Source organism: Rosa rugosa, chromosome 7 (assembly GCF_958449725.1).
Source record: "Rosa rugosa chromosome 7, drRosRugo1.1, whole genome shotgun sequence".
Lineage (NCBI taxonomy): Eukaryota > Viridiplantae > Streptophyta > Magnoliopsida > Rosales > Rosaceae > Rosa > Rosa rugosa.
This window is the reverse complement of record NC_084826.1, coordinates 38,989,561-39,061,218: the sequence shown is the minus strand read 5'-3', so window position 1 is coordinate 39,061,218 and position 71,658 is coordinate 38,989,561. Positions and strand designations below refer to the sequence as shown.

Sequence of the window (71,658 nt, the reverse complement as noted above, 5' to 3'; positions counted from 1 at the left end):
CGTTAAATATGAGCACGTGACTTCCATGTGACTGGAATTTGAAGGATAAAATTGATCAGCTGTATTTATTTCAAAACTGGAGTTAAACCGCTGAGAATTTGGGATCAGTTCCTTCTAGATAAAGATAGTAGACACCAAGATGAACGTTTCAGAATTTGAATCTCCCCAAAAGCATTTTTCTAGAATTAGTTATATAATTTTGAAATATGTATACAGAAGCTGATATTTCTAGAAAGAATCTGCACGTTGTTTTACTTTAGCCTTTAAAACCTTTACTCTTTAAATGGCTTCACTTGAAATTCAATAACCATTTCAATCTTACTGAGTTGGTTGTTAAACCATCCTCCTTTCAAAATTTTCCCAAGAATTTACCTCTAGTATTTTGAACAATTTTCCTTGACCCTGACAGTTCCTTTTTAGACTCTGTTTCCAGCTTTTAACAACTTGTCTTTTAAAGGTGTTCTTACCACTTTTTCCTGAAAAACCAACTCCTTGGAACCCAAATGGTCTGGTTATTAGTTAGTAAATTAGATTAAAAGAGGGGTTTTCTTCGGAGAGTATTGAGAGTAAATAGTTAGCCTTGTTTATCGTTATTTATGTCGCTTATTTGATCCAGGCTCAATATCTTGGTAGGATCTTGTGAAGTTGGTGGTTGCTACAAGGTTGAATTGAGGCCAAGTGCTGCAAAAGAAAGCTCGAGTTCCAGGTAGGGGATGCCTTTAACTCTATCTATGCTTTTCTTGCATATACTATGTTTTATATGAGGCCTCTTGCATGTTTTGGAAATTATCTGTTTTTACACTTGAAATGGTTTGCGTGGTTGAAATGATGTGTTGGCAATTGATGGGGATGTAAGGAGATGGTTTATTCCTCTTTGGGGATTGAAAATCCCGAGCCACCAGTAGTGGGCAGTGTGCACTATGCCCTTGTTATTGATTATCCCCTTTGTCTCTAGCCTTGTGATAATTGAATTCCGGAAAGTGATTGGCTAGATGGACAGTTATGATGGAAGTTGTGGAAGGAGATCAATTGCCGTGGAAATTATAATTACGTGGTGACGATCACGTGGAATCGCAAACCGGTTTTTATCTACTACCTTTTATCAAAAAGATAACTCATGTTTTCAAACTTAGATATGGGGGCGGGCATGGGCAATGACTGGATGTAGGAGCCTAACCCATACTTTAGTTTGTTTTGCAAGTTGTCGCTGTCGAAGCTTGGGTACGGAGGATAATCTTTGGAGGCCACAAATTGTTTTATTTAAAGTTTATTTTTCTCTTTATTTTGACATGTTTGATCCCGTCAAATTTTTGTAAAGATATGTATGGTTGATGATGCGTGTGATTGCTTACCACTAAAGTGGAACCCTAGGGTTAGAATCCTCCACTTGAGTTTAGGTCCTAGTGGACTAGACCTAGAAGACTCACACAAATTACCATTCAATGAACCTAATATAAACTTGGACTAAGAACTAAAAATGACGTAGGTTCTAAATTCAACACAACACCACCTTTGTTTCCTCTTCCTTGCCTAGTTCGTAACCTTGTGGTTACGAGCCAAGCCCACTATGTAAGCCTAAGAATTTTGGGATTATAGATTTCTTGTTCTCCAACCTAAAGGCCTTGTCTCTTTGAGGAATTCTAGGCCCAAAGCACTTACTCCTTAAGTGTCGCTGGTGTAAGGTTCATTGGGGAGGCAGGGTTGTGGTAATCCGGCCTCTGGGTCACCACAATCGGCTTCCTAAAGTTTTTCTTGGAACCTACTTCCAAATTTTTGTTCTTGTTTTTTTCCTCAGAGTCGCTCTCATAACATTTGGCTGTGCAGAGTTTCTCCGTGTTTGGAGATCCTAGAAGGAGCCTAGATAGGAGGGGGGAGAATAGGCCCACAACCAATTTTTTCATTCAAAACTTTCTCAGGGATTGCAAATGGATGATCAATCCTGAGTACTGATATTGAACAGATCGAATGTATTGTAAAATCAACAAACCAACTAAAGCAATAAAGAACACATGTTTTGTTGATGCAGTAAAACCCTATCGAGGGAAAACATCTAGAGTGGCCTTTACTCTTGAAAAACCAAAATCAAATCACTAATGAAACCAAATTACAAGATTACAACATAGAGGTTACACTGATCACGACAACCTTTCTAGACTCACGCACTAGACTGTTTGTACTCGATTCTTGCTAATTGTTTACACAAGTGAACAACTCAGAAATCTTAACAAAGACACAAGCTATGAACGCACGCAACAAGTTCTTCTTGAAGATTTTACCTTTGAAGCTTGCAATACCAAATTGACCTCATGCATGGGATGCAAGAGATGAATATGCATGAATGGTTTTGTGTTTTTCAAATTGTTTTCAACATGGAACAAGACACTTTGAAAAGCAGAAAACCAAAGAGAAAAACTCTTGATAAACAAGGGGACTGAAAAACAAAAATATTTTCAATACCGAGAATGAACAGAGTATCCAAGTATATATAGGAGGAAGAGGAAAATCAGTTCACTTAACAACCCCCTAAGCTCAGTTGGAGTTAGGGCTGGGTTCGGATCGGTCCGGTCCGAAAAATTTGAAAACCGAGTCCGAAACCGACAGTGTCGGTTTGGTCCGGATCGGTTTTTGCAAAATGCTGAGACCGATGACAAAACCGACCCGAAAAAATCGGTCCGGTCTGTCGGTTTTTCGGGCCAAGAAATCTGGCAGGAATGCAGAAACTGTAAAGCAAGTAGAAAATGCAGAAATGCAGCAAATCTGCAGGGCAGAAAATGCAGAAATGCAGAAAATCTGTAATGTAAAGCAGAGAATGCAGAAATGCAGAAAAACTGTAATGCAGAAACGCAGAAATGCAGCAAAACTGTAACAGAAATGCAGTAATGCATTAATGCAGTAAAACAGAAATGCAGTAAAGCAGAAATGCAGTAATGCAGTAAAACTGTAACAGAAATGCAGTAATGCAGTAATGCAGAAATGCAGTAAAGCAGAAATGCAGAATGTAGGAACTTGTTAAAGTCCCACATAGAAGAAAGTTTTAAGGTTTATAGCCTTTATAAGACTCCATCCTTCCAAACAAGTGGATGGATGACAAGTTAAGATGTGAGCTTTGGGGGCTTTGATGGGCTTTTCCTATTGGATTTCCCATAAGAATATACATATATAATATATATAAAAGTCAAAGATGGCCTTAGGCCGCAGGGCTCGGTTTGATTAAATTTATTTTTATTTTTTGATCTAACACAGAAATGCAACAAAAACTCAGTGCAGCATTATTAGTTCTAACCAGTCCGGATCGGTTCTAACATATACAAATGCAGAAAATCATATACATGTACAATTATCGGTCCGGATCGGTTCTAACCGGTTCTGCAAATACTGAAACCGAGACCGAACCGGAAGACATTTTAATCGGTTCGGTTTAGCCCGAACCGAGGATTTCTGTTTTCAAAACCGACCCGAATGGTCGGTTTCGGTCCGGATCGACCCGGTTTCTCGGTCTCTCGGGTCAAACCGCCCAGCCCTAGTTGGAGTAGGTAAAGCCATACCCTTAATTTCATATTGCATATGTAAACCCATTCCCCAGATGTCAATTTGGAAAACCAAATTTAGAAGCCAACTCCTAAATTCCTTAATCAAGGCTGACACAAGAAGGGAACCATGACTTTGTGAATGAGATGCAATGCATGAGCTTACCTGAGCCATGAGGAAGAGGAGACTTCTTCTATCTTCAAGTATGGTGTTTCGACATGACAGCAAGCTCAGATGGGGAAGCAAGACAGCAAGCTATGATGAGGTAGCAAGTTGCAATTGAACTAATCTTCAAACATGGTCTTGGTCTTCGACAGCAAAACAGCCACAAAGTGAGACAAATTGTAATTAAACAATTATGGTCTTGGGATTGGCTTCATCATACTTGGGCTTGATGAATAGACTCATGACTTGGGCTTCTTAATGAGTAGAGTTTTGTTAAAGAAGGAATACCAACTCTATACTAATAGATCCATGAGTTCAATGGCTCATCGAAGGCTTGCGAGTTCAATGGTGGTTATGGGGTGTCACGTTGATGGCTGGAGAACAACGAGAGAGAGAGAGAGAGAGAGAGAGAGAGAGAGAGAGAGAGAGAGAGAGAGAGAGAGAGAGAGAGAGAGAGAGAGAGAGAGAGAGAGAGAGAGAGAGAGAGAGAGAGAGAGAGAGAGAGAGAGAGTTGAATAGGGGTAAAAATGTAATTTTCTATGCTTTTGGTAGAATTGAAGGATCAAGGGTGCCTGATTTTGGAAGGTCAACTTTTGGAGAAAGTTTGAGGGATTTTTGTCCTTATAGGTAATGGACCAAAAAGAAAAAATTTCTTGTGAGGAAGCAAACTGTCATGCAAGAAGGCCCAATCAAGCAAAGACATCCTAATAAATCAATTGTTGATAAACATCTTGAGCAGACGTGAGCTTGGGCGGTTGAACACTCTTCATAATGTGAGCGCAATATTTGAGCCTAATTTTACTAATCCTTAACTATGTGTGTTTTAGATAATATAAAATCTATTCTATTTTAGTCTATTATGACTTAAATTTTCTTATATAAGAGGCTAAGGAGGCAATGCAAAGACAACAACATCAATTGCTCAATGCATCAAAATCTCCCTCAAAGTACTCTCTTGGAGTTTAAACGATCCTCGAACTTGGGTATCATTCCACGCAAGCTTGGGCATAGCTTCCCTGGACTTGGGTTATAGTTCCCTGTTGAACTCAGACATCGTTCAACTTGACATAACCTCGCTTGAGATTAGGCATAGTTCCTCGCCAGACTCAGAAATGTGTTCCAATGTGTTCCAACACCTTACCCTGTTGATAGCTCTGCTAAGTCCCATAAACTGTATTGATTATACTATTGACTACCCAGTGTCCATAGTTGGATTTAGGCCTTTTGCAGCCTTTAAGAAGCCACATGCTTTTTTGAAGATAAAAGTCATTTCAAAAGGCAAGTAAAGAACCTCACTTGGAGTTAATTCCATTCTAGACTAGCAATCGGTCAGAGAATAAGTTAGGAGACGCATAAACACATTAAGCGAAGCTTCAGCAACATTACACCAAGAAGGTGTTGGCAGTTTGGCACGCCCCACAAAAGCAACAAGAACAATTGAGGCTCAAAAGTGACAGTTTGTTATTTGTCAAAGGCACGTCAAGCACGCATAAGCAACCATTGGCATGAGAGGAAGTGAGCAAGTAGTCAGAGTCAATGACTAAAATATCAAGTTTCGAGGAAATATCGATGGTCCTGAAAACGGAAATTGTGACGGAAATATCGTGAATATATCGATTTCGGTAAATAATCAAGAAAAATGTTGGAAATTTGAAGAAAAATATGGAATTTTCAAGTGAAACTTTTGGATATTTGTTTTATCAATTATCTACTATATATGAAAAGAAGACCTTGATTAAACATTGTTATTTTTTGAACAAGATATTGATTTCATTAGATTCAATAGCCATAATTAATGGCTAGAGTCTAACATGCACTTGAATAGGAAACGGACAAGTTCCGAACTCTACCAAGTAAATGCAAACCCATTACAAGACTGTTTAGAGCGAGCTTATAGTACAAAGAACAACTCTGTGTCTCCTAGGGCAAACCCATATTCTAACCTCCCATTAGCCAATCACGCAATTGTGGTACCAACAGAACGCTATTTCCTAGCAAACAAATAGGAGCCAACTCCTTGTTCATAAGCCGCTTGACAGCCAATCTTATTTCAAATAATTACCAACTCCCGAAGCAGTCATGATCCAAAACGATTGGTCCTGGACCATAAATCGACCCAAAGCCCAAGCATGTCCACCTCTTAGGCCAGGCCTACCCTCACTACTAAGTGATAAATGAGGGTGGCAAGGCACCCTCCTTACAAGCCCATACAATAGAGCCCAACAACCCAGATTTGAGCCAAGGCCCAAAGACCCCAGCCCAAACTCGAGTAAAATGGGCAGAAGCCCTAATCCCCTTCTGCCATTCCATCACCGCCGGCGCCAAACCTTCAGGCGGCCGACCTTTCCTGCCCAGCATCAATGAGTCTACCCACCGACAATCAAAGCAAGAACCGGCAAACCCACCGACTGTCGCTCCAATCTCGAGTGGTACTGAACAACGCAACCACCCCACCTGCACGAGATCAATTCGCCTCCTCAATGAGCGAAGCCTATCTGCAAATCCGCCTCCACGACGCGCGCAACTTAATCTGCCTCCTCAACCAGTCGCCGCTGATCAACAACCAAGCCAACCAGCCATCGCTTCTACAATCTGCGATCCTCCTCCTCCTCCTCCTGCTTGAGAAGCAACCCTAGAAAGGAGAAGCACCGCGCCTGGTCAAACCGACGCCGGACACGGTCAGGCAAAGCGCCGCCGTCTGCTTGAAACCCTAGAGCTGGGCGAAGAGCCGCGTTTGGGTTCACTAGTAAACATTGTTATATAGTGAGTTGTAAAAATTTTGAACTGTTGGTAAATACTAAAGAATATATATATTGATTGGTTGTAAGTTTGTTATTGATTGGAAATTTACCTAAGTTTTCATATTCGTAGGGAAAAGAATATATATTAGAATATTGCAAATATAAGCCAAGTGTAGGTGCAGCCAAGTTGGTCAAGGCATACTCTGAGTCTGAATAGTTGGTCACGTGGTGAGAACGTGGGTTGACTTTGCATATGAGAGAAATCAACGAATGGGAGTTGGATGGGGAAATCTCACTTCGATATTTTCCGAAATTTCAAAAATCTCGCACGAAATTCACTCAATAGGCAAAGGAAATATCGCCTAAAAAAAACGAAAATATCGTTTTAAGTCCTTGGTCAGAGTCATTATGCTCGAGTGGTCAAAGACTCACAATCCACAATGCGAGCGCAAGTAACAATTGGCTCGAAAGGAAGTGGCCTCGAGCAGTGAGTGGAAGAGTCATTCTCTAAAAGTAGTCTCATTCTTCAGATTCCTAATGAATTTAGACCGCTTTGATATGATTTGATTTGATTTTTTTTTTTTTTTTTGGGTCAGATTTCGCCACTCATATGCGGGACTTTTCGCGTTAGGGACTTGATTGTTCCACTCTAATGATGAGCATGGCTGTTCATTGACGTTAACAAAAAGCACCCCTAACAGTCTTCAAATTGAAGTATCCAAAATTTAGACCATAGATTCATTGTTTTAAAAAAGACTTGTTTGTAACGGATAGACTCAGAGACGTTGCGCACTTGTTGGATCAATTTTTCCGTTGGTCAAGCACAAGTTCAATGTTCTGAGTGGTCAAGCGAGAGTTCTTATGCTTTTCCCAACGCTATAGCAGAGACACTGCTTTCATGGTTACAAATAGCGTCAGTCAAAGGATGACAACGACAAAATTGAAGGCATATAAATCTTGATGATACAAAACCTATATGTCAATCAAATCTCATCCAAAACTAGCTGTACTGTCCAATGTTCTTATATAAATTACATAACTATTTAAGTAAAAACACCAGATAAATCCTTTACGCAAGGATAATGGCAATTTCGCACAATTTTGATTTCTTTTCACTCAATCAAATCGGCTTTTCTTAAAATATAAATGTTGTTCCACTCAACTGGTGTTACTACACAAAACTACCAATGCAGCCACAGGCACAATACCCTAGGAATTGAATGATACAAAGAAAGGAGAGCGAAACAAATTAAAAAATTAAACTGAATGCAAAACTTGAGTGCACACATCAAACCATGAATCACAAAATAAGATTGCAAAATCATCCCAATCTACAGCAAACCTGCAATCCATTTTCCAGGCCATGTCTCCCCAGATCAATAACTAGAGCAACATGGTTGTTGTATGTGTTCAAGAAAGAATGTCTATCAAGGTTACTTTCTGACACCTGGAACCCTTCACTTATGCAGCTATTGGATCCTGCATCAAAGGAGGAGAATGGCATTCATCCACAAGAAAAAATAACAAAATATAAATCCGCTTGACTACTGAATTAGATGAATGAAGAGTTCTTTTTTTTGCATAAAACAAGCAATTAACAAATTCAATTGCTTAAAAAATAGCTCTCTGAAATTTGTAGCACAGTTGATTATTAGAGGGTGGATACACACATGTAACTTTGTTTTGCATAAATAATACTGAGTGAAGCAAGCCTACCTTTGCAGTCAAGTTTGACACAGCCATATGGAACTTTTCTCTGGTTTTCGTACCTGCAGCCTGCCCTGCCTTTGCCACCTTGCTAAAAGCACCATTGAACCAAGCTGCTCCCGCAGTCACATACCTATCAGCACCAAATGAGAATTGTCAGCTAAAATTTGTTTCTTACATTCATCTAAATTAAGCTGGAGTAAAACAACTCTTGAGAGGTCATCAACTCTGCCCTTGTTTAACCACAAATTTCTTTATCATATCTTTTTATATCTACATTACTCTTTCTAGGGTAGATAACCCAAATGAGCAGGCCACTACCTAGAAACACCAAACAGGGACAGGCATTATGATTTTAGGGTAGATAGAATATTATAATCGTCTTATACAACTATACATGTAACTTTAGTAGAAAAGAAAATCAAGTTGAAGAATCAATGAAAATAAACATCAAAGAACTAAAAGGGTACAGCCTTGTGAGCATGTAACGATGCTTGGGGTAAAGATCCTGCTATATGCATGTCCAAGATGTATACGCTAAAAGCGACCTTTATTTTTGAACTTTTTTTCTGGGAGTACATTGATGTCTAAAGAATGTGGTATGGCTTCCTACTAAATAAACTACCAAGTGGCCTAGAAACCTCAGTATAAAATATCTCCAATGGATGCCCATGAAAATAGTCTACAAAAAGATTCTTATACTGATTTACATACAATTATGCACTATCAGCATTGTTTTTATGCAAGGTATGCAATAATTTACATGCTAATGAGCAGAAAACCCAAACCAAAATTGGAGGATCGTATTTTCTTGGGCTCATATCACATACCTGCTTGTTTTGACAGCTGATCCAGTATCATTTAATTTTCTCTCTGCTGCAAATATTGCTGCCATTGTTTTATCTGAGACCTGAAGTCTTTGATCAACAGATTTCACTTTCTCGTTAACCACTGAAAGGCCTACTGTCAATTTCTCTGTGAGCCCCACTCTCTTGTCAAAGGAAGTTACTTTCTCAGATGCACTTGCTCTCAACCGATGCTTTTCATCAAATGCTTTAGCCTTGTTCACGGCATCTTGTCCAATTGCTGAACCTTTTGCAAACATACTAGACACTACATCTTGAGCTCTATTTACGTACACCCTTCCATTGTTAGGAGAGCCATCTTTATCCTGTAAACAAAAACACATTACCCTAAGCCCGTTTTGGAATTTTAAAGGGAAATAGCGAGACAATTACTGAGCACTTAAAAGAAAAAAGTTTTGTCATAGTTTATTTAGGTATGTACATCATCTCTGGGATCACTAACTGATATAATTCTAGGTAATTTATTGAACATAAAGATACGTGAATAGGAAAACATAATCAATTTCAATCATCCTTTTGTCACTGAAAAGCCCAAAGAATTAAACGGTCACATACACAAAGACCCTTGAATATCGTCAAAAGTTCTCTACACTTGTTTCCATTTCCAGGCAAAATCTCACATACAGTGAAAAAGTACTTAATTCCCTGTATATGATTTGTTTTCAACAAGTTACAATTCTTAAATGTGGTGGTGTTATTAGCTACCTCAGCATTTGGTGAAACACTTTCAGCAGGGGCAGCACAAACAGCACTTTCCACCAATCTCACTTCCTGCATAAATTGCACTAATAAACTGCAAGTTTTGGCCAAAGGAAGGAAACAACAAATTGCAGACAACTTTCAAGGAAACCTACCGGCATCTCATTGATTGGTACATAATTTTCAACAGGAGAAATAGTCACAATCTGATCAACCATTGTTGCTCCCTGCAATCCAAAACACAAGTTTTTTTTTTTTTCAATATCTACAGCCAAACAGAAGAAGATGCATGCTTATTTAAAATGACTCCCAAACACAAAATCAAAACCCCAGGAAAAAAAAAGTAAAGACATAAACATTGTTATTAGGCAAGCTGACTTCAATTCCAAGAGGGAGGAAAGCAATTTGAGTACATACCGATAACAAGAGTGCGATTTCAAGAGCTTTGGCATCCTTGAAAGTAACAAATGCAGTCTTTGATTGCGCAGGATCACTGCACATTGCACACAGAACCAACCAGTTCAATATAAAAATACCAAAACCCAACCAACATTCACACTCGACAGTACAGCAAGATACATGATAAAATTTGAAGAATCAAGAAACTTGGAATTGGTAATATTAAACAAGTCAATTATTTATCCATACATTCTGCTAGTTTAAGTTGACGTTCCATTTCGCTCTTTTGACTTTTTTTTTTTTTTTTTTTTTTTTTTTCTCCCTTTCCTTTGAAAACTACCGGCAAAAATAAGAAATAAAAAATTCTTCTGGTTGGTCTTCATTGGCAGGCAAACAGAATGAGAACTAAAGTTTATGTATATAAAAAAAAAATAAAAAAAAAGTACCGTTGGATCTGAATGCGTTCGATCTCTCCAGAAAAGGAGAAGAACTCGTGAATCTCTCTCTCGCTGGCTAGATCTGATAGTTGCTTTACTTGGACAGTTCTCGTCTGCCAAATTAATCGAAAAAAAAAAAATCAAAAATCAAAAACTGTATAAATATAAATATAAATATAAAGTTTGGGAAATTGAAAGACCTGGAGCTGCTGCATTATGATTGTGAGTGAGGGAGAGATTGAATATGTGGAAGGAAGTAAGGAAGGAACCGTGTTTGCGGTGGTGAGAGACAGCTTTGGGTTTGGGTTTGGGTTTGGGTCTGGGTCGTAGAGGGAAGGCAGCAATACAGCTGGACTGGAATTTTGCCAGATAATTACTGATTACTCCTCTCCACCTCTTCCTCTCTTGTTCACTGCTCCGTGACATTAACTTAACAATCATAATCTCATAAATAAATAACCCTATACCCTAGCCCACCATCCAGCCTCAAGCTTCTTTCTTTCTTAATTTCCTATTTTACCCTCCCTAATTATTCTTTTCCTTGGCCGCTTGCCATATCAATCTCAACCTCTGTACTTGATCAATTTATACACTCGCCTATTTTCTTGATGCTCATTCATAAACGTTTTTTTTTTTTTCTCTTTTGCTCTTTTTTCTATTCATTCTATTTCTCTCTTCCCAATTGTAGCCCCTCCCTCTCCCTTCGCCTTTGCATCACGGTTCATTGATTCTAGTGTAATACATCAATTTTATACACTATGAAATATAAGTTACAAATTTTTGTAACATTTTAGCAGCTAACTTCAATTAAGATGACTATAGTTAGTAAAAAAACGGGACGTGAAAAATACGTACGTGTATGTATTATTCGGACATTTTATCAAATAGTTCATTGAAAAGTTCAGCAAAATATTTTTAATTAATTAAATAATTAAAATTTTTAATTAAAAATAATAATTTATGTTCATTTTTTGTTCAATAATATGTGTAAAATACGGAAAAAAACGTAAAAATCGTGTATAGTACGTGTATAATACTTTTAGCTTCAAAAGTACGGGAAATTTAACGAGTCCCTTTCAAAAATATGAACTATGGAAGTATTTTTGAAAAAAACGTAAGTACGTGCTTTATTCGCATATAATACGAAAAATTACTAACTAGGAAGATGACCACTACCCGGAATTAATGAACAAATGCATAATGACTGAAAAATGAATTGTATATATTTCAACACAAAGCTCAAAATTTTCGGTTGATTTTTCTTCTAGCAATCTTCAATAACTTAGATTAAAGATACGTGATTGGAAACGAATGAGGTTTGAGCTGCAACCACCCTTCCCTTCTTGCCTCTCGCTCTTGGCATATTAGACCAGCAAGAAAGATATGTGATTGCGATCCGGCAAACTGGGTGTTCAACTAGGCTCCTCCTCACGCCCATCATTGCTAAAAGGGTATTTTATTTTATTTTTTTTTTATTTTTTATAAAAAAAGTAACATAGGATTTTCTATTTCTACAAAAAAATTGAGTGTGTACTTAACAAATGGGGATGTGTATTTGACAAATAATAAAAAGTTTCGATACACTTTTGAAGTTTGGATCAATGTACTAGATTAATAACACTGGTATTGTGCTAAGTAGGTCAGAGTAACAAAAAAATGCTCTGAAACTTGTTGGAGAGTGCGGCTTAGGGTAGTAAAACATGGAAGATGTGGTTTGCTTGCCCCTCATTCCCCGCTTCGTCAATGGCTTCCAGCTTCCTCAAAGTGCATTGAATGTATGATGTCATGAACATTGAACCATGCGCCGTATCAACACGATTGACAGTGGTGCTCCAATCAGCAACATGTCACACATGGCGAGAAAGCGTTATTAGTGCGCTAATCACCCAAAGGAAATCTTCAACATCCGCTATGAGAGATCAGCTAAAATGACCAAATCTGGCTGGGAGCCAATAACTTTTTGTGAGGAGGAGGAACGAGGTGTGAACTCCCCCATGACGACCCATTCTTAATTGATGCAATACTTGATAAGTGGTCGGTGAGAAGACTGCTAGTAAACAGCGGATCTACCATTAATGTCATCTTTAACGGCTGCTACAAGCAACTCGAGCGCAACAGAAAACTCTTATAGGATCACGAGCCTTTGCTCAGATTCTCTGGTGATGTCACGCAACCACTAGGGTCCGACTACATGCGTCTGTCAATTGGAACTAGCCCTTGCACTATAGAGGTACACACTCAATTTATCGTTTTAGACTGTTTCAGTTCCTACAATGCTATCATTGGGCGCCGAGCCCTCAACTAGTTGAAGTGTATCATCGCTAGGTACATGCTTCTCATGAAATTCTCCACGACTAACAGCACCGGTTGCGTGAGAGGAAGCCAGCAAATTGCATAAGAGTGCTACTCAATAACTGTGACGTGCTTAAGGAGCTGCCACGAGATCCTTATAGTAGGAAATCCACTAGCTCTAATAGACAAGATAGATGATCCGAGGGACGGAGAAAAGAAATATGTCAAGAAAGAACCCGTCAAGAAGACATCCTTACATGTCATTAGTATATCTGACGAGCACCCAGAGCAAACAGTGCTCATTGGCACGCAACTCTCCCTAAAGATAGCGGCAAAGCTCACCCAATTCTTACGAGAAAACATAGCTGTCTTCGCCTGGTCCTACGAGGATATGTCTGGCATCTCTCCCGACATCATTACACACAAGTTGAGTATTAAGCCATCATTCTATCCCGTCAAGCAAAAAAGGCGAGCCTTTGACGAGGAAAAACACCGTGCCATCAGAGAAGAAGTCGCCAAGTTACAAGGCATGGGCTTCATCCGCCAAGTCAACTACCCACAGTGGGTCTCTAATGTGGTAATGGTGAGAAAGCCTAACGACAAATGGCGGATGTGTGTAGACTTGCCTTCGCGTCCAATTACTCCTTCAAGAGAGCACCTCCCAGTTCGGCTCAGACACCTTGGTGTTGTGCTCCAAGTCCCGGGCAACGGCGGCATCCAGTTTGCCCTTAACATCGATCAAGTCTACCTCCGCCTTTGCCAGTCGACGGTCTGTCTCATTGTGCCGCTTCTTCTCCTCTACCAAATCGTGACTAAGGGCCTCAACCTCACCTTGAAGTCGAACCTTAGTTGGGGATGGCCTTGAGGCCGCCAAAAACAGTTCATTCAACCCCTCATCCAAATGCCCGAAGGCAAAGCAAAAGGGAGATTGCTGTAGAGTCGTAGGGCACTGTTACGTCCCGAACCTAAATTAATCGGTTTACTAGTCATTTGGATGGTAAACGACAATTACTTTCACTTTTTACTCTGTTTCGATACTTTTAGTGGCCCCAAAAGTTGACTTTTTGTTCGGGTCAAAATTTGAAAAAATGTTCTGTATGAAAGTTGTAGAGGACGTTAAACCGAGAGCGTGCATATGTGGTACGTAAAAATCGGAGTTCGTATGTGAAAGTCATGGGCTAAAATGTGGAAGTTACTGTTCACGGTAACTTTCTATATATATAGAAAGTTACTGTGGTAGGTTTCCATTTCCGGAAACCTACCCCGACTTTCTCTCTCTTCCTCTCCCTCCTCTCCCCGTCGGCCTTTCCCTTCTTCCCTTCGATTCACCGCCGTCCGGCCACCAAACAGTGTGCAACTGGCCATCCTAGGAGCGCCTCTTCCTCCTCTACACACTAGTTATCGTGGATTACGGCAATTTGGCAGGAAAACCCCAATTCGAAGCAAAAACCCTCACTGTAGCAATTCAGTGTTTCCGGCCAATTCTTCCAATTCCGGCTATCTCCGGCCACCAAATCAAGTCCAATGGGAGCACCTCAGGCAATTTATCTTTCCCCTCAAGTTTCATGCATCAATTTGCAGTGTAGAGGGAGAATCAAGCAAAAACCCGATTCTAGGGTTTTGAAATTTCTGGAAATTTTTCACCGGCCTATTTCAAGCACTTCAAGGTAAAATTGGAATTTGTTGTAGTTGAGATAAATGTTGGGCTTGATAAGTAGGTGTTGCTGCCAAAATTTGGTGACCATCGGAGGTGGTGGCCGGTGGCGCGTGAACCCCACGCGCCGCCACTGTAGGTCGCGCGTGGAGGCGCGTAGGGCAGCTTTTTAATTTCAATTTTTAGCCTATTAAATCCTATAAATGTTGTAGAGCTTATATATGAAGTTTGGGGAAGATTGGGGAAGTTTTGAATCGATTATAAATTCCTGGAAATTTAGAATTTCGGTTGTCGATTTACGAGAATCCGAGCGTCGGATTTCTCTCGAATTTACTGTAGAATTTGTAAATCGACAAATAGAAATTATTGATGAAGTTTGGATAGAATCCTAAGTGAATTGAAGGAGTTGAGGTTAAGGGAAACGTTTAGAATTTCGACATATAATTATCGTAAATTTAGATTTCCGACCTGTAATTATTTATTTACGAGCGTTATATTATACAGGACGTGAGGAGGAACCACACGGGGAAACTTCGAATGAACAACAAGCTTAGCCGTATACTGTGAGTGGACTTTTGTTTTAAACAATGATGCATGCGTTGTTTCTTGAATTAATGCTTTATTTAATTACAAGGTTCTAAAAAACGCTAGGCGCTAGTCGGGCGGTGAGCCAAGGACTAGCGCCTAGGGGCCTAGGCGGGGACTAGGCGGTTTTTATTTTTCTAATTTTTAAATTATTTTTATGAAATATAATTATATAAATTGTAATAATCAATTGGAAATAGTAAAAATAATCAATAGAGAAAAAATTGTTTAAGAATTTAACATTCATTCCTATTATTAGCAAAAAAAAAATCTCAATTTTATGTGGGTTTGCTAGCTATATCAGTTGATTCATCGAATGACTTCTATAGTTCAATTTGAACAAATGACACGTCTACCTAGTCCTCTGCAACACCGAGTACTTTGGGTCTACAAACTGACAAAGTTTCAAATTCTAAACATAAGAAATTAATAACAAGAAATGGATGAAAGAAGACAAAACCCACAAAAGAAACACAAAAAGTAATATAGGAAAAGGTAAACAGATATGAATCTAAACCCCACAAACCCAGAAACATACAGATAGAGTAAACCCAGAAACGCAAGAATCTAAATTTATGGAAAGAAAAAGGTAGAGCCTATTAACCGAAGAGGCTAAACCCAGAACCAAGTGCTCGTTCCAATGGTAAACCAGTCTTTCTTTCTCCTCTTCTTTCGCCCCACTACACTCCCACACCCAACCCTCACTCGCACCAGAACCAAGTCCCCGTTGGACCACCTTTCTCGCCGACGCCTGCGCAAGCAAATCTGACCCTTTTGAAAACTTATCCGAGTTGGAGTCCGATTTTCCGGAAAAGCCAAACTCCGAGTTGGGCTTCGAGATCTGATTGCATCAGAAGCTAATTAACGATCCAATGGAGAAATCCAAAAGAAAACCTTACAAAAAGAGGAAGAAGCAGAAGTATGGAAGTGATTCAGAAGACGAGGAGGAGAAGCAATGGGAGGAGGAGAGGTTGGTGGAGCGGAAACCGGAGGTGGTGGAGAGTTGAGTCAATCCGCCCAGCGCTCCGCGCCTAGCGCCCAACCCGCCTAATACCGCCTAGAAGCCGAACGCCCAGAAGGATCGACTAGCCTCTAATCGGAACAGTGAGACCACGCCCAGCGCCTAGGCGGCCGCCTAGACCGATTTTTAGAACCCTGTTTAATTATCATATTATTCATTGAGCATATTAATTAGTTTCGGATATTATTTGGTTTTGAATATTTACTGGAATTTTGATTGGATTTTCCATCATGATTTTCGAATGTGAGTTTTCTATGCTCGGATTTGAACTTATGATTGATATTGATATTTGACGAATTATTTTTCGAGGTGGTTTTCGGAATTAAATATATTTCTATTCGTCGATTTGAGATTTCTGAAAGATTTTCAAAATGGGATTTCGTTGGAGATATATTTTCTTATTTGTTTATCGACCTTTGGTTTTGGCATTGGGAATGCCTTAATGATGATTTTGGATTTATGAATTGATTTTCGGAGATTAATTATGATTTATCTCGATTATGATTTGAGAATATTTTGGCGTGCGGGGCCACGTCATTGGAATATACTTATTTTTCTCGTGAGTTATTGGGGAAGCTTTTATGGATTTACTGGTTTTCGATTATTTTCTTCACCATACTGGGGTCGTTCTATAGTGTCTCCTCCTCAGTTACTTTGCGTTTGTGAGTGGCAGTCGAGGGATTTATTCTCCTCCTCACGTGAGTGGTAGTCGAGGTTATTAGTTCTCCTCGTCACACAATCTATGTACGTGTGAGTGGCAGTCGAGGGTAGGTAAAACCTAAGGGGCTCCTTTACCCGTATGGTGATATTTCTTCCCCATATCCTATTATTACTTGACTAGTGGGGCTAGTCCGATTTCTCTTAACCAGCGGGGCTGATATGTTTTCACGAGATTTTGAGTTTAAAGAAATATGTTTTATAAACGTTGCATGCATCGAGATTTTATAAATTTAAATAAGTGGGAAAGTATTCAAGTTTGCTTCATTTAAATCATCTGTTTTTCAATACTTTTCCTCTGGGCCCTTCAGTTTCAAATGCCCAGTTTGCAGGCTAGATTAGTTGAGGTCGAGCGTACATGGAGCAGAGACATAGTTGTCACTGCTTCCGCATTGTAGGATTTATTGATCATTTACCCTCTTTACTTTTTATTCTGTTATACCTTTTGTTTTAGATAACCGTGGAATTAATGTTATTAAGTTGGGAATTGTGTAATGTGAATTGGAGAATGTTGTGATTTGGGGAGCAGGGTGGCTCCAGGAGAATAAGGATGGATGGTTTAGAAGTGTAAAGTCTTTCTACAAGTTTTGGGTAGTCCATTTTTAGGGGAAGTTCTGCCAAATTTTTGGTAGAATTTCTTTTAAGGTGGGCTCCGCAGGGCCAATTCGGATTTCAGGGTGAAATCCGGGGCGGGTCCTGTCAGGCATTGTCGCTGTGGTAACCCGAGAGAGGGGTCCCACAGTGCCGAGGCCCCGAGCCAATGAGAAACCGACATGTCACGAATGACATCCCGATAACTCATCAACCCGAAATCGCAAGGCCTTTTGGGTTCAGACTGTTGGTTTACAAAACACTTTCTTGGACAAATCATTCTAGCAACCGAACAACATATTTTCAAAAGCGGAACTTGAAATGGGCTATGAGTTTTGGGCTTACAATCGGAACCCAATTTGGAAAACAAATCACTAAGTAACTACAAGTGCGAGAGACGCGCCCCAGGGTTACGGGCCTCTCGAAGTTTTGGTAAATGAGTAGGAAATAAATAAAAAGTAAATAAACAAGCTACTTCAAAATCCGATAAAGGACCAAAACCTTCTTTTGATAAAGTTAAAGAGAAATGTGCCAAGCCGGGCCATGTGCCTCCTCTGTATGCTCCCCGACCACATGCTCGAAACCTGCACACTGTTGTAGGGGTGAGTTTTCGTCCTCGCATGCCCAGTAAGGGCCGACCCAACCATGCTAGGTTTGAAAGATAATATACTTGAAAATATTTACTACATAATATTGTGCACATTTATCGAAAATACTTTAAAAAGAGGCAACCACAAACATTTGTTCTCTTTTATAAAACATATGCAGCATGCTTCACACAACTTGGAGCTCCGAGATACTTACCTGCCGGCTAAACTCAAACAAATCGGTGACCGACCTGGTTCGTCATCCTTCGAGAACCGGCCAACTACTCTGTAGTACTTCTGACTACAAGTAGCGAAAGTGTCCATTTCCTGGCCCTGAGTCTCCTATGACTGGTTCACTGTCTGTGCTCACCTTTCCTCGACAAACATAGGAGCACAGCCCCCTCCGGAGGTTCACGGTTATCGACACCGTGGGATCCCTAGGAATCTACGCGTCTAGGTCCCATTCACTTTCAGGTCACAAGTACAAACATACAATGGGATAGAGTATCTCAACATACAAGTCTAACCTCGGTTTTCGCAATCAGTAAATATCAGTTATGGAAACACAGATATCACAAGGCATCGACTAATGAACAACCAAAAACGTATTTACAGGCAACATACTATTTTACTAGTGCATTCCACACATAGAAAAGCCTCTAACAAGGAAGGGACAGCTCACCCTACCTGGAATTGGAGTGCTCACCCAAACTTAGCTTCGTTTCCAACTTTCGATACTTCTTCCAATTTCATGTGCACACTCTCGAGTCCTTTAACAAAGATTATACCAATAAGTAATAAACTCATAGTTTCAAATTGTTCAATTCCTTTATAAATTACCCATTTATCTCTAACCAATAATTATTGGTAACCATTCCCAAACAATTCACTTAACGTAATAAGCGCATTCGGGATATGGTGATCGTACTTCTTTCCTTAGTGTAATTCGGGTCAACCGAGTTGACATTTATACTTAGTCTTTAAACCTTAAGCAAAAAGATAAATATCAATTACCATTCCCGAATCATTACATTCCTACACTAATTTTGGGATATGGTGCATTAGAGTACTTCGGGCGACCTTGTTTCAAGAATCTAAATGGACTAAATGAAATCCATTATTTTCATTATCGATTTTTCCGTAACCTTGTTCATAACATAACTCATTTTTCATTAACGGTCCATTCTCATTTATCAATTTCTTTTTATGTCGCATCACATAGTAATTCTATCGAATTTACTATGGACACTCGATACATACTCTAACCGTTTCTGCACACCCACAATTATTCTCTTCACAACCATTAACATAACAAAATGTCTTAGCAACCCTTAACAAAAACATTTACTTACAGAACCAGAAACAATCCCAAACCACCATTTCCAATCCAATTTATTATTCTCACAACCATTGATTCACAGTACGCATACTCAACATTCAATCAACCAAATCTCCAATTCAAGTTTACAACACCAGGTTATTGACTCATCCGGATTTACTTTCCAATTCAAACATAAACTTCCAGCAACCAATTTTAGACTTCACAACGTCAATCAATCAATATCAACCTAACCAAACCAACAGAGTTGCTTAACTTCCCATTATCACCAGAAGAGAAAAACTTGATTCAAGGGTCGACATATACCTTCGGAAACGAACTCAGTTTCCCGGAATTCCTTGCTGAAATTAGACTGATGATCCAGCTGCCAATAACCTAACAAGCTTTACAATTTCTCTTCTACAAGTGCAGTCAGGACGGGAACCAAGCCCAGAGAGGCCGGAGGAGTCGCCGGCGTCGAAGAACATGGCGGAGCCGAAGCCAACCCAGAAACCCAATCAGTCAAAATCGTTCGAATTGAAAAACTAATTGGTCTAACATGTAGAGAATGACGAGGGGATCGATTTTCATACCACATGCTACCAATCGGTAGCCGGAGTCGTCGAAATTTGCAGAACTCGCCGGAGTATCTTCAAGCTTTAGATCGTCGATTCTCCTTCCTTGTGTGATGCATGGATGATCCAAGGACACGGGGTTGTCGACGACGGCGAGACGAAGAGAATGGTGCCAGTGTGCCGGCCGGAGATCGGAGAAAGTGGAAGAGCAGTGGTGTCGCGACTGTGGTGGTCGCGTGTGGTGGCTGCCGGCGGTGCATGTCGACGGTAAGGCTCGGGTTATGGTCGGGTTTGGGTGCTGCGTCGATTGGTGGAGGCGTTGTGGTGAGATGGTGGCCGGAGTTGGAGTCTCCGGTGGTGGCAAAGGGAAGAAGAGAGAAAGAGAGGTCGGGAGAGAGACAGAAGGACGCGCGATTGAGAAGAGAGAAAGGGAGAGTTTAGGTTTTTGGGTTCCTAAGTTCCTATTTATACTTGCATATGTGGGATGTCCATTTTGCCCTTGTGACGAATTACGAAACTCTTCTAGCTAATTGCTTTCAGTTTTGGGCTCGTAACTTTTCTTTAATTCGTTTTCCTTTCAAATTTGCTTCGACGATCTTTTGCTTCAATGAACTTTAGTAACCTTCTAGGCCCAAAACGAAGGACTCTGGCCCAAACTTAAATTATGAGGCCCAAATCGAAGTCTCGACACCGAATTAATCTCTAAGGTCAATTTCTTCACTTGAATCACCTTGCGAAAAAATCTTATTGGCGAAAATTACCTTTGAAAATTAAACAAAATTTTCAGGGGCTCACAGTCGCCACAGCTTTCTCTTTTTTAGAGTGGCCCCCGCGCCGTGTGGCGATCACCTTTTCCTTGCCCTTCTCTTGACGGTCACCGGAGCGCACTTCGCCAGTTTCCCTTGGCAGCAGGGGCTGTCAGGTGGATTACTGTTGCCCCTGCCGGTGCCAAGTGAGACTCGTCGCATAGGCATTAGAGTCTCTTCATTCGTTTGCCTCAACTCGCGGGTCTCCGGATCCACCGCAGTCTTACGGGCTTTTACACCCTCATTTAGCATACCGCGAAGGTAGTTTTGAAGTTGAGCCTTGTCCATTGCTTTTTGGAAGGAGTCATGACTCTTGCGGTTTCCAGGCACGGGATCTACAAAAAGAAAACAACCCCCACAACCATTAATAAAAACGCAACGATATCTGCCACAAAACACAAAGTACTGCCACAAAACGAAGAACATACCAGGAAAATGAGTTAACTTCAACTCCACTAAGAGGTCCCAAATCGTCAATAGATCGACATATGTAGAGCATGTTTCGATTCTGCCAACAACTAAGCACTTGCACAATGTGGTAGTGTTCTTCACTGGTCTGCTCAAAGCGTAACCCCGCTACAAAATAAAGGTCACACGTCAACTAACAGGCAACAACTACCCGCAAAATAAAAGGCATAAAGCACAACATCAACCTTGCATAGGTTGAAATTTAGAAGTAATTCCAAAAGTTGGCGGCTTTTCATTTATAGTTGCGTCATACTCCTGACCCTCGGTAGCGGCACAGACAGTTTTCTACCAGTACGACATGGAATCTGGCGGATTCTCTAGCAACTTCGGCGCCTGGGTGCGACGGGTCAAGTTCACGGTCCCACTATAACCACCTCTATTGACATAGACAAGTTCATAGAAGAGGAGCACCTCCACCATTGTCGGACCCCCACACCCGGACAAATTCCATAGAGAGTTCAGAGCCATCAAGGTCTTCCACATATTCAGCGACACTGGCCCAAAAACAACCTTAAACTCGCAAAGAAGAATTTGAAGGTTTGGCAATAGCAGAAACCTAACCCCTGGTGGAAAACTGCATCATGAACGGCGACATATCCCTTAGGCAGAAATGAAGCCCTCTTGCTCTTTGCTAGTGACCTTAACTTTACAATGCCAGGAAGCTTATAGACACGCTTCAACTTGGCAATTGCTGCCGGTGTCATTGAACCTTGTGGCTCGTCGACATCGGTACCATCAGGCAACAACCAGTAGTGCCCGCCACTAACCTCTCCATCAGAACCCTCATACTCCTCATCGGAAGTGCTAGCGGCACTGCTACTATCCACCATATCCTCCCTCTAACGCTTAGTGGCAGCCTCTTCTCCCGCCGCCGAACTCTCCACGTTTCCAGTTGACCTGCACAAAGTTAGTGCTCAATTTAAAACCCTATCAATGTAGTAAGAATAAGTAGGGATTGTTTTAAACCGGGAATTAGGGATCTATTAATTCTTGAAAAATAAAACGTTAGATGAAACAAAACTATATATTATACACATTATTTATGAAAAATACAAATAAGGGGATTTAGGATTTATTTTCTAATTTAACAATTAAATAATTATATACACATGTGACACATCAAAACACAGAATCAAGTAGAGATAAATGAATGGAACGAATTTAGATAGAATTAACTACTATCAACACGTTGGCAAGGTTTCAAACATCAAATCACGAATCAAAATATATCATAGCGTAGAATCAATCAAGAACAGAGATGAACGCATACAAAGTTCTTTTTACTTCCCTTAATTAAATTAACTAGATAAACGCACCATAGTTACCCCTATTAAGCATGCAATTACTAGTGGTAGCTAATCACTAACAAAAACATTTTCAACGCATGAAGCACCATGGAAGTTTGATCAATTCAAGCCAAGAACACAAGTTAGAACGCTAATCAAGCATGCAAGACTCATTGTTAATTTACCTAAGTAATAATGGGTTTTGGGGTTGTCTAGAGTACTTGGATGTTTATCATACACTCATTTACATCTAATTGAACCAAAATTACAATTCAGTTGAACCAAATTTACAACATTAACAACAAAGTTATCACATTTGTTTTACACATTTACATATGATTGAACCAAGTTACTACATCGACAACAATTTGTTCATAAACTGGTAAAAATATCGTAGATGGAGTAATTACCTGTAATAGAACTAAAATTACCCAAAAAATAACTCTATTTACCACAATGACAACAAAATTGTTGTCAGATCTGTAAATGAGTGTATCACATACATACAGGTACCGTAGAATTTCCCATAGATTTTCCACTTAAATTATTAAAGCCTAGAATGCTAGCACCTTAATATGGATTCAATTACATGTTCATCAACCTAAGTATGCATCCAAAGATCAATTAACACATAAAAGATGGGATTGAAGCTCGAAATTAACAATCATGCAAGAACATATAGAAATCGTAATTTTCAATTTAAAAACCTAAAACCTAAAACATCCTTCATAGTATTCGAAAATTACATATCTAAAATCAACACTTCATCATCACAAGAAATCGCAAAACATAAAACCAAAATAGAAAACCAAATCGCAATTTATAGAAAACTCGAAATAGTTTTACAATCCAAAACTGAAAACAAGATAGAGTGTTCATGGTTACACTTTTTGATCTTCAAGGACGCAAGAAGCTTCAAAAAGTGGTGGAATGGATGAGGATCACGGCAAGGATGCTTGAATGGAGAGGAGGATGCTTCACGGCCTTGAACTTTGAATTCTTGGATGAATTGCCGAAACTTGGAAGAGAAGGGGAAGTGTTTGTGGCTTTTGATTCTGAATTTTGTGGTGTGTAGAATGGCTTCACAAACCCCCTTTATATAGTGAACGGCAAGGGCTAGGGTATCAAGGTTGAAATCTACTTGTGACATCATCCGGCCAATGAAAATTTTCCTTTAGAATTGGAAAGCAAGTAACCTTTCTTTTTCCGAAATCTCCCTTGAACCTAGACCATATTTCGGCCTCCTAGCATGTAGAATGGAATCAGGAATCCAAATTCAATATTTATTCCTTTATTTTCTTCTCCAAAATTCCATAGAAATCCAAAACTATCCCAAATTGTGCATTGCCGAAATTCCTTGGTATTTTCCTTTAATTATCACGGAAAAAAGCAGTATAAATGGGCCATAGACTCCTCAAGACGTCATGGATGCTTCTAGAGACTCATGTGCAAGTCACATGCTTCAATCTTCGGGCCAGGCTTCTCAAAATGATCCAATTCGAAACCCATCTTCAAATGTAACGCAATTTTCTTCTTCTAGAACATTCTTGAACAATCTTGAGTCATCTTCAAGACACAGCATCTCCTAGTCTCACCAGGTCTCCTAGCAGCATCAAGACTCCTAGTGTGATCAGGTTTCCTAGTCCAACTAGGACTCTGTCATTTCTTCATTTCCTTCTCATTTCTGCGCTCTTTACTCCTTGCCTTCCATTTCCAGACTCAAAACTACCTAAAAACAAGTTAGAAATGATAATGTTAAAAGAATAACTAAGCAAAATGTAGAGAGAAATGCACTAAAAATATAGTCGAATTTAGTCTCAACACCAGTGCGATATGGCGCGTTTCCACCCATGTTCTCGGGAATAGTTTATAGCGGCTCAATCTATAGTGGCCCTGTGCAGTGAGGTTCCTGAAGGGGCAGACGGACGCAAGGAGTCAATGTAAATCCTATCCAAAGTGTCAAGCTACACGTCAGGCCCGGAATCCTCACTCCTCAGTTCCGTACATATCTAAGCTACCCCTATGTTAGAAGTTTTCTCAAGAACACCAACAATAAAAACCCAGATACCCAGAAACAAAGCAAACATCCAAAGTCATGCATCTGATAACAGTTCACCAAAAATCCCTATCCATTACCCAACACAAACAAAATTAACTTCTTACCCATTCTAGACCCTTGCATATGTGCTCTAGACACCATCGCCAATCGAAAGCAAAGTTCATACAAAATGCAACACAAAAAATACTAGAGCAAGCACAAACTGAAAGCAAAGCAAGAAAGCAAGTATAGACACCAACCTTGAATGCGCAAAGATCACAAACTCGTTGCAGTCGCAGATCCTCGAAGCAACCCCTCTGATCTCTTCCTTTTGCTTGATTGAATCGTTGTTTCAAGCTCAGTCCCTCTGTTGCAGGTTCTTGAAGGATGAAGACGGAACAAAGAAATTTGAATTTGAAACGTTGTTAGAGGTAATGCTTATCCATTCCAACTCAAAAATTTGAATTTCAAACTAGTTAGTTTCTGCTAAGCGCACCTCCGCTAGGGGAACTTCTCATTTTCAACATTACAAACGAGTTAGTTTCTGATAAGCGCACCTCCGCTAGCGGAACTTCTTATTTTCAACTTTGCAAACAAGTTAGTTTCCACTAAGCTCACCTCTGTTGGCGGTACTTCTCATTTTTAACATTTCAAATGAGTTAATTTCGGCTAAGCGCAACTCCGCTAGCGAAAATTTCCCCTTCTCAACATTGAAAACGAGTTTGTCTCTATTATACACACCTCTACTAGCAGAACTTGTCCTTTCCTCAATCAGCTACCAAGCGGCAAGGCAACGCCTCATAATGGCAATGACCACTACGTGGCATTACAGTCAAGCATTTCTCCTCTGCGAAAGAGTAAAGGGACAGGTCAACGACGTCCACTACGGCCACTGATCAGGCTGTTGACCATCGACGATTGGGTATCAAAGATTATGCTCGCTACCTAACGCTCACTGCTTTAATGCAGCTCCCTTTATCAAACAATTATTTGGCCAAACGGAGGCCTATCTTAGCCAGAGAGTAGGGGACTCCTTGGGGGGCCTAGCAGGGGCCCAAACGAAAGGGCATGAAGCGTTTGCTCAGAACAAGTCCATGGTTGACAATGCATTGACACTAATTATGCTTGACAAGACTAGTAGAAATAACGCTTCAAACCGCTAGGCAACTCCCCAACCAAGAAAGCCTCCTTGACTGGGGACTTGGGGGACTTGTACTTACATAAGCATTTGTCTAAGCATAATTAGCTATAATGGGTCATTCCCATGCTGCCACCAGCGGAACTATCGTTGCCAATGGGAACACTGTCCGACAGGCTATCACCTGAGCTTAGGCTCAGGCTAGGATCACTTTTGAGACACTGCCACGCGCCGCGTCAAGGTTAACTTGCTGAGACATCAGAAGCTGCAAACTGATGTACATCAGTCCCACATCGAAAGTAAGGAAGAGATCAGTCTCCTCCTCATCTATAAAAGGTTCATTTCTCTCTCCTCATTCATTACGTATTTATCACTTACTTAACGTTACTCTGTCAACATAAATACATTGATTGACTTAGGCATCGGAGCAGAGAAGACCGCCAACCGCGGTCCCTCCTTTGATGCCCTTTTTATTTCATTTGACAGGTGACGCTAGCGCTACACTTCCTTCAGTAGCGGTCCGAGCTAGGATCTATGTTAACAAGATTTGGCTACCATCGGATCTTAGACATTAACAATAGACACTTCATCAAAGAAAAGCTAGAGGCAGATATCATTGATGTACCTCATGTGAGGACTGGACATCAACTTGCAGATATTCTGACAAAAGCTGTCTCTAGTAAGGTATTCCACAGCTCACTTGATGAGTTGGGCCTTCGAGATATCTATGCACCAACTTGAGGGGGAGTGTTAACATGAGCTATTATTAGTCTAGGTTCATTGTATCAATTTACCTTATTTATATTTATTTTTTGTATCAATTAGGAGAGTTGACTTATCCTGTATAATTATTTACTCGAATTGTACATCGATGTATAGTATAAAAGCCTCCTTGAGAGATGAATAAAATTACAACATTATTCCTATATAGTTTAAGAGAATGAACCACTTTCCCTCTTATTTTCCCTTCCTTCAGGAAAGTGTTTCCTTTCTGTTTCCATCCCAAACACCATAAATGATTAAGTTTTCTTTTCTGATGCTTCAATTTCGCGAACCAAATGAGGCCTTAGAATAAGCCAAAATTGCATTACTTTGGTTTCGTGTTGAGCTACCAAGGTAGAATCCACGTGAGTTCAAAAATTAGAAAGGGAATATTTAATTGGCGAGAGTGTGCTGAGGAACCATTATTTACGATGACAATGATTCAAAGTAAAATCTTTGGACATAACTTTGAGCAATAGTGGAGATGATATGTCAAATGTTTTACAAGACATGTAAGAGAAGAATGTGTAAAAAAAAGGAAACAAAATATGTACTACGAACTAGGTTTGTGTAAGAACTAGTTTTAGGATTTTGCATATTACTTGATATCAATCAAGCAATATGGTGAATTAAAGTTGTTGAGTGATAGGAGCAGAAAATGAGACATTTGTTTATATCCCTATACTCTGCTAAGTTATTTCCTTTAACTTAATAATATTAACTTAGTTTTTGTTTTATTGGTACATTGTAGTCGTGGAGATAATTTATGAGCAAAATGAAGTCTCAAAGACCAAGAATGACACAAGGAGGCATAAGTGACATAGAAATGGAGAGAAATGAGGAAATGGAAGTTCTCCCAATCCTATTAGGAAAAGGAATCCCAGTTGGAGTAGGATTTAGAAGCTGACTTGGATTCAAACTCTTAATGTCGCGGAATTAGAAGTCCTATTTGAATAAGGAAACCCAATCCGAGTTGGATTAGGAAACCTTGTATCACAAGGATTCACTGTTGAACAAGGAGTGGTTGAGAAAGTTTCGGAAGCATCTAGAAAAGTTTCGGCCAAGAAGTCCCTGTTGGACTAGGAAACCTGTTAGAATGTAGAGTCCTGATTATACTAGGAGACCTAAGTGGACTAGGAAGATTCATGAAGCTTCTAGAAGATGTTCCAATGTCATGTGCAAAGGATGATGTTGTGCAAGCTGTATCTGATATGGAAAATAGAATAATTATTGAACAAGGATTCCTGATTGAATTCTACCTTGCAATGCTGTGCATTCTAGATGGATCTAGGAGATTCTTTGCCATCCAACTCTCCAAGGGTAAATGAAGAACACGAATTGAAGAGGTGATGCAGAACTGATGATGTGGAATTATTTAATTGGTCCAAAAATAAAAAGGCAAACTTATTCCATTATGGACTTGTAAAAGTAAAGTAGACTTAGATTACATCTCTAGGCTAGACGGCTCCATATATGTACCTATGTTTTAGACGTCTACCTTTACCATTCTCTACCTACTACTTCATACTTTCGAAATACAATCCATAGTTCTCTCTAGTTTTCCGTTTTCAAATCATCAAGGAAGTATTGCCGCAATCATCTCCCATCCAAGCCATCACCACCACCTTGTGCCGCCACCTTGGAGTTTCTTTGGATCTTTGGGACGTCATCAAGGGTTGTTTACACCATCATCTTCACCTTGGAGTTGCTTTGGATCTTTGTAATAAAAATTCTGCTTTTGATTTCTTTTGTGTAATATGAAATGATGAGGAACTAAACTCTATGTTGGGGGCAATTTTGAAGCCCCATTCTATGTGAAATTTATGTTTATGTGTTCTTGAATACTTGCTTTTTCCGTATGCATGAGATGACCAATTGGTTTTGTTTTACAGAAAACTTTTACATGTTTTTATACTTTGGTTCGAAACATAGAAAGATTGCATGTAATTGTTGCTAATAATTAGGTTTATGCTTTGTAACCCTTATTCGAATAAGTAGTAAAGCCTTTGGACAAAGGTCGAAATCAATTGGTTTGTGTTATTGAATAGACATGCTTTGTATACTAGGATTAATACAATTATTGACTAAACTTTCACATGTCCTTAATGATTCGAAATCTGATTTTTGCATGATTGCTTTGATCTTTGTGATGCATGTTTCGAAATATATTGATTTGGTGCTTTGCTAAATTGATTGTGTAAAGGAAAGTAAAATAAGGGACATTGTTTGCTTTTGAACTTTGTAACTTGGTTGATATCTTCTCACTGCATTAGCAAAGGATTTAAGGATACATATTATGAGTTGAGCATGCTTGGTGGTGTAGAAATTGTTTCCAACGTTTTCATTCATCTGTCCTTCCAAAATCAAAATCGTTTTCTTGGTTTTATGTTTCTGAAAATTTCGTTTTCAAAACCTACCCCCATCTTTGATTCGAACTTTGTGTTTTTGTTTTAGGTTTTCAGTTCTTTTAAAATCGTAAATTGTGATATGATTTCCCCTAGTTTAATTCGTGATTTTCTATTTTTGTTTTGTTAGCTTTCGTGATTTTTGTAAGTGTTAGAATTTGTTTTGTTTTAGGAATTGTGTAGTTAGTTTTTGTTTATGATTTGTATTTGTATTTGTTTTCGTGTTTGATTTGGATTCCTAGTTCATATCTGATTAGAATTTGTTTCCTATATGAATTTGATTTCCTATTTTGTAACGTCCCGAACCCAAATTCACCCGTTTACTAGTCATTTGGACGGTAAACGACCTTTACTTTCACTTTTACTTTCGGTTTAGTACCTTTAGTGGCCCTAAAAGTTGACTTTTTGTTCGGGTCAAAATTTGAGAAAAGTTTCTTCATGGAAGTTGTAGAGGACGTTAAACCGAGCGCGTGCATATGTGGTTCGTAAAAATCGGAGCTCGTATGCGATAGTTATAAGCGAAATAGTAAAGTTACTGTTTACGGTTACTGTTCATGGTAAGTTTCTATAAATAGCCAAGTTACTGTGGTAAGTTTCCATTTTTGGAAACTTACCCGGCCTTTTCTCTCTCTTCTCCCCCGACATTTTCTTCCTCTTCGGCCCGATTTCTTCTTGACAGAACCCGCCCCGGATTTCACCCTGAAATCCGAAGTGGACCTGCGGGGCCCACCTTAGAAGAAATTTTGCCAAAAATTTGGCAGAACTTCCCCTAAAGTGGACAACCCAAAACCTGTAGAAAGAAAATTTACACTTCTAAATCACCCATCCTTATTCTCCTGGAGCCACCCTGCTCCCCCAAACAACATTCCCCAACTCGCAAAACACAAAACTCAACTTAACAATACAAATCCCAAAGGTTATCAGAGCAATACTAATTCACAAGGAAATAAAAAAAAGTAGAGTAAATGATCAAGGGATCCTACAATGCGGAAGTGGTGACAATTATGCCTCAAATGTCATGTACGCCCGACCTCCACTAATTCGCCTGCAAACTGGGCATTTGAAACCGAAGGGCCCAGGGGAAAGTACATAAAAACGTTAGCGTGAGTGGACAAAAATAAATAATTTAATATGAATAAAACAAAATAAAACTTCATACTTTCCCACATTTTTCGATATATATAAAATCCGGATGCATGCAACATTTATAAAACACTTACAAAAATAATCTGAAAAACGTTGAACTCCAGAAAACCGACTAGCCCCGCTAGTCACAACAACATAGTAAAAGATTGAAATTTCAATACTCGAAAATATAAGTCCAGCCCCGCTGGTTAAGAAAACTCAGACTAGTCCCCGCTAGTCAAAAATAGTATAAGTAGGGGAAGATGATAGCCATACGAATAAGCCACGCAGGCTTGGTTGGGTGATAGCCTCCCAGGCTAAAGAACTCCCATAACTCCCGTAATATACCCTTACGCCACTAAGTGTAGCGATAGGATACTGGGCTACAGAATTACTATCACAGAGACAGTAACCTGCGCCACAAAGGCGGAAGGGCTACGGTGATCCCATCACCGCGCCACAAAGGCGGAAAATCAATGCTAGCATGATAAAATCACCCCTCAGTATGGCACAGGGTAACATAACCGAAAATCCAGTAAATCCAAAATACATAAGGCTTCCCCCATCTCTCGTAAAAGAATTTCCAACGACGTGTCCCACACGCCAAGAATATCTCAAATCAATAGCAAAAATGCGAGAAATAATAATAAATCATAATCTCCATAATTCGAAACAAAACCAATTCCAAAATCATCATCAAGGCATTCCCAATGCCAAAATCCGAAATTCGATAAATAAATAAGAAAGATCAATAAATTAACGGCGTGTCCCACACCAAAAATAAACTCATATTTAAAAAAAAATAAATAAGAAATAATTCCATCGAAATCCCATTTCGAAAATCTTTCAGAAATCTCAAATCGATGAATGAAATTAAATATGAAACTCCGGAAATCAACATAAATCACAAACTCGAATCCGAGCATAACGAATTAATATCCGAAATTCATGACCGAGGTAAATCATAATCCATCTCAGAAAATCATTATTGAAAGCCAATCCAGGAGATAAACCAATAATCAAATTCCGGAAACAAATAATATGCTTGAAAAGTAATATGATAATTAAATAAAGAATTAATTCAAGAAATAAACGCATGCATCATTATTTAAAACAAAAGTCCACTCACAGTACTATTCCGACGATCACGCATTCGTGTTCCGTTATCGAGCAATAGCTCGGTACGTCGTCCTGTACATAATTATACTCCGTGATTAATTCTTCAACAATTTAATACGATTCTTAAAATCAATTCCTCATAATTACATCTTCCATTCTCCTAGGATTTAGCCCAAATTATACCACTAATACCAATTCGTTAATTTAAAGGTTCCAAGGCAGAACCGAGAGATATCCGACGGTCGGATTCTCGTAATTCGATAATCGAAACCTTAAATTTCAAAATCCATATATAATTCTAAGTTTCTCCAAAAATTACCAAATTTCACATACAAGCTCTACACAATTAATAGGATTTAATGGGCTAAAAACCGGAATTAAAACACTGCTCTACGCGCCTCCACGCGCTACCCACAGTGGCGGCGCGTGGGGACCACGCGCCGGCGGCGACCTCCTCCGATGACCACCAAACTCCGGCACTAGCATCTATACAACAAGCCCAACCAACTTCTCAACTACAACATCAACCAATTTTACCTCGACGTGGTCGAATCAAGCCGGTGAAGGAAAGCCCCGAAGCTCCAAGAACCCTAGAAATGAAAATTGTCAATTCGACTTCTACAATTCAAATTGGAATGAACCACCTTAGGGGAAATAACCTCCATCAAAAACCGAACCTTCGATGGGAATATGGTGGCCGGAGGTGGCCGGAATGGCCGGGAATCGGCAAAATCCCAAAACTGCAACCGGAGCACTTCTTGCTTCGATCCGGGCTTTCACGGCCAAAACTCCCCAATCCCAGGTCACTGGTATCACGAGCGGGTTGTGGCGCCCCTGTGGTGACCGGTTGCACGCCGGATGGTGGCCGGAATGTGAGGAATCGGAGGGAGGAAGAAAACCCGAAGGAGAAAGGGGGAGAGTTGGGGGAGAGGAGAGAGAAAGAGGGGTGGGTTTCCGGTTTTGGAAACCTACCCGGGTAACTTTCCATATATATCAAAAATTTACCATGAACAGTAATTTTCGTAATTCACTCATAACTTTTGCATACGAACTCCGATTTAGGTGTATCACATGTCCACGGACTCGGTTTAACGTCCTCTACGACTTTCAAGAAGGAAGTTTTCTCAAATTTTGGCCCGATCAAAAAGTCAACTTTTAGGGCCACTAAAATACCGAATTAGAGTAAAAAGTGAGAGTAGTTGTCGTTTACCGTCCAAATGACTAGTAAACGGGTAAGTGAAAATACGGGATGTTACACTTCTCCCTCCGGTTTCTTCCTTCTCCGGCCGACCCACGACGGAATCCGGGCACCGGCAGGTTCGCCTCCTCCTCCTTGTCACGCCTGGGGTGGTGTTTGGCGGTGGCTCGACCGGTGGAGCTCGGAATTGAGCTGTGAAGGTTACTGTAGCCGATCGGAACTTTCATCGATTTCCGGCGATTCCGGCCGTTTCCGGCCACGAAATTGGCATCGAAGGTTCGGTTTTCATCACTAATCATTTCCCCTATGGCCTTGTGTCACGATTTGTTGTGTAGAAGTCGAATTGATGAATTGAAATTTTAGGGTTCTTGAGAAATTTCTGGGCTTGTGTTCATCGGCCGAATTGGAGCTCTTTCAGGTAAAATTGGAACTTGTTGTAGTTGAATGAATGGTTGGGTGTGTTGAGTAGATGCTACTGTCCAAATTTGGTGGCCATCGGAGGTGGTGGCCGCCGGCGCGTGGGGCCCACGCGCCGCCACTGTTGGTGGCGCGTGGAGGCGTGTAGGGCAGTGTTTTAATTCCAGTTTTTAGCCCATTAAATTCTATAAATGTTGTAGAGCTTGTATGTGAAGTTTGGTGATTTTTGGAGAAACTTGGAATTAATTATGAATTTTTGAAGTTTAGGGTTTCGATTATCGAATTACGAGAATCCGACCGTCGGATATCTCTCGGTTCTGCTTTGGAACCTTTAAATTAACGAATTGGTATTAGTGGTATAATTTGGGCTGAATCCGAGGAGAATGGGAGATGTAAATTATGAGGAATTGAGTTTAGGAATTATATTAAATTGTTGAATAATTATTCACGGAATATAATCGTGTACAGGATGTCGTACCGAGCCCTGGCTCGATGAAGGAACTCGTATACGTGATCGTCGGAATAGTACTGTGAGTGGACTTTTGTTTTAAATAATGATGCATGCGTTTATTTCCTTGAATTAATGCTTTATTTAATTAACATATTACTTTTCGAGCATATGAATTGATTTTGGAATTTGATTTTGGTCTATCTCATGGATTTGCTTTCAATAATGATTTTCTGAGATGGATTATGATTTACCTCGGTTGTGAATTTCGGTTATTAATTTGTTATGCTCGGATTCGAATTTATAATTGATGTTGAATTTCGACGAATTATTTTTCCGAGGTGATTTCCGGAATTAATTATATTTCTATTCGTTGTTTTGAGATTTCTGGAATATTTTTCAAAATGAGATTTCGATGGAATTATATTTCTTGTTATTTATTGACTTTCGATTTTGGCATTGGGAATGCCTTGATGATGATTTTAGAATTTGTTTTGTTTCGGTTTACGGGGATTACGATTTATTATTATTTCTCGCTTTTGCTATTAATTTGGAGATACTTTTGGCGTGTGGGACACGTCGTTGGAAATTCTTTTACGAGAGATGGGGGAAGCCTTATGTATTTTGGATTTACTGGATTTTCGGTTATGTTACCCTGTGCCATACTGAGGGGTGATTTTATCATGCTAGCATTGATTTTCCGCCTTTGTGGCGCGGTGATGGGATCACCGTAGCCCTTCCGCCTTTGTGGCGCAGGTTACTGTCTCTGTGACAGTAATTCTGTAGCCCAGTATCCTATCGCTACACTTAGTGGCGTAAGGGTATATTACGGGAGTTATGGGAGTTCTTTAGCCTGGGAGGCTATCACCCAACCAAGCCTGCGTGGCTTATTCGTATGGCTATCATCTTCCCCTACTTATACTATTTTTGACTAGCGGGGACTAGTCTGAGTTTTCTTAACCAGCGGGGCTGGACTTATATTTTCGAGTATTGAAATTTCAATCTTTTACTTTGTTGTTTTGACTAGCGGGGCTAGTCGGTTTTCTGGAGTTCAACGTTTTTCGGATTATTTTCTTAAGTGTTCTATAAATGTGGCATGCATCCGGATTTTATATATCGAAAAATGTGGGAAAGTATGAAGTTTTATTTTGTTTTATTCATATTAAATTGTTTATTTTTGTCCACTCACGCTAACGTTTTTATGTACTTTCCCCTGGGCCCTTCGGTTTCAAATGCCCAGTTTGCAGGCGAATTAGTGGAGGTCGGGCGTACATGACATTTGAGGCATAATTGTCACCACTTCCGCATTGTAGGATCCCTTGATCATTTACTCTACTTTTTTATTTCCTTGTGAATTAGTATTGCTCTGATAACCTTTGGGATTTGTATTGTTAAGTTGAGTTTTGTGTTTTGCGAGTTGGGGAATGTTGATTTGGGGAGCAGGGTGGCTCCAGGAGCATAAGGATGGGTGATTTAGAAGTGTGAATTCTCTTTCTACAGGTTTTGGGTTGTCCATTTTAGGGGAAGTTCCGCCAAATTTTTGGTAGAATTTCTTCTAAGGTGGGCCCCGCAGGGCCACTTCGGATTTCAGGGTGAAATTCGGGGCGGGTCTTGTCAGTTGGTATCAGAGCATTAGGTTGTCAGATTCTGTAGACTCATTTCTATCTTGTTACCTTATACGCTTGATGTTACACAGTACCTCCCGAGTGATGGCCCGACTGCAGCGGTTCCCCATCGTTTACTCTTCGGTGCTGATGTACTCATTAAGTGTGTAAGGTACATGTTTAGATGGTGTTCCTTTAGGTGTTATGCCTCTTGTACGCCGACCTCCTAGGGTTTTCGTTACGTAGTAGATTAGTCGCATGTTTTGCACATTTCCCTACTGATTGTAGAGTAAGACTACTCTACAATTTCGAGTTGTGCTACGATGTGTAATTCGAGGAAATGTTGTGGTTGTTTCTCCCTCGATGATAATAAGTTTGTTGGGCAAGATTTAAGGTGCGTGATCGGAGTTCGATTATGTGTTTGAGTGACCGTGATGAGCGACGATAGCTTTGGGTCGTCTTCGAATACCTTGAATCAAAATGGTTTTTGAAGTGGGACTAATAGTAATAGTGGTTCTGACTTTGAACTGAGTTTCGAGGAATGTGTCACGTATACGTGGTTGATGTTGTGAGCATCATTTTGGAATGATACCTTGCAATTTACTAGGAAAACCATATTGGAATTTTCCTCTTTGGACACTTTGTTCTGTTGACCTGACCATGACTGGTGGACATAGTTTTGTTCAAGTAAAGGAAATTGATTTTTGCCTCTTTGAGTTATGAATATGTCTTCTTAAGTTTTGGATCGTATTGAGTATGGAGATGGACTTAAGTGAGTTTTGAAGCCGTTTTGTGTTTTAAGTTTAAGCAGACGGACACTTAAAGTTTTGCAATAGAGTTTGATCTTGGTCAGTTAATAATGGAGAGGATTTGAACCAACTCTTTGTAAAGAATACTGTACGTGAGTGTGTGTCTTTGTGGGGCTGTGCTACTTGACAGTTTGATATATTTCATGGGAGAGAGTTCCCTTAGTTTACTCAGAAGTTATTTTAAGGCTTTATCAGAGTTCTAAATTTTTTGAGATCGGGTGAGATGTATTGTGACACGTTTGTTAACGATATATATTCTTGTGGTGATTAGTTCGAAATCGGATCCGGGTATTGTTTTGTGTGATTTGATGATGTTATACGAGGAAAGATCTTATGAATGGTGTTTTGTCGTCTTAGTAAACTGTTTGTTGCTCGGGTTGAATATATTTAACGGATTGTTTTGGAGGAATTTAGTTAATCTTTTTACCTTGGTGCCATTACTGGTGATATAGGGTTAAGCTGTTTGAGATATAATTCTCACTTTGATCGATCTTTCTACCGTATGGTAACCCTTGATTGGAAAGAATAGAAAGTTGTGGGTATGATTGAGTTTCGGTCACCATCACAGATTTATAGGTACGATGACTTGGCAAGATGTTGGAGTTGAGTTTGGAAATTATTTGTCTGAACTTGGAATTTGATTGTTGGGTGGTGGGACCACTTTCGGATCTTGGTATCGCTGGAGGTGATACGTGATGTTGGACGGGTGTCCTTCATCTTAAAAAACTAGTGTTTTTGTCAGCGGAGGATGAACTATGTAGCGAAAGTTGGAAGTTGGAACCGATTAAAAGCACGAAAAGAAAGTATTGAGGTATTGAAAGGTTTCAGAAATCAAGGACATTCGGATCGTCTTACGACGGCTGCGATCGTTTTGTCGCGCATGAGGGTACTATTAAGTGTCATTGGATATCCATTTGGGCGAGATTGTTGAACTTGGGATCAGGAAATGGTCGTAGGGACCCCACGGGGTGTCCATAGTAATTCAAGTGGAAGTACTATACGATATGGTTATGATCTTAGTTTAAATCTATAAGTTATGGTGAAGGTTGGTAGTAGTTTTCCTCGCGGGGCGACGCTAGTCAACAAGTTTAGGGATTCTGGTAGCATTCATTGACGGATTCCTCGATAAGTCCTTTGGGGACTACGGAAGAATCTCTTTCCTACTTGTGGATTTCGTTATTGCTTCGATATCTTTTTCCTTATTTCGTAAGTCGATTTTCTTTTTTTACAGTATTTGGGGTGCCTTACACTCACGTAATCGACTTTAGTTTTCCCTTGAGCCTTCTACTCTCGAAATTTTGCTTTATGTTCTGGTTGCACATTTGAGATAATTGCAGATTGCTTTGAACATAGGGTTTTTCTATCACGAGCGGAGGTGAACCTTTCTTTTGGAATATTGAGTTCGGCGGGGTTGCTATGGAATCGATCAAATTAAAATGTCTGGCAAGGTTTCAGTTTGAGAATCGTTAATTTTAAGAATTGAATCTCTTTTATAGTTGGTCAACTCTTGTATCGGATTTGGAACATTTATAAGTGTTGTTGGTTACAGTGTAGTCCAGTAAAGGGGTTGATACATACAGGGTTAAGAAAACTTTCCACAATGTTGTATCTGTAATAAAGTTGTCATGAGGTTTTGTCAGCTGGTTTGAGATGTTGCTATTTGGGTTGGTGAAGTAGTTATAAGAGAGAGTTTTCCCTAACTAATTAAGAAGCTATTCTATTTTGGATTGATCAAGATTCGAGTCTAACATCTAGTAATTCAGATTGAGGTGCTCTCGGTAGTGAGAATTACTAAGGTATATGAATTAAGAATATCATTTGGGGCAATAGAGATCAACGATACTGACATAGATTCAACCAGATTTCCAGCCTATGACTATTATAGAAGTGTAGCCTCAGCTAAGAACAGTGTTAGTGCGATGCATCTCCTCCTGAATTCGAATCTTGGGTTAGAATAGATTGTGAAGTGACGGTTATTGCTTTGCACGAGGTTTCGAACGACGCGGTACTCATTGCGTGCCATTAAATAAACACTTTCATGTGAGGAATCTTAACAGTTTGGATTGAGAACGTTGACAATTAGTAGATTCCTTGAAACATATGTGATTTGGAAGAGTTTTCCACTACATTACAATTATAGGAAGTTTGTGAGGAACAACGCTAGTTAGCTAGTATAAGATACTATAGGTGTAGCTAGCAAGGTAGATATCAAATGAGTTTTCTTAGTTGACTCAGAACGTCATCTTATGGCTTGACCAATGATTTTAGTCAGGTATCAAAGTAGCGCAGCGGAAGTGTAGTGGCCCCTTAACCTACTTGATTAAGAACTTATAGGTTCATTCGAGGCTGACATTTTTTATGCTTGACAACTAAGGGACCTTTACGTGAACGATCTTTTATTAGGAATTTAAGCACAAACAAACAAGGAAGGAAGTGCTGTCCTTGTAGTTGCTAAGGAAGTTGTTGTTTTAGAATTGTCGATTAGCAACGACCATCTTGTGATTATCGCAATATTGATGGTGAATGGGTTGGTTGTCACTAAGCGACTTTTGTGAGGAACTTATGAATGCTATACTTATAATAGGTGGTTTGTGACGTCATTACCAGGTATCATCTGAGCCAACCGTTGAAATGAATTTTCTTTTATACCGGAATTTATGTATGTGTGAGGTTATGGTGCTATAGGGTTCAGCAAGACAAGGGATTTGACTTCGGACGTGGATGATTTTGGATTATTAGCATGTTTTCATTGCTTTTGTAGTGGGGAATCATCAGAGTTTTGTTAGTTAGATTTGAGGTTGAATGGGAAGTTTAATCTAAGGAAGAGTTGTTAAGTTTTAAGATTGTGGTATATTGAACCAGTTGGAGTTAACGATTTCATTCCTCACTTAATGAAGACTCTCTGTGATGTTTGGAAATAAGTCTACTCCTTAGACGGTGGAAATCAATCAGATTACAATGGTTGGCCATATTTCAGCTTGAGGACTGTTCCTTTTGTGTGTTGATTCCTTTATCTTATTTAGCCAACTCTTGGACTAGATCTAAAGTTAATTTCTACATGATTTGAGCAGGCTTGCACAGTTTTTTTTCATACGCTATGATCGTCATTTTTGTTTAGTCGACGAACTATCTTCTTGAAGAATGCTGTATTTCAGATTGTTATATGCGTCCTACTTCTATTTCGGCGATATGAAATTTCGAGGACGAAATTTTTATAAGGAGGGGAGATTGTAACGTCCCGAACCCAAATTCACCCGTTTACTAGTCATTTGGACGGTAAACGACCTTTACTTTCACTTTTACTTTCGGTTTAGTACCTTTAGTGGCCCTAAAAGTTGACTTTCTGTTCGGGTCAAAATTTGAGAAAAGTTTCTTCATGGAAGTTGTAGAGGACGTTAAACCGAGCGCGTGCATATGTGGTTCGTAAAAATCGGAGCTCGTATGCGATAGTTATAAGCGAAATAGTAAAGTTACTGTTTACGGTTACTGTTCATGGTAAGTTTCTATAAATAGCCAAGTTACTGTGGTAAGTTTCCATTTTTGGAAACTTACCCGGCCTTTTCTCTCTCTTCTCCCCCGACATTTTCTTCCTCTTCGGCCCGATTTCTTCTCCCTCCGGTTTCTTCCTTCTCCGGCCGACCCACGACGGAATCCGGGCACCGGCAGGTTCGCCTCCTCCTCCTTGTCACGCCTGGGGTGGTGTTTGGCGGTGGCTCGACCGGTGGAGCTCGGAATTGAGCTGTGAAGGTTACTGTAGCCGATCGGAACTTTCATCGATTTCCGGCGATTCCGGCCGTTTCCGGCCACGAAATTGGCATCGAAGGTTCGGTTTTCATCACTGATCATTTCCCCTATGGCCTTGTGTCACGATTTGTTGTGTAGAAGTCGAATTGATGAATTGAAATTTTAGGGTTCTTGAGAAATTTCTGGGCTTGTGTTCATCGGCCGAATTGGAGCTCTTTCAGGTAAAATTGGAACTTGTTGTAGTTGAATGAATGGTTGGGTGTGTTGAGTAGATGCTACTGTCCAAATTTGGTGGCCATCGGAGGTGGTGGCCGCCGGCGCGTGGGGCCCACGCGCCGCCACTGTTGGTGGCGCGTGGAGGCGTGTAGGGCAGTGTTTTAATTCCAGTTTTTAGCCCATTAAATTCTATAAATGTTGTAGAACTTGTATGTGAAGTTTGGTGATTTTTGGAGAAACTTGGAATTAATTATGAATTTTTGAAGTTTAGGGTTTCGATTATCGAATTACGAGAATCCGACCGTCGGATATCTCTCGGTTCTGCTTTGGAACCTTTAAATTAACGAATTGGTATTAGTGGTATAATTTGGGCTGAATCCGAGGAGAATGGGAGATGTAAATTATGAGGAATTGAGTTTAGGAATTATATTAAATTGTTGAATAATTATTCACGGAATATAATCGTGTACAGGATGTCGTACCGAGCCCTGGCTCGATGAAGGAACTCGTATACGTGATCGTCGGAATAGTACTGTGAGTGGACTTTTGTTTTAAATAATGATGCATGCGTTTATTTCCTTGAATTAATGCTTTATTTAATTAACATATTACTTTTCGAGCATATGAATTGATTTTGGAATTTGATTTTGGTCTATCTCATGGATTTGCTTTCAATAATGATTTTCTGAGATGGATTATGATTTACCTCGGTTGTGAATTTCGGTTATTAATTTGTTATGCTCGGATTCGAATTTATAATTGATGTTGAATTTCGACGAATTATTTTTCCGAGGTGATTTCCGGAATTAATTATATTTCTATTCGTTGTTTTGAGATTTCTGGAATATTTTTCAAAATGAGATTTCGATGGAATTATATTTCTTGTTATTTATTGACTTTCGATTTTGGCATTGGGAATGCCTTGATGATGATTTTAGAATTTGTTTTGTTTCGGTTTACGGGGATTACGATTTATTATTATTTCTCGCTTTTGCTATTAATTTGGAGATACTTTTGGCGTGTGGGACACGTCGTTGGAAATTCTTTTACGAGAGATGGGGGAAGCCTTATGTATTTTGGATTTACTGGATTTTCGGTTATGTTACCCTGTGCCATACTGAGGGGTGATTTTATCATGCTAGCATTGATTTTCCGCCTTTGTGGCGCGGTGATGGGATCACCGTAGCCCTTCCGCCTTTGTGGCGCAGGTTACTGTCTCTGTGACAGTAATTCTGTAGCCCAGTATCCTATCGCTACACTTAGTGGCGTAAGGGTATATTACGGGAGTTATGGGAGTTCTTTAGCCTGGGAGGCTATCACCCAACCAAGCCTGCGTGGCTTATTCGTATGGCTATCATCTTCCCCTACTTATACTATTTTTGACTAGCGGGGACTAGTCTGAGTTTTCTTAACCAGCGGGGCTGGACTTATATTTTCGAGTATTGAAATTTCAATCTTTTACTTTGTTGTTTTGACTAGCGGGGCTAGTCGGTTTTCTGGAGTTCAACGTTTTTCGGATTATTTTCTTAAGTGTTCTATAAATGTGGCATGCATCCGGATTTTATATATCGAAAAATGTGGGAAAGTATGAAGTTTTATTTTGTTTTATTCATATTAAATTGTTTATTTTTGTCCACTCACGCTAACGTTTTTATGTACTTTCCCCTGGGCCCTTCGGTTTCAAATGCCCAGTTTGCAGGCGAATTAGTGGAGGTCGGGCGTACATGACATTTGAGGCATAATTGTCACCACTTCCGCATTGTAGGATCCCTTGATCATTTACTCTACTTTTTTATTTCCTTGTGAATTAGTATTGCTCTGATAACCTTTGGGATTTGTATTGTTAAGTTGAGTTTTGTGTTTTGCGAGTTGGGGAATGTTGATTTGGGGAGCAGGGTGGCTCCAGGAGCATAAGGATGGGTGATTTAGAAGTGTGAATTCTCTTTCTACAGGTTTTGGGTTGTCCATTTTAGGGGAAGTTCCGCCAAATTTTTGGTAGAATTTCTTCTAAGGTGGGCCCCGCAGGGCCACTTCGGATTTCAGGGTGAAATTCGGGGCGGGTCTTGTCATAATTTGTATCTATTTAGAATTCCTTGTGTGAATAAGATTCCTAGTTTGACTGTTATATGTATTCCTTATATGTTTTGGTTTTGGATTCCTAATCTGTGTCTAACTTGGATTCCATGTTTATGCAGGATTCTAATTCTTTATTTTCGAAAACTTTGTCTATAAATACTTGTTTATTTCATCACTTCTGTATATCTTCTTTATTTCGTGTCTTTCATGTGAGTACCCTTAATCCCCGACTTGAATGATCATTACTTATTCTGTACTGAAATTGATATTTTTACAGGATATAAATTGAGTGCTATTTTTAGCATACCATTGAGAAAAATGGGTAGTGAATGGGTGTTCATATTAGCTAGGATAACTACAGTCTAGGAAACAATAATACATTTTTAAAACGTGGATCAATTGCTTATTTAATAGAAATTGGTTAAGTGAAATTGATATATTTAATTAAGTGTTATTGATCGGAATATTATTAGACTAAAGACTTCATTTACTCAAAAAGCGTATTGTTGTGGTGGTGTTGGCTTGAAAAAGAATTGAGTCAAAATTGTGAAATTTCAGGTAAGAGATTCTAGACTTACCTTAAATAATGGTTTTATGTTTTTCATTGTGTATGTATGAGTTGTTTTTATTATGCATGATAAATGCGTTATTGGAACATAAGAAAGTTGTTGATGGCGGTTAAGAGTGGAAATGTGGTCGACGACTTGTTTGGAATTTGCCCATCTGAACCTCCGAAGGGTGTAGCTACATCAATTGTCACGCCCCGTATCCGATTTACCCTTTTACTGTGTCTGAGTGAATTATTATACGTTTTACCGTCCTTGGTTTCAGTTTTTACCATTTGGGGGGGGGGGGGGTGCTAGAAGTTGACTTTTTATGGGTTAACAATTTGAGAAAATTTTCTTCACGAAAGTTGTGGGGGACGTTAAACCAAGTCCATGGACATGTGGTACACTTAAATCGGAGTTCGTATGTGAAAGTTATAGCTTAAAATGTGAAAGTTACTGTTCATGGTAATAAGATATGGAAAATTACTGTTGGTAGATTTCTATTTTCGAAAATCCACCCCTCACCTCAGTAACTCTCTCTCTCCACTTTCCCGATTTTTCTCTTCCCCTTCGGCCTCCCTTTGATTTCTGGCCGATCTTCTCATTCCGGCCACCCAACGACGAACCCAGGGCATAGGACGACGCTTCTCCTCCTCCTTGACACGCCTACGGTGGTGATTCACGACGATTTGGCCGGAATTTCGCAGATCGAGCTTCCAAACTTTACTGTAGCAGTCGGCTTCCAACACCGATTCTTTCAATTCCGGCCACCTCCGGCTACAAAACCGGATATTCTAGAAAGCCCACTCCTCATAGATGAATCTCTCCAAGTTTCACGATCCAATTTGAGGTGTGGAAGGAGAATCGAAGAATTGAAGTTGTCACTGTTCATTTTGGTGTTCTTCGGAATTTTGCTCCGATTCCGGCAATTTCAGGTATAATTGGGCTTAAGTGCAGTTGAGAAAGATGTTTGGACTGTTGAGTTGTGTTTGTTGGTAAAATTTGGTGGTCTGTGGTGGTGTTGCCGGCGGCGCCCACGCGCCGCCACTGTGGGTGGCGCGTGGTGGAGCGTAGGGCGAGTTTTGGTTTCGGTTTGTAGCTAATTAAATGGTATTTGAGTTGTAGAAGCTGTAATTGTGAGTTTGGGGTAATTTAGATGGTATCCGATGCAGATTGAAGGAGTTGGGTTAAAGAAGGGGTTTATAATTTCAATTTCTAATTATCGTAACTTTAAATTCTCGTCCTGTAATTATATTTTTGTGAGTGCTATTCGTACAGGACTAGAGGAGTCTCCATACGAGGAGAATACCGATCGACGACAGGACTAGCTAAATACTGTGAGTGGACTTTTGTTTTTAAATAATGATGCATGCATTTAGTTCTTAAAGTAATGCTCTAGTTAATTATCATATTACATTTCGAGCATATGATTTATTTTCAGAGATTGATTATTATTTGACGAATTATTTATTTCCGAGGTGATTTCCGGAATTATACTATTTAATTATATTTCTATTCGTCGATTTGAGATTTTTAAAGGATTTTCGAAATGAGATTTCGATGGAGTTATATTTCTTGTTTATTTATCGACTTTCGGTTTTGGCATTGGGAATGCCTTGATGATGATTTTGGAATTGGTTTTGTTTCGATTTATGGAAATTATGATTTATTATTATTTCTTGCCTTTCTGCTATTGATTTGAGATACTTTTGGCGTGTGGGACACGTCGATGAGATTTTCGGCTTACTGTGAGAGTTGGGGGAAGCTTTATGGATTTATGTGGTTTTCGGATTTTCTTTTGCCATACTTTGGGTGACTATTATCATTGCTAGCATTAATGTCCGCCTTTGTGGCGAGGTGATGGGATCACCGAATCCCGTCCGCCTTTGTGGCGCTGGTTACTACCTTTGTGACAGTAATGCTCAAGCCCAGTATCCTTATCGCTACACTTAGTGGCGTGTGGGTATATAACGGGAGTATATGGGAGTACTTTAGCCTGGGAGGCTATCACCCGAGCCTGGGAGGCTCATTCGTATGGCTATCTTCTTCCCCTACTTTTATATTATTTCTGGGCTAGCGGGGTCTAGTCCGATGATACGATACTCAGCGGATTTGATTTACAGTTTCTAGTTTCTAGTTTCCTGATTTTAAAGATAAATGTTTTACCATTGTTGCATGCATCGAGTTTTTAAAGAAATAAATGTGGGAAAGTATAAAATCCTTTTTCTTTTCAATTATTTATTTTTGTCCACTCACGCTAACGTTTTCATATACTTTTCCCCTGGGCCATTCGGTTTCAAATGCCCAGTTCAAAGCGTTGCTGCTCGGCGCATTAGGAGTGAGCCATAGTGACCGCACCTGCTTCCGTCATCTCGTATAGTAGGTTACCTGTTTAACCTACTGAACTTTATATAAATTTCTGTTTTAGATTGCTCTGATTACTATGGGAGTTGTGACCCGGACTTGTAATGAATTTTATTGAGGTCTATGACCTAACTTTGTTGAATTGTTGTATTTTAATTATGGAGCTTCGTGGACTTTTAAGTATTTGAAATACTATTATCATCTTTGAGTTTGAATTGGTTGGAATATGGGAGCAGGATGGCTCCAGGAGGATACGGTTGGGTTATTAGAAGTGTATTTGGTTTCTTACAGGTTTGGGTTGCCTACTTTTAGGGGAGGTTCTGCCGAAATTTTTGGTAAAATCTTCTTTAAAAGTGGGTCCCGCAGGGCCACTTCAGATTTCAGGGTGAAATCTGGGGCGAGCCCTGTCATCAATGTTACGTCTACGTATTTTGATCATAATAACGAACTCAGTACGTATGCATAACTATTGTATTTGACAGCTCTAGTGACTCTTACCAAGATAATGGTGTTTGGTTCTGCATATTTGGGCCATCAGTAATGGGTACGTATCAGTGGCAGCTCTAGTGACTTTTACCAAGATAAGGTGGTGTTTGGTTCTGCATATTTGGGCCATCAGTAATGGGTACGTATCAGTGGTGGACTAGTTCTACTGAATTAATTTGGGTCATTAGTAATGGGAACTCGTGCCAAAGTAGTGAAAACATCTAGATAAAGATTTATTAAAGAGTTTTGTATAACTTATTCCACGAGTTTTTGATTCATCAGTAACATCTCTCTCTTGTAAACTCATTCGGTTTTAGCAGTGAACCAAGTTATTGTTGGTTAAATGTTAATTGGTTAGCATTGAACCGGGTTTTTTTATTTTTTATTTTATTATTATTATTTTTAAGACCTTCTAAATGTTTGTCACCTCATTTAAATAAATGCTTCTACACCCAAATGGTGTAAAAACGTATTTTAATTTCTTTATTTTGCCTTGTGAGTTTTTAGAGCTTGAGTTAAAATAATCTTAGCTTATGTTCTAAGAATTCATGGCACTGTAGTAACTTTGATTTGGTGTGGTGCAAATTGGGATATTACACCTTGCTCCATTAGGGTTTCTGTCTCATGTTGGCCTTCAAGATTTCGCATTTGGGATACCTAACCACTTTGCAATTGTATGTTTTTAGAATTTCTCCAAAATTTCATGATTTGTTCAATTTTTTCTCCTTTTCTCGTCTTTGCATCATAACATGTGAAAAAAAAAAAAAACTAACCAAAGAAAAACATAGGAAAATATAAATATATATGTCACTTGAATACGCTCTTATCAAGAGAACTATTTTTCTATGTAGGATTCATATCCTCAACATACTTGCTGATTCATTGATTACCATATATTCACTGAGCTACTCCGTATGGATTGCGAACCGCACCAATCTAAAATTCTCAACAGCTTCGTCTCCAACACTTACTTCTCCATTTGTAGGTCACACTAGACATCAATTGCTTTGATTTGATTCCACTTTCTCTCAACGACCTTGATCAAACACACTAATACTAAGGAGAAAAAGCCAAAAAAAAAAGAAAGAAAAAAAGTGATATCAACCCAAACTCGGCTGGTGGCTCCCAATCCAACCAATCAACTAAGGGGAGTAGTCCATCCCAATAGGCAAGCCCAACTCATTCCTGTTACATCACCACCAAAGCTGCAGCACTGCCAGTCTGCCACCAACCACCTTCTTTATCTCACCTCCACCCTCAACTGACCATTATCATAGTCACACCAACAAAGGCCAGCACCTACCTCCCTTTGTACAACCACTTCTCCTTGCTAAATCAAATTCAATTCAAAATAGGTCAAAACCCATCTTCCATGACCCAGTCACCAAATCAATCAAGTTGATACCTCATGAGACCAATGTCCTAAATAGTAAGAAGTATCGTCTGAAAGTAAATTTAGAAAAAACCCTAAAAAGGACGCGCCTCACCTGCGCACCCAAATCTCACCTTCAGTCGTACTTTCTAATAGGGTTGTAACCCTAAGAACTAACAGATAAGGAAAGAAATGAAAGAAGTAAAATGAAAGCAAAATTCTCATTCAATGTGTCGGCAAGCTTACAAAGAGTCCTAATATATCCACTCGGGATTGTCTACGATCATGACACTTGTTTGCCATCTAACACGTTAAGCTAACCCTAGCAATTACACAAGACAGCCACGTGCAAGCCATGTGCACGAGCCAATCTTCAGAGAAATTAGAAATACGGTGCGTATTGAAATAAACTAAGACTATTCTTGGTTGACCTTGGATTGACCAGCTCCAAACCATAACATTTCACCCCCCTTCAGAAGAACTTGACCTCAAGTTTCAGAATCAAAACTGGGGAACCTGAGGAGAATATCATCAGCGTACTCCCACGTGGCTTCTTCAGGTGTTGTCCCAAGCCAATGGATCAACCACTGGGTAGCTGCAGCTCCATTGCGTTTCACCATTCTTCTTTGGAGCACAGCAGTTGGTTCCCACTTGGGGTTGGCCGGATCAATGATGGGAGGTAGGTGGGTACTCACTTGAACATGCTCTCCCACTTTCTTTTTTAGCAGTGAAACATGGAATACATTGTGTATTCTGGCACTAGCAGGTAGCTCGAGCCTATAAGCCACAGAGCCAATTTTCTCCAACACGGCAAAAGGGCCATAATATTTCGGAGAGAGTTTGTGAAAAGCACCTTGATGAACAGTTTGCTGTCTGTAGGGTTGGAGTTTAAGAAAGACCATGTCACACACCTCAAAGATCCTGTCAGAGTGTTTCTTATCATGGAAACTTTTCATTCGGGCCTGACCTTGCTCAAGGTTTCTCTTTAACATAGCTAATAACTCATCCCTGTCCCTCAGTTGGTGGTCAACCTGAGCAATTGATGATGAACCTGGTATGTAGGGTAGGACTAGGGCTGTCAATGGGTCGTGTCGGGTTGGGTTCGTGTCGGGTCAAGGTATTTGTTGTGTTATGGGAGACAAACCCAAACCCAACCCATTAATAATCGTGTCAAAAATTTAAACCCAAACACAACCTGTTTATTAAACGGGTTACCCATTTGCAACCCATTTAACCCATTTAATAAATAAGTCGTGTTGTGTTAGGTAAAATGACCCATTAACATTGTGACCCATTTAACTAAAAAAATGCATGACTTGATTAAATTCACTAAAAACTCCACAAGACAAAGAGTACGTAATGGACATAATAATAGAAATCAATGATAAATGATAGACAAGCACTGCTCTAACCTCACAAGCATATATAATAGACATGACCTATATACTATATAGTACTGGACTAGCCATGATTCCTTGAATGATGAATCCATGATCATTCTCTACGATTAAGATTTTAATTGAGATGTCATATATGGACAAAAATTAGACATGACCTATGAAACTAAACTAATCAAAGGAGAGCAAATAACAAGATGGATATGCTATATACTAATATACCTTTGCAGTTTGCAGAGAATCCATATAGAAGAAAATTTGATGCAGATGACCCGTGAGTGTTAGGGTTTGTGTGTTGATACAAGACCCAAACAAGAGAATTTATAGTGTTAACGGTAACCCTAGCTTAAAGTGAGAAAAAGACTTATTCAACCTTTATATGCATATATTATTATTTTTTTAAATGGGTCGTGTATGTGGGTTATATATATAATATAACCCAACCCATTTAATAAACGGGTTATATGGGTTCACTTCGTGTTGGCGGGTTGACCCGTGACCGACCCGTTTATTAAATGGGTCATGACGGGTTGACCCGCCGCTGACCCACTTTTTAATCGTGCGGATTCAACCCGCTTTATTTCGTTCGGGTTTCGAGTCGTGTTGGCGGGTCGTGTCGGAATTGACAGCCCTAGGTAGGACGGGTGGAGGAGCATAACCATACAAAGCTTCAAAAGGGGTCATTTGGATGGCAGAGTGGTAAGCCGAGTTGTACCACCATTCTGCCCATGGAAGTGCTTGCACCCAATTTTGTGGTTTTTCTCCAACTACACATCTGAGGTATTGCTCCAAGGTCCTGTTCAAGTTCTCAGTTTGCCCATCAGATTGGGGGTGATAGGCTGATGATTTACTGAGTTTGGTGCCTTGTAACTTGAAGAATGCTTCCCAAAAGAGACTTAAGAATATAGGATCCCTGTCAGATACGATCTCTTCTGGCATTCCATGCAACTTAAAGAAGTTGTGCACAAACACCTGAGCCAAAGTACCAGCTGAATATGGATGTGATAGGGGAATGAAATGAGCATACTTGGTCAGCTTATCTATAATCACCCAAATGGTGGTCTTGCCTTCGGATTTCGGTAAAGCATCAATAAAATCCATTGAAATAGTACTCCAAGCCTTATCAGGGATGGCCAGAGGTTGCAATAAGCCCGGGGGTTTGATGGTCTCATAATGGTTCTTTTGACACACCACACATTCAGCCACAAAGTTTTTGATATCCAACAGCATACCTGACCAACCAAAGCTCCTGTGAATTCTCTTATAAGTTCTGGTTCTACCAGCATGACCACCCATAACTCCTCCATGAAACTCAGTCATTATCTTCTTTCTCCATCCATCAACCTGAGGCACAAAAATTTTGTTTTTGTAAAACAACTGTGAGTTGTGTAAGGAGTAGTGTTTCTTACCTGCAGGATTATGTTGTAAAGCCTGTATGATCTGTTGAGCTTCATTATCCTTTAAACAGACCTGCTGAACTTCTGACACATAAGTATGCACTAGTTTAGAGATCCCAGTGAGGCCATAGAGGTGGGGTGATCGAGACAATGCATCCGGTGCAGCATTGTTTTTGCCCGACTTATAGTGTATGGTATAATCATATCCCATCAGTTTCAACAGCCACTTCTGTTGTGCAGGTGTTGTAACTCTTTGGCTTAAGAAGTGTTCTATAGTTCGGTGGTCTGTAAAAATCTTGAAATGGTGGCCAAGAAGGTATGGTCTCCAATGTGTACAACAGCTACCACGACAAGCATTTCTTTGTCATAAACTGAATGTGCCAAATGTCTTTGAGACAGTGCCTTACTCAGGAAAGCAATGGGGTGTCCGTCCTGAGAGAGCACTGCACCAATGCCTAAATCAGAAGCGTCACATTCGACCACAAACTCTTTGGAGAAATCTGGGACAGCTAGTACAAGTGTAGATATGAGGGCCTGTTTTAGTTCTTCAAAGGCTGTCACTGCTTTCTCATTCCAATGAAAAGCATCCTTTTTTAACATGTCAGTTAGAGGTTTAGCTATGACTCCAAAACCTTTGACATATTTTCTGTAGTAACCAGCCAAGCCTAGAAACCCTCTTAGCTCCTTGAGAGTTTTTGGTTTTGGCCATTGCTTGATACACTCTTTTTTCGCCGGATCTACAGCCACACCTTCAGCTTTGATAATGTGACCCAAATATTCCACCTGCGGGACTCCAAAGCTACACTTGTTAGCCTTAATTTTCAATGAATGTTGCTGTAGCCTTAGAAACACTTGCTCTAGATGATCCAGGTGCTCAGCCATAGAAGTACTGTAAACCAGAATATCATCAAAGAACACTAGTACAAATTTCCTCAAAAAGTCCCTCAATACCTCATTCATGACAGATTGAAATGTTGCAGGTGCATTAGTCAAGCCAAAAGGCATCACCAAGAATTCATATTGACCAGAATGTGTTCTAAAAGCGGTTTTGCTAATATCCCTCTCATGCATTCTGATCTGGTGGTAACCAGACCTCAGATCCAACTTAGTGAAGATTACAGCTCCATGGACTTCATCTATGAGCTCGTCTACCACAGGAATGGGGTACTTGTCCTTGATAGTAGCAGCATTCAAGACTCTGTAATCTACACGAAGCCTCAAAGTTCCATCTTTCTTTTTAACTAGTAGAACAGGTGAAGAGAAGGGACTTACACTGTGCCTAATAACCCCATTGTCTAGTAACTCCTGGATGATTCTTTCAATTTCTCCCTTTTGAAAATGGGGATATCTGTATGGTCTCACATTGACTGCAACAGTGTTAGGAAATAGCTCAATTTTGTGATCTTGTTCTCTAGTGGGAGGTAAGTGTTTTGGCGCTTCAAAGACATCCGAGTACTTTCTTATCAACTTCTGAATTTCTGGGGAAGTGTTTGATTTAGGATGCAGAGTGTTAAGTCCTTGTATTTGAACCAATACTGCCTCTCTTTCTTTCCTCAACAACCTTGTCATGGACTTGCAGTTGACAACTGTGGCTGTAGATTCAGTTTCACCCTGCAAAAAATGAACAGTTTTACCACACAAAAATTTCATAGTCAGGAATTCAAAGTTCCAAGTAATATCCCCAAGTGTTTTAAGCCAGCTTCCTCCAAGAATGAGCTCACTTCCTGAAATCGGTAATACATAGTAGCTGGCTGTGAATGTGTATCCTTGTAAGTTCAACTCCAATTCGGCCACTCTGGAAGTCTGCAAGATCTCACCACTAGCTAGCCTCACCCTCATTGGTTTAATGTTTCTTGTGACAGCCCTTACATTCTTGAGTAGTATAGGGTGGACAAAATTATGTGAGGCGCCTGAATCAATCAAGACATGGACCTTCTTTTTGTTACAGAACCCCTTAAGTTGCATTGTACTATTACATGAGCCATCTCCCATTGTATTGAGTTGAGCCTCCGGAATTTCCTCCCCTTCATTTCCATTTGGTGCATCTGCTGCCTCATCCATGTTGGTGGTATCTGGTACATCTATTTCTTCCTGTAAAACTTCCATAACCATCATAGCTTGTCCTCTCCTACAATTATGGCCAGGTCGAAAAATCTCATCACAGAAAAAACACTGATTCCTAGCCCTTCTTTCTTGGTATTCAGCCTGTGTTAGCCTCCTATTCCCTCCCCCTAAGTTGTTACCACCAGCTTAAGCAGGGGGTCTAATTTGTGCTGCCGGTGGGGGAGCTCGAAATGGGGGAGGTTGAATGACAGCTGCAGGAGGTCTAGCTGCCATTCCCACTTGATTTCTAGGTCCCATTGTGGCTCTGACATAATGTCTGTGATGTTGTTCCCTTTCTTCATAAATTTTAGCCAATGCACAAGCTTCATATAATGTTGTAGGTTTCTGAGCTTTGACATCAGCTCTAATGGTGTCTTTCTGCCCCCCAATAAAACACGACAACAACACCTGAGGTGAGAAACCAAGAGCTCTCCTAGATAACTTGGTGAACTGGTCCATGTACTGCTCTACTGATCCAGTCTGGGACATCCTAACTAGAGCTGCCTGGTAATCTAGCACATTGTACCCACTGAACTCTCTCATTAACAGGTCAGCAAGTCCCAACCAAGAGTTTGGAAACTCGTGCTTGAACATAAACCATCTGTCAGACGCCTTTTCAGTTAAATGCATAGTAGCTATGGCTAATTTCCTATCCTCTGGCACCTGATAGAACTCAAAAAATTGTTCTGCCTTGTTCAGCCATTCCACGGGATCTCCTCCACTGTAGGAGCTAAACTCAAGCTTTATCTGTCTCATAGTAGGTAAAGTAGGGTCCCAAACTGGTGTGTATGTTTGTTGGAAAAAAATGAGGTTGTCCCTGGTTTGTAAAAGACTGATGTAGATTTTGAGGTGGATAATTGCAGTTGTAAGGTCCTCCGGGGTTAGTATAATGGGGTGTAGTAGTGGTAGTGGTAGCAAAAGTAGCTTGGGCTGTACTCATGGACTGGGGAATGGCTTGAGAAGCAAACTGAGATACCTGAGCAAAAGTCATGGGGGTGTGGGAATATGGACCAGAATAGGTCATAGTGAAGGGATCTGGGGCTCCAACGGAGCTCGAGTTTGGAGCTGAGTGACCCTGGTTACTACTAGAAGCAATATAAGTTCCAGTAGGGTGAGTAAAAGGCTGAGATCCATAGATGGAATACGGATGGAACTGTCCCCCAGCTCCGTGAGTGAGGCCAGCCGGAGCCGTATGTGTGATGATAGCTCCAGATGCATTTGGAACCAAGACATTTGAGCTAGTCAAAGCAGTAGACATGTCCACGAGCTCATTGGCCATAGTACTAGTAAATCCAACAGCAACATGTTTCTCGGGTAAATTCAATGAAGAAGTAGAGGGAGGCACAGCTGTCGATGTGAGAGCTCGAGTAGAAGACGCGGAGTCTTCCCTGGTGGTTGCAGGCGGAGATCCGGATATTGGTGGCACTTGGGGACCCCTAGCTTGGAGGGTTGGTGATCCATGTGTGGGAGGAAGAGATCCAAATTTGAGCAAGGAAGAATCAAGGTGAGCTGCAGCAGCAGCTGACGTTTCCTTCATGGACTGAAGCTCTTTCATCATCTCAGTGCGGAACGAGTTCAGAGATTCCTGATACACATTAAGGGTCAGCTGCTGGAGATCGAACTCCACACTGCTGACCTAGCCGGACGTGTGTGGAATCAATCCACCACCGCCACCCCCTTTCAGCTTAACCATTGCCCCCATTTTGAAGAGGCACACTCAATGTCGATATCCTCCAACACTTTCTAATACTTTGAGAGCAGTCTTCTTAGCTCCAAAGTGACCTCCACAAGCATAAGAGTGACAAAAGGTTAATATAGAATGAAATTCAGTTTCGGGTACACACCTTCTAATCACTAAATCCGGCCAATGCTTCCATAGATAAGGGTCATCCCACACATAGTACTTGGCCATCTTCACCAACTTGTCCTTTTGAGCACGTGTGAAATCCTCCGGAATTTTCTTGGTGACCAAATAGTTGATGATGTCCGCATACCAAGGATCAGAAGCTTGCATAGCAAACAACTGTTCATCCGGAAAGCTCTCACGAAGAGGAAGAGAGTCCTCTTCTGCGTTGGAGCCATTGACAAGTCGGCCAAGGTGGTCAACTACAACATTCTCGCTCCCCTTCTTGTCCTTTATCTCAAGTTCAAATTCTTGGAGTAGAAGCATCCATCTAATCAGCCTTGGTTTCGCTTCCTTCTTGTTGAGCAAATATTGTAGAGCTGCATGGTCAGTGAAAATAGTAATTTTTGTTCCAACCAAGTAAGACCTAAACTTTTCCAAAGCAAAGACAACAACAAGGAGTTCTTTTTTGGTGGTAGAATAGTTTAGCTAAGCGTCATTCAAGGTACGAGACGCGTAGTAGATGGCATGATGGAGATTATCCACTCTTTGTCCCAAAACAACTCCAACTGCATAGTCAGAGGCATCATACATAAGCTCAAATAGTAGATTCCAATCCGGTGGCATGATGATAGGAGCTTCAGAGAGCATCTTCTTGAGCTTCTCGAATGCTGCCTTGTACTCTTTATCAAAGACAAAGGGCACATCTTTCTGAAGGAGTTTGCACAATGGTCTTGTGATCTTTGAATGGTCTTTGATAAAGCACCGATAGAACCCTGCATGACCAAGAAAAGAACGTACCTCTCTCACACAAGGGGGAGGTGGTAAGGAACGAACAAGATCTATTTTTGCTTTATCTACCTCAATACCCTTAGCATAAACAATATGGCCTAATATTATCCCTTGTTATACCATTGTAGATACCTCTACTAGCAAGGCTAGTTTGCTACATCACCAAGCATAATTAACACCCTCTTTGGGACACCCACAAGCCATGGTGAGGCCCAACCGCTACTTGCATCTTGTAGCCCTATGTTCAAGCTACGCTACGGTATCCGGAAGTCGCAAATCCGCCGCCGGGAAGCCACCTTTCCAGCCTTGCCAAGTTGCCTCCGCAACTAGGCATTTCTATACTAGAATAGTTGTTTGCTTGTCCCACGTCGAAAACAATGTAAAGGAGAAGCATTCCTTCACCTATAAAAGGAACTCTCCTCCCACTTAAACACCATTCATTCCACAACATCCCATTACATCTCTTGTAATCTTGTTAGGCCGCAAGGCTCGACACACTAGTACACATTCAAGTGGACGTAGTCTCCCGCTAAGGCGGGAGGCGAACCACTATACATCTTGTGTCAATCTCTCTCTCTCTCTCACTTAAGCTAACTAGAGATCCCACGGATCACTAATGTTAACATTGGCGCCGTCTGTGGGAAGCCGTCACACAAAGGCTTCGTCACACTTACCATTGAGTTAAGACATCTCAACATATCCTTAGCGGCCAAGTCAACGCCGACCATGGCTGGTCAGCGCCCGGCGGAGTCGGTCAACGCCCATCATGGCTTGATCAACTTTTGATCTCCGCTGACCATGGCGGGTCAACGCCCAACTCAAGAGTCAACGCCCAACAGGGTATGACGATGACGATCTGCTCCGCTGCATAGGTCTGATCAACATCACCGCCGCTCCGCAGCTCCTCTTCGGAGTCCTCCGCCGAGTTCCAGGTCCGCTGCACCCCAGCTCCGCCGAACTCCGAGCCTCCGCCGAGCTCCAAGTCAAAGAAATCTCCGCCGAACTCCAAGTCAAAGCAATCTCCGCTGAGCATCCCCCACCTGGTCTGGGCAACCATGGAGATCATCCGTTCACCATGGCCACCACCATTCCATCTTCGATCATCCTCTCCGCAGGTGCTCCGCTCCGCCGAGCTTCAACGCTGGCCAAACCTCCGCTCCGCCAGACAAAGCTTCCGCCAGCCAATCCTTCCGCCGGCGAGTCCTCAGCCAGAGGGATCACAACCGCCACCAGCCTCTTCTAGAACGCTACCGCTAGCACCAGCACCGGCCGTCACCTCAGCACCGCCAACTGTAGCCTCGCTGAGCTCTGAGACACCGCCGGCCAATTTCAACGGCAAGGCACAGCTCTGCCTACCCCAGGCCTCCGCCCAACTTCGAAGCTCCGCCCAACTTCGACATCGAAACACCGCATCCGCCAGATAAGTGCCTTCCTCTTATCCCTTGCGCTCTTGCAATTTGAGCTACCGCTGATGCCATGACTATACATGTCTCTATAACCCTTAAGCATGCCTGCAACATGTTATTAGTTAGCAACTTTCCTACAAATACATGCTACACACATACATGCTTAAATTCACTTTCATGTGACATTCATTGTGAACCTTGTGACACTTATAGCTCAATTAAACATGCTCGGATAAACGCTTGCGAAACGGTTACGACTAGCTTGGGTATCAAAGCATGGACGCGACTCGCTTGGGCTACGCCCCACACGCTCATACAGCGCCTACACCCAACTCGCTCGAACACCTAACTCGCTCCGCTTATCCAACATGCTTTAGTTACGCTCTCGGCTAACAATGCTTCATACATATGGTCTAGCCTCCGGGCACCACACTTTTTCACGTTTTCCTACATATGGTCTAGCCTACGGGCTCCACGAGTCTATAGTCTACGACCTACCGCCGTGCGGCAGGGCGACGCCCCATTATCTCATGCACTTCATACATTAGTGCACCACCGATGTAACTACATATACGAACTTTTTTGTCTTTTGTGATGCAGGATGGCGAGTCCCTTCTTGCTTGCGGAGCTCGGGGACTTGTAGGGGTCGTGCGCCTCTCGGATGTTACTTATGCTTGATGACTTCATGATTTGAACTCCCCAACCAAGAAGCTCCTCTTGCTTGCGGACTTCGGGGACTTGTAGATACCTCTACTAGCAAGGCTAGTTTGCTACATGACCAAGCATAATTAACACCCTCTTTGGGACACCCACAAGCCATGGTGAGGACCAACCGCTACTTGCATCTTGTAGCCCTATGTTCAAGCTACGCTACGGTATCCGGAAGTCGCAAATCCGCCGCCTGGAAGCCACCTTTCCAGCCTTGCCAAGTTGCCTCCGCAACTAGGCATTTTTATACTAGAATAGTTGTTTGCTTGTTCCACATCGAAAACAATGTAAAGGAGAAGCATTCCTTCACCTATAAAAGGAACTCTCCTCCCACTTAAACACCATTCATTCCACAACATCCCATTACATCTCTTGTAATCTTGTTAGGCCGCAAGGCTCGACACACTAGTACACATTCAAGTGGACGTAGTCTCCCGCTAAGGCGGGAGGCGAACCACTATACATCTTGTGTCAATCTATCTCTCTCTCTCACTTAAGCTAACTAGAGATCCCACGGATCACTAACGTTAACAACCATGAAGTGGCACTTCTCCCAATTTAAAACAAGATTTGTATCCTCACATCTTTTAAGCACTAAAGACAAATTATGTAAGCATGAATCAAAAGAATTACCGTACAAGGAGAAGTCGTCCATGAAGACTTCTATGATCTTCTCAACCATGTCAGAGAATATTGCCATCATGCAACGCTGAAAAGTTGCCGGTGCATTACACAAGCCAAACGGCATCCTACGGTAGGCAAACGTACCAAAGGGACACGTAAATATAGTCTTTTCTTGGCCAACAGGATCAATAGCGATCTGATTATATCCTGAGTAGCCGTCCAAGAAACAGTAGTAGGCATGTCCTGCGAGTCGCTCCAACATTTGGTCAATGAATGGGAGAGGGAAGTAATCCTTGCGTGTAGCGGTGTTGAGCTTGCGGTAATCAATGCAAACTCTCCACCCGGTTTGCACTCTTGTAGGTACCAACTCATTATCCTCATTTTTGACTACGGTGATGCCAGATCTCTTTGGTACCACTTGAACGGGGTTCACCCACTTGCTATCAGAGATTGGATAGATTATTCCCACATCTAGGAGCTTAAGAACTTCCTTTTTCACGACTTCCATCATTGGAGGATTCAATCGTCTTTGAGCTTCCTTTGAAGATTTTGAATCCTCCTCAAGATGAATGCGATGCATGCACATGGATGGACTAATTCCCTTGATGTCTGCAATGCTCGAAGCTATGGCTTTCATGTGCTTTCTTAGAACTCGGACAAGCTTTGCCTCCTCATGTGCCGAAAGGTTAGAAGCAATAATAACCGGCAATGTGTCATTATCTCCCAAATAAGCATACTTGAGATGATCCGGCAATGGTTTGAGCTCTAATTCGGATGCCTGAATCACAGAAGACACAAGTTTTGCATCTGAAACTGGAAGGGAAATAAAGTTAGGAGGCTTACCTTGTACTTGAGGGTGTGCATCAAGTGCAGCGACTGTTTCCATGAGCTCATGGTTCCAAACTACATCGTTGGAGACCCTTGGATTGGTGTCTTTCCCCTGCATTTGACCAGTTGAAGTATCATCCTCGACTAGTTGAAAATCGTTTTGCTCCAATCCCAATTCTAATGTGCTCTTGAGTTTATCCTCCCCCACACTTGCATTAAAGGTATCCTGCACAAGATAATTAAAGGCATCTATGGAGAAACAAGTATGAACATCATTCGGATACCTCATGGCCTCAAAGATGTTGAAGCATATAATGTCGCCATCAAATTCCATCGTTAAGGTCCCCTCATAGACATCAATCTTTGTTCGTGCAGTTCTCATGAATGGGCGACCAAGAATGAGAGGAAGGTCGTATGGCATAGGCTCAAGCTCCATCTCCAAGACAAAGAAATCCGCTGGAAAGATCAACTCTCCCACTTGCACCAAGACATCTTTAACTATGCCCTGAGGATAGGCTATAGAACGATTGGCTAGTTGAATGGTGACTTGAGTATCCTTGAGCTCACCTAACTTAAAAGTTTCATACACAGTATAGGGCATTAGATTAATAGAAGCTCCTAAATCAAGTAACGCTTTTTCAAATCTTCGTTCCCCAATTGTGCAAGGGATGGTGAATCTTCCAGGATCCTTTAGCTTAGGAGGCAATTTTCTCAAAAGTACCGCTGAGAATTCCTCACTAAGAGCCACGGTTTCCTTATCTTTATACCTCCTCTTGTTGGTACACAACTCCTTGAGAAACTTAGCGTATTTGGGCACTTGTTTAATGGCATCCAAAAGAGGGATGTTCACTTGGACTTTCCGAAAGGTTTCCAAGATGTCTTTCTCATGTTGCTCCTTCTTTGAGTTCATGAACCTGCGAGGAAAAGGAATACAAGAAGACATAGGGATAGAAGCATCATTGTTAGCCTTAAAAGAATTCAAAGAAGGGTTAGGAGTGCCCCGATTTTCGATTAGCTGACGAATTTCCTTCGAATGGTCGAAATCTGACTTTTCTGGGTTGACTGGTCGGCGGGTTTTGCCGACTGGCCGGTGAGCTTCTGACCCCGGAACACATAACCTGTTGACTGGTCGGCGATTTTCGCCGACTGGTAGGTGGATTGCCAAATTTCGATTTTTGATAGTTTCAGCTTCGTTTTCGGGTTCTTTTTCTTCCTCCAAAGCTTCTTGAGACTTCTCTTTAGCCCTTATTGGTTCCTCCAATTGCTTTCCACTTCTCAAAGTCATGGCATGGAGCTCCACAACACTCTCACCCTTAGGATTAGGTACAGTTGTGCTTGGAAGAGTGCCGGGAGGCCTATTTTTCATAGTACTTGCAAGTTGCCCAACTTGTCTTTCTAAGTTCTTGATCGATTGCCCTTGCTCCTTAAATTGAGTCTTGGTCTCTTGCATGAATGTAGAGGTATGAAGTGCCATCTCCTTGAGCATATCCTCCAATGATTTGCTTGAAGCTTGTTGAGGTGGAGCTTGTTGATATGCTTGTTGTCTAGGGGCTTGGAAATTAGGTGGCGTGTTATAGACACCTTGAGTAGGCCGAACCACATTATCATTGTTGTGCCAACGGAAGTTAGGGTGATCATTCCATGCAGGATTGTATGTGTTCGAGTAGGGGTCATACTTTTGCCTTGGTTGCCCCACAAAGTTTACCTCCCAAAAACCTCGCAACACGCTTCTGCTCTAGCGTGGTCAGGATGGCCTCCTGCCTCACTGCGATACAAAGACACGCTGTTAGCACACACCAATGGCAAAATTTACCAAAAACGCAATCACGATACTCATAGATAGGCTGGAAACGAGTCAGAGCCTAATGCACCATGTCAGGGTTCTGCCACAGGCCTCCAACTAGGCTTGGCCTGCCCCTCCAGCGAGCGTAAATGTTGGATGGAAGGTCCTCGATAATCGCGCGCCCGCATGCCCTAAAATTCACACACCCGCTGTCCCCAGTCTTCGTCGAATACTGCATCTTGGACATGGAATTAAACTCGTTGATGTTGGGACATTGCTGCCTGCTGAGCTTCCACAGCACCAAAACTCCCATTAATTGCCTCAGAGCATTAGGCGATAACTGTCCCACAGCAATGTTGAGACACGACAGCAAATACTGTAGCTCATTTGGTATGGGAATGTCAACCCATACTTGAGCTGGTACTCGTAAAAGCACGCCCACCCCATCTCGGGGTGACTAAAGCCCTCGCCACCTCTCAGAGGGCGTAATGATACATTGCCCGGAATACCCCAGGTCGCCCTCATATTGGCGATCTGCTCTTCTGTCATACTCAGACCCGGCTGGTCAATGGACGTATCGCCAAGGAGCAGTCGCCCACCTGGCGACCCAAAATCTACCGGCAACCCTCGACCCTGGCGAACGAACCCTCAGCAAACTCACACTCCACCACACAAATTCTACTAGAAAGAAACCCAGAAAAGTCAGGGACAACGTACCTGTTCACCTCCAACTGGGAAACACAGACAACAACGCCAACAGCCCGGAATTCTGACAACCAACCGAAAGACTCAAACTTTATAAGCGCCAAAGGCTTTTACTTTACTCACCTCTCCTTCAGGTTTCAGTCAAAGCAAGGGAAAAGTAACCGCCCCCATCTCCCTCCTCTGTCTATATATAGGGACCTCGAGAGTACATGGACTGTTGGACGTGCAAGGACGACGATGCCAGATTCCACCACGTGTCCGACACCTCTGAGCGTTACAGAGATCATACGCCGTCGCCTCGACTCCCTACCACTACGCCATTATTACATGTAACGGACTCCAGTACACCGGACTTCCCACACACGAAAAACGAATGACAGCAGCACACGTGTCACTAGGGTATAACATATGCGCTAAAAGACACATGAAACTCCACCAAAAATACACGATAGCGATACAATGACAATGGCAGGAATGGTCTCTTCACCCCAGGCAATACTCCTCTTAGGTGGGGACTTGGGGGACTGGGGGGTAGTGGTCGTATGGAAGCCACGTGGCCAGGAACTCACCTTGCATTTCCGATACTTCTACCAAGGACAAACTCCCCACCTAAGAGAACTCTTGACCGGGGACTTGGGGGACTTGTTGGTATGCATATACCTCCCAGGCATAAGTATTGGAAGCACAAGGCTTGTCTAGCCATCATAAAGTAAAGAAAGAACTCCCAGCAAAGGGTCCCGATACCCCATGGGGAGATATCGGGAACCCCAAACGTCCCATACCGAAAGAAATGAAACCAAGCCCCCACGAACTTGCTACATTAAGGTCATCTCCAACAACCCAAAGAGGTAACTGTGTATTATCGCTTTCCATTATCATTATCTTATAACGATTCTGACTTAGGCATTGGAGTGTGGAAGGCCGGCACACCCAGTCTTACCTCTGACCTTTGTTTGTCTTACAGATAAGCGAGACCGATAGCGATAGTAGCAGACCAAGACATCTCGTGATTTAGCTGGATCAGACCCTCCTTGTAATGTCCCGAACCCAAATTCACCCGTTTACTAGTCATTTGGACGGTAAACGACCTTTACTTTCACTTTTACTTTCGGTTTAGTACTTTTAGTGGCCCTAAAAGTCGACTTTTTGTTCGGGTCAAAATTTGAGAAAATGTTCTTCATGGAAGTTGTAGGGGACGTTAAACCGAGCGCGTGGATATGTGGTACGTAAAAATCGGAGCTCGTATGCAAAAGTTATAAGCGAAATAGTAAAGTTACTGTTCATGGTTACTGTTCATGGTAAGTTTCTATAAATAGCCAATTTACTGTGGTAAGTTTCCATTTTGGAAACTTACCGGCTTTTCTCTCTCTTCTCCCCCGACCCTTTCTCCTCTTCGGCCCGATTTCTTCTTCCTCCGGTTTCTTCCTTCTCCGGCCGACCCACGACGGAATCCGGGCACCGGCAGGCTCGCCTCCTCTCCCTTGTCACGCCTGGGGTGGTGTTTTACGGTGGCTCGACCGGTGGAGCTCGGAATTGAGCCGTGAAGTCCACTGTAGCAGTTGGAGAGTTTCGTCGATTTCCGGCGATTCCGGCCGTTTCCGGCCACGAAATTGGCATCGAAGGTTCGGTTTTCATCACTGATCATTTCCCCTATGGCCTTGTGTCACGATTTGTTGTGTAGATGTCGAATTGATGAATTGAAATTTTAGGGTTCTTGAGGAATTTCTGGGCTTGTGTTCACCGGCCGAACTGGAGCTCTTTCAGGTAAAATTGGCACTTGTTGTAGTTGAATGAATGGTTGAGTGTGTTGAGTAGATGCTACTGTCCAAGTTTGGTGGCCATCGGAGGTGTGTTGAGCAGTGATTTAATTCCAGTTTTTAGTCCATTAAATTGTATATATGTTGTAGAGCTTGTATATGAAGTTTGGTGAATTTTGGAGGAGTTTGGAATTGTTTGTGATTTTTCGAAGTTCGGTGTTTTGTGATGGAATTGTTGGAAATCCGGCCGTCGGATTTTCCTCGTTTTCGTTGTGGAATATGTTGATTGAGGAATTGGTGTTGTGGAAGAGATTTGGGTTGAATTTGAGAAGTAGTGAAGATAGGGATTTTCGGGTTTCGTTTAGGTTCGTAATTATTTATTCGAATTGTCGTTTATGGAAATGTACTTGTGTACAGGACGTTGTTGCGAGCTATGGCTAGATGAAGGAACTCGTTTGTGTGGTCGCCAATAGTACTGTGAGTGGACGTTTGTTTTTGAATATTGATGCATGCATTTATTTTTCGAATTAATGTTTTATTAATTACCATATTATTTTAGTTTCGGATACGATTTCGGTTTTGGAATATTACTTGGATTTTCCATCATGATTTTTGGAACGTGAGTTTTATCCGCTCGGATTTGAACTTGTGATTTAAGTGATTTTCGACGAATTATTTTCCGAGGTGATTTCCGGAAATTTATAATACATTTCTTTTCGTCGATATTGAGAATTTTGAATATTTTTCGAAATGGGATTTCGATGGAATTTGGCATTTGGAATGTCTTGTTGATGATTTCAGATTTGGTTTATGATTTCGAGAATATTTTTGGCGTGCGGGGTCACGTCATTGGCATATGTATTTTCTCGTGAGATGATGGGGAAGCCTTATTGATTTTCGAGTTTTCAGATGGATTTTAACCCACCATACCTGGGTCGTTATATTTATTGCTAGCTAGCCTATTAGTACTCCTCCCTGCTTACTATGTGTTTGTGGGTGAGTAAGAGCAGAGCATGGGATGCTCCAGAGTGTGGGACACTCCGACCCGAGCCTGAGAGGCTCCCTTCTTGTATGGTGATAACTTCTTCCCCATACTTTTTCGTGACTTGACTAGCGGGGCTAGTCCGTTATTTTCGTAACCAGCGGGGCTGGTATGTTTTCACGAGAATTGTGGATTTCGATGTTATCGTAACCAGCGGGGCTGGTCTTATTTTCTTGAGAAACGAGATTTCGGTTTACGATACATGATTTTCGAATGTTTTGACTAGCGAGGCTAGTCGGTTTATCGTTTTGAAATCCTTGGATTTAAAGCTAAATGTGTTTTTCTTAAATGTTGCATGCATCGTGTTTTTAAAAGGAATAAGTGTGGGAAAGTATGAAATCCTTTTTCTTTTAAATTGTTTATTTTTGTCCACTCACTCTAACGTTTTTCGTGTACTTTTCCCTGGGCCCTTCGGTTTCAAATGCCCAGTTTGCAGGCGCTATTAGTTGAGGTCGGGCGTACATGGTTCGAGGCATAGTTGATGAATTGCTTCCGCACTTCTTTGTTTGGCTCTGACCTATCGTGGGTTACTGTTTTGGGTAGTCCACTTTAGTGGTGACTCGACCAGTTCCCGGTAGAGTTATCTCTAAGGTGGGCCCCGCAGGGCCAACTCGGATTTCAGGGCGAAATTCGGGGCGGGTCCTGTCACTCCTTCCCGAGACAGCTGAAACATTTCTGATGTGATTGACCTAGACACTTGCGTCGAGATTCAAATAGAAGATTTTGTGAGGGAAATGATGCGACAAAAAGACATTTTACAGTTACACATCCACTAACCCTCATTAATGGCCTCGTTTCTGTCATAAGTCATGTCGCTTAAGCCCTCTTCGATCAGTTACAATATTCACGGGCCTGATCTCGAGGCCTAAGGGGCAATATTTGAGCCCAAAAGTATTTTTGGCAATATCCTTCAGAGGATTGAGTGTGATGGGCTGATACCTGCGGCCCAAAAAAATTCTACTCCGGTTTTGGTTTCCGACTTCGTCAATTCCGGAGTCCATGAGGCAAACGAGCCCTTATAGCAATCTTCATTCAATAATCCTTCTATGGCAAGGAACTACCGAAACCCTAGGTATATATACCAGGTTTCAAGGGTCAACAAGACACACCACTACTAGAATTTTTCTCTTAGACATCACGACAATTACATCGGTGAGAAATTCACGCGATGTAAAAAATTATCATTAACATCGATTCCTCAAATTTCGATTTATATGTATATAACTGACATCTTTTTTTACTGTTGACTGATGTCTATATTTTGATTCCAAAATTTTTGAAAACGCCGAAAGACTAACTTAAACAATTTCGTACACGTGGGGAACAAAATTTTCCCACTTTACTTCACTCACTCTCTCTCGCCCTTCCCCGAAACCTATCCCCCTCCTCCTCTCTCTCTCTCTCTCTCTCTCTCTCTCTCTCTCTCTCTCTCTCTCTCTCTCTCTCTCTCTCTCTCTCTCTCTCTCTTACCCCCGTCCCAATTGAACCGGAACCACAAAACCCTAGAAAACGAATTCGAAGAGATTTCTTTGTGGCTCATCTCGGAGGTGTAGCCTGGCGTTGACTCGTCGGAGGATGGCGAAGAAGAAGGTGGCTACGGTGAGCCCACTCCGGTGGTTGGAGATCGTGACGGAGGAGAGAGTGTCCTGCAGATCCACTTTGTCTCGTGGAGTTCTTGTTTCCTTTCTGTTCAGCACCCAACCTCCTCCTCCATCTCCGAACGGCACCGAACCGTCCTCTTCTTCCTTCTCCGCCTCCGACCAGAACCCGTCTAAGAACGAAGAGGAGAGAGAGGTCGGGTGCGAGGGGTTAGGGCTCAAAGATGGTGTATGTTCCAGAGTTCAAGGCCTCCGTTTCAGAGACGAATTGGAGCAACTCCGAAAGAAGTCTGGGTAATTTGAATCTTTTTAGTTTATGGATTTGGTTTTGTGTCTTTGAAGTATTTGTGAGTGGGTTTCTTAAGTTTCTTCACTTTTGTGTGATTCTTTCTTTAATTTATTGAATGGATTGGATTATTGGCATGATAGTCATATGAAGATATAGATCCTCTAGGCTTTTTTTTGATTGATGATGGAACAGAAAATTGAACTATCGCCAAAAATGGTATACCCAGAAAAGTACTGCTGTTGATTTTATGAAATTCATAACTTCAGAGATATATTGACTGCAGAGGAGCTTAATCCCTTGCTTGATGGCTCTGCACAATCACAGATGCACTTCCTTTGCAAATTATTTTACTTTGTTCGTCAGTTACACTACTTTTGTACATATGTGAAGGTATCCATCTGCCCACGGAGCAGTATTGCTTTCGCTTGTGAAAACTGAAAGGTTGAACCCTTGATGTGCTATTTTCAAAGGTATTAATTTTAATGCGCCTCATAGACATTGTCAATAACTATTGTTGCAAGTTTTTCAAATTATTTTCCTTCATGGTAGTACCAGTTCTTCAATAATGCGATTGGTTATTTCAATGCAAAAAAAAAACATCAGATCTACTTCTGATAAAGGTGTGTATCCACCCTATTTGAAGCTCATGTTGCTCCTGCAGGTAGCTTTGATTTAGGTTTTGTGTTTTGATCTGTTTGGTTACTGGGTTTGCTTTGTTTTTTCAATTGCTTCACTTTTGTAAAGAGTTTAGTATAGTATTACTGTGCAGCTTTATGTAGATAATCAAATACCCAGTTTTGCTTTCTCTTTATTGTACTTAAATTGGTAATCTTTTCTGTAAATTGTTCTAAGTTGGGTCGTACTGATTTGTTTTTACATATTGGGTGTTTTTGTTTCTTATTATTGGCTGGCTTATAGTGTTATTTGGATTGGATTGTGTTTGCTCAGGGCCATTGATAAAGCACTTCTCTTCCCTTGTCAAGTGGACGAGGGCGGCATCTGCCAAAACACCCCAATCAGGTGAATATGAAGTGACTACTGTTTTAGGTGTATTTTGGTATTTTTGTTCTTAGATTAGTGGTTTGTTAAGTGTAAGTATATAGTATATTCAGTGGTGTGTGTTATATGGTTTTGTGGTATTGTAGATGGTATTGTGTGGTATGGGTGTTGTGTTTCAAGAGAGCAAGTTTTTCAAGTTTTCGGGCTAGTGTTGCTATTTTTTTACACTGCTTGCATTTTTGGTGATTTGTTTGTTGATTTGTGATGTTTGTTTATCTGTATGCAGGGGAAGCCTCCTGACTGGCAAGATTTTGCGGTTATTATTACTCTGCTGGTCATCAACTCCACCATTAGTTTCATCAAGGAAAATAATGCGGGTAATGCTGCAGCAGCTCTGATGGCTCGTCTTGCTCCTAAAGCTAAGGTATCTGATATACCAATTTGTTGTCGTTTTGTTTTTAGGGTGGTAGTTACTGCTTCTGTTATGGTGATACAATAGGCCATAAGCTCCATCTTGGTCTATTGATCAATTTTTGATGTGATGTATGAGTAGAAAGATTTTATGGTGATATATGATTGAAGTAGAATCTGATCCCCAAAAGAGGGATGAATATTTACACAGATTGATGAGTCTCCCAAATCAGGTTAAATATGAATACCACTGTTTTAGGACCTGTTCATATCCTCCTTGCATGCACACACAACACACTTGCAAAGTCGCAGGTGCTGATAGTATATTGTGTGGCTTACGAGGTACTTGTCATTCAGAAATGGTCTAGTACTATTGCTGAAGGGGGGTCTTTCGCTTCTAAAACATCCTATGTAAAATATTGTAGTCACTATGGTTGCTTGCATCCCAATCTGGTTTATCACCGTACCATTTGTGCATTTATAATATAAAGTAATACCTCTGGGTATGGTTTCCCTGTAATCTTTTTTGTTTTCTGATTAAGAGTTTGGTTGTCTGCAGTCAATTGGTGTGAGTGTCCATGTAACCAGTGATGAGAAGGTATGGATCTAGAAGATTCTAAATTCATCTGTGTGGAAGTGGATAGCTTGGTATAACTTAATCTCATTTTTATTTTTGTTTTGCAGAAAGTAGTGCAAAGATGGCCTTGCTTATGGAATGGTACACAATGACCGTTTTACTTCTTTGCAAGCCCTTTGTTTTGTATATGGAGAAGTTTAGGCCATATGTCCCCTTCTCCCTACTCTTTGTACACTTTTTATCAAAAATAGTATTAATGAGAATTTTCTTTTGGTTACCACTTGTATTCTCATTGTGATAATTTTCTAGTGAAGAAACTGATTTATGCACATAAGAAGCAAACCACTTTTAAACTAGAAATTGAAGCAAAAAGAACGAAAACTCAACAACTTAATATAACAAACTGATGTCATAAATGACTAAGACCATCAGTTCTATCTATAGAACAGATGTCTAATATTGATATATAAATCAATTTCTTTCGTAAAACGATGTCACAAGAGGAAACGAAATCAGTTTTTAATAAACCAACCGATGTCTGGAGTCATTTTATACATCGAGACGTTATAAGAAACTGATGTCTACAGTTATTTTTAACATCGGCTAAAAACTGATGTCTGGGTTTTCATGATCTTTAACATCACCCACTAAGACATCGGACGATTTTTTTTTAACATCGGTTTCTGGCAGATGTCAAAGACCAAAATTCTAGTAGTGCACCTCTCAATCAACTAATCGCACAGATTATCCAAAGTCTGTCCGGAGTAAACCTTCAACCTAGTTGAAACCAGCGAAGCCCGGGTCACGCCCTAGCAACCTAGCGAAGCTAAAGTCACGCTTTAGCAAAACTCGTGCTTTCTCTTACTTCTCAGTGATTGCTCTGCTCCACCTACAACATTGAGTATCGATTCGGTGACGCAAGAGATCACAACAAAAGTCCTTATTCTGTTAAGGCATAAAAAAAAAAACCTTGTGACGAGGTTTGTGCTTTCCTTATCCACAGCGTTTGAAGAAGAAGTCAGGTCAAGGGACGCCCCGATGATCACACCTACAGTGTTGGCTCGATCGCGCAATCATCACCAGCAAAATTTGCTAGCCCAAACTTGGTCGCAGCCAAACAGTAACCATCAGTACTATTCTTCTTTGTTTGATTTGTTTTGGGCCCCTTGGACGTAGTTGCAATCAAAATGCCTCGTTGGAAAGATACTAAAATAGGTCATTTTTTAAATATAATTCAATAATTCAAAATAAAATGGTGCTAATGCTCATTCTTTGAGAAATGCTGACTAAGGTTTTCGGGATTAGCATTTGTGGAGTCATGAGCAGTAAACGATCTGAAGGTAACCATCGGTACTAGTTCTTTTTTTTTTTTTTTTTTTGAAGGTAACCTTCAGTACGTTCTTCTTTGTTTGTTTTGTTTTGGGCCCTTTGGACTTGGTTGCAACCAAAATGCCTCGTTGCAAAGATACTAAAATAGGTAATTTTTGAAATATAATTCAATAATTCAAAATAAAACGGTGCTAATATTGCTCGTTCTTTGAGAAATGCTGACTAAGGTTTGAGGCATTTGGGAAAAGTAGCTAAAAAGAGCTCCAGTTCATTCTCACATATATTGTCTAATTGGAACTCCACTACCATTCTGCTATCAAACAAAATTGACATGGTCGATGGAGAACAGTCCAATCATAACACATCACGATGCACTCAAAATGAAGAGAACACACCATGCCACTAGAGCTTGAAGCACTTTATATTTACATGCCAAAAAAGTGGTCTCTTTCATTGGCCTCCAAGTCATCGATCATGACTGCATTTATATACATACTTATACGTGCTCGATGATCAATCAGCACCGAAATGCCGACCCTGGACTTTGAAATCGAATGCAAAGAGATACATGATTCCTGGATACGACCACCTGAGCAGCTTAATCAATTGGTTCGATCTTTGGCACGACGAAACCGGCATGAAAGGCAACAGATTCGAGAAACTTACAAGGCAATCTATGGAGAGGACTTGGTAAGCAGACTGCAGCACAAGGCAGATGGGGATGATGCTGATCAAATAACCACTGGGATTTCACCAAATTTATGTGCAGCTTTGTCACTTTGGATGATTAATCAGCATGAACGTGATGCAATTTTCATCCAGGAGGCCCTTCATAATGACCAGCAAGGTCGTCATGATAAAAACTATAATGCTCTTGTAGAGATTTTTGCTAGTCGAAAATCGAGTCAAATCCTTCTCATCAAACAAGCATATCACACAAAGTTTAGAAGGCAGTTAGACCAAGATATCATCAATATTGAGCTTCCCCATCCTCACCAAAAGATAGTGGTAGCACTGGTGGCATCACACAAGGCACACCATGCAGATGTTAACCAAGACATCGCAAAGTCTGATGCACGGAGGCTTTTTGAAACGGGCCGGGAACGAAGCTCTTCAGGCATACAAGAAGCTGTCGTATTAGAATTATTTAGCAAACGCAGTATTCCACAGCTTAAGCTTACTTTTTCTTGCTATAAACACATCTATGGACATGACTATAAAAGGGTACGTGCATTATATTATACTATATTAGATTATGTAATTGACTTAATTTCTATATATAAACCAAAAAAAAATCAAACGATCCATGACTTAGTTTTGATTTCTCAGTCCCTGAAGTCTGTAAGCTCTGGTGAATTTGAAAATGCATTGAAAATGGTCGTACAATGCATTCACAACCCACCTAATTATTTTGCAAAGGTAATCAATTTTTTTCTTAATTGTTTCGTTCTAGTTTTTCCTTTCAATAGTGATGTCTTCAAATTTCTTGAAACAAATGGGAATTAATGCACTGTTTTTGTTTAAACATGAGCAGATATTGCATGCAAGCATTAAAGGGTTGACAAGTAGTAGCACTAGTGATGATAAAGGGGCTTTGGTTCGTGTGATGGTGAGCAGAGCAGAAGTAGACATGGATGAGATTCAAAGAATGTTTAAGAAGAAGCATGGAGTTGAACTCAGAGACGCAATAATATCATCTGTAACGGGGGACAACTGCTACACAGACTTTCTTGTTGCCTTGGCTTCAAAATCAAAATGAATAGTCCGTACGTTTTGACGTCATCCGCAGAATCATCAACTGAACGATCTAACTTCTTTCTTTTCATTTTTCTCATAAGAATCAACTGATGAACATAGCCTCTTCATATCAGCTTAGGCAGATTGTAATTGGTTTCTCTTTCTTTTTTCCCCTCCATAAGGCCACTATATTAAAATTGTCTTAAATTTTGGATATAAAAAATTAACATATTTATGAAAATGCCACTACGGTAAAAAGTCACCAATCATTCTCTTTTCTTTCCGGCGAGGTCTCCGGCAAACTTCGGTGAGGTCTCGGGCAAATTTTGGCGAGGTCACAAAAAGTTACTCCCACCAACAACAAAAACTACTCTCACTAACACTAGAAAGCTACTCTCACCGGCCAACAACAAAAGCTAATCTCACCACCAACAATAGCTAAGCTACTCTGACCAACACCAAAAGGTACTGTAATCAATATCAAAAGTTACTACAAAGCAGAACAAAAGCTACTCCGAGAGACTGAGAAAACTGTTCTCATAGACTAACAAAGTTATGGAAATATAAATGATACTACAATCGAGAAAAGCATACATATTCAATAATAGAAAAAGTATGTAGGGTTCAATGATGATATAACTAAAAAGCTAGTTCCATTGTTGTAAAAAGCCAGTAACATAATTGTGAAAATCTATTACAATAGTTGTAAAAATCTATTACCATAGTGAAGCAGAGTCGAGTTTGTTCAAGTTTGACGTCCTAAAAAGGGAAAACAAGAACAAATTAGTTTCGGAGCCCAAAAAGCTTCCATGAAAAACCGAGTAGATTTCTGAGCATAAATCGGTACCAAGAAATAATTGATTTCCAAGAATTTTGGATTAGACCGAAACAATAATGTTTTGAATGGTCATGTATTTATACTCTCAACGAATTAACGTCTTGTTCGGAGTATATTCAATTTCTAAACGAACCTATTGTACGGAGTAGCATGAACCCCCACAGTTCGGCTTAGAATCCTACGTTATAAGAAATGTGGGAGGTAGAAGATAGGATATTAGAATCCCCGAGTATGGAAAGCAGGAATTTAAAGAAAGCAAGAACCTTTAGAGAATCTTACTTATTAGGATTGCAGATGTGGTTTCAATCCTGAGATAGGCATTCAATCTTGAGGCGGGACGCTTACTGTACGTGGTGCTTTCATTCGCGGGTGTGAGTGATTGCTCCGCGGGATCTGCGAGGTTGATGTAGATGGCAAAGCAAGCTAGCGAGGCTAGGCACACGGGTGCGCAAGGTTGATGGGAGGCTAGGCACATGGCATAAAGGCGTTGTTAATGTCAAAAGTTCAGCGGTAGCTGAACCTTTGTTAACTCTGGTCCGATGGGCGGACCGCTACTTGTGATATTCTCAGAGCCTCCCCTACCTGTCAAGTAAAATACAGATGGCGTCAGAGGGAGACCACGTTGGGCGGTCTTCTCTTCTCCGATGCCTAAGTTAGTCAATGTATTTATGTTGACAAAGTAACAGTAGGTAGGTATTGAATGCGTAATTAATGAGGAGAGAGGAGAGAACCTTTTATAGGTGAGGAGGGAGCTGATCTTCTCCATGTTTTCGATGTGGGACTGATATGCTTAAGTCCCCAGCTTCTAGAGCTTCTGATGCTGTCTTGGCGCAGCACATGGCGGCGCGTCAGCGGTGATCTGGGGGTACGCCGGGGCTCAGGCGGTAGCCTGTTTGGCTGTGTTCCCGTAGGCTACTCCTTTGGCGGGAGTTGGTACCGCTGGTGGTAGCATGAGTGTGGCTTATTATAGCTAATTATGCTTGCAAATGCCTATGTAAGTACAAGTCCCCCAAGTCTCCAGTCAAAGAGGGCAATCTTGGTTGGGGAGTTGCCTAGGGTTCGAAGCGTTACTTCCGCCAGTCTTGCAAAAGCATAATTAGCGTCAGTGCGTTGTCAGCCATGGATTTACTGAGCGAACGCTTTATACCCTTTCGGGTGGGCCCCTGCTAGGCCCCCGAGGGAGT

The 71,658-nt window shown here is 40.9% G+C and overlaps 3 protein-coding genes and 2 long non-coding RNA genes across 5 annotated transcripts; 3 read left to right on the top strand and 2 right to left on the bottom strand.

Moving 5' to 3' along the window:
* Positions 1–7,523: 7,523 nt before the first annotated feature.
* Positions 7,524–10,966, bottom strand: LOC133720896 (binding partner of ACD11 1). Its single transcript, XM_062147381.1, has 8 exons — positions 10,743–10,966; positions 10,552–10,655; positions 10,124–10,199; positions 9,862–9,933; positions 9,713–9,778; positions 8,972–9,312; positions 8,151–8,274; positions 7,524–7,913 (listed from the first exon to the last, which is right to left on the bottom strand). The coding sequence occupies exons 1-8, from the start codon at positions 10,755–10,757 to the stop codon at positions 7,896–7,898; spliced, it is 816 nt and encodes a 271-aa protein (XP_062003365.1). The 5' UTR covers positions 10,758–10,966; the 3' UTR covers positions 7,524–7,895.
* Positions 10,967–29,739: 18,773 nt separating this feature from the next.
* On the bottom strand, positions 29,740–31,823 carry LOC133720392 (uncharacterized). Its single transcript, XR_009851831.1, has 3 exons — positions 31,707–31,823; positions 31,040–31,619; positions 29,740–29,837 (listed from the first exon to the last, which is right to left on the bottom strand). It is a non-coding gene; the product is annotated as an uncharacterized LOC133720392 (long non-coding RNA).
* A 7,081-nt stretch (positions 31,824–38,904) lies between these two features.
* On the top strand, positions 38,905–62,655 carry LOC133719912 (uncharacterized). Its single transcript, XR_009851540.1, has 3 exons — positions 38,905–39,328; positions 39,416–39,470; positions 62,072–62,655. It is a non-coding gene; the product is annotated as an uncharacterized LOC133719912 (long non-coding RNA).
* A 1,513-nt stretch (positions 62,656–64,168) lies between these two features.
* Positions 64,169–65,980, top strand: LOC133723275 (uncharacterized). The gene is made up of 3 exons (XM_062150090.1): positions 64,169–64,588; positions 65,532–65,603; positions 65,869–65,980. Exons 1-3 carry the CDS (start codon positions 64,272–64,274, stop codon positions 65,978–65,980), a joined length of 501 nt encoding a protein of 166 aa, XP_062006074.1. The 5' UTR covers positions 64,169–64,271.
* Positions 65,981–68,341: 2,361 nt separating this feature from the next.
* On the top strand, positions 68,342–69,846 carry LOC133723374 (annexin Gh1-like). Its single transcript, XM_062150199.1, has 3 exons — positions 68,342–69,123; positions 69,229–69,318; positions 69,434–69,846. The coding sequence occupies exons 1-3, from the start codon at positions 68,428–68,430 to the stop codon at positions 69,656–69,658; spliced, it is 1,011 nt and encodes a 336-aa protein (XP_062006183.1). The 5' UTR covers positions 68,342–68,427; the 3' UTR covers positions 69,659–69,846.
* The last annotated feature ends 1,812 nt before the right edge of the window (positions 69,847–71,658 follow it).

What these genes read in the sequence shown, in the direction of transcription:
- LOC133723275 (XM_062150090.1), top strand. Translation starts at nt 64,272, where the DNA reads ATGGCGAAGAAGAAGGTGGCTACGGTGAGCCCACTCCGGTGGTTGGAG. An exon ending in CAACTCCGAAAGAAGTCTGG is followed by an intron (nt 64,589 to 65,531) that starts GTAATTTGAATC and finishes GTGTTTGCTCAG; the next exon opens with GGCCATTGATAAAGCACTTC. An exon ending in TGCCAAAACACCCCAATCAG is followed by an intron (nt 65,604 to 65,868) that starts GTGAATATGAAG and finishes ATCTGTATGCAG; the next exon opens with GGGAAGCCTCCTGACTGGCA.
- LOC133723374 (XM_062150199.1), top strand. Translation starts at nt 68,428, where the DNA reads ATGCCGACCCTGGACTTTGAAATCGAATGCAAAGAGATACATGATTCC. An exon ending in ATGGACATGACTATAAAAGG is followed by an intron (nt 69,124 to 69,228) that starts GTACGTGCATTA and finishes TTGATTTCTCAG; the next exon opens with TCCCTGAAGTCTGTAAGCTC. An exon ending in CACCTAATTATTTTGCAAAG is followed by an intron (nt 69,319 to 69,433) that starts GTAATCAATTTT and finishes AAACATGAGCAG; the next exon opens with ATATTGCATGCAAGCATTAA.
- LOC133720896 (XM_062147381.1), bottom strand. An exon ending in TACCAATCAATGAGATGCCG is followed by an intron (nt 9,779 to 9,861) that starts GTAGGTTTCCTT and finishes CAATTTATGCAG; the next exon opens with GAAGTGAGATTGGTGGAAAG. An exon ending in GTGTTTCACCAAATGCTGAG is followed by an intron (nt 9,313 to 9,712) that starts GTAGCTAATAAC and finishes TTTTGTTTACAG; the next exon opens with GATAAAGATGGCTCTCCTAA.